Source organism: Camelus ferus, chromosome 26 (assembly GCF_009834535.1).
Source record: "Camelus ferus isolate YT-003-E chromosome 26, BCGSAC_Cfer_1.0, whole genome shotgun sequence".
In the NCBI taxonomy this organism is placed as follows: Eukaryota; Metazoa; Chordata; class Mammalia; order Artiodactyla; family Camelidae; genus Camelus; species Camelus ferus.
Window position 1 is genome coordinate 2,846,715 of NC_045721.1, and position 72,089 is coordinate 2,918,803.

General features: G+C 46.7%; 1 long non-coding RNA gene across 2 annotated transcripts; it reads left to right on the forward strand.

The window, feature by feature from the left end:
- Positions 1-9,501: 9,501 nt before the first annotated feature.
- Positions 9,502-36,312, forward strand: LOC116660024. Of its 2 annotated transcripts, none has more exons than XR_004315377.1 (3): positions 9,502-10,141; positions 27,624-27,844; positions 36,193-36,312. It is a non-coding gene; the product is annotated as an uncharacterized LOC116660024 (long non-coding RNA). The 2 variants fall into 2 exon arrangements; XR_004315376.1 differs by lacking the exon at positions 36,193-36,312 and adding an exon at positions 32,175-32,341.
- Positions 36,313-72,089: the final 35,777 nt, after the last annotated feature.

Genomic DNA, 72,089 nt, shown 5'->3' on the forward strand with positions numbered 1-72,089 from the left:
CTATGGATTTACCTATTCTAGATATTTTATATTAGTGGGAAGGTACGTTATGTGGTCTTTTGTGTCTGGCTTCTTTGACTTAGCATGTTTTCAGGGTTCATCTAGGTTGTATCAGCAATTCATTCTTCTTTATGGCCTAATAATATTCTTTTTTAATGGCCTAATGAATGTACCATTTTGTTTATCCATTCATCACTTGATAAACATTTAGGTTGCTTCTACTTTTTCATCTTTATAAATAATGCTGCTGTGAACACTAGTGTTCAAGTTAAAGTTTTCTTTGAAGCACTTTTTTTTTAACTTTTGACAAAATACAATTTATCTGTTTTTTCTTTTTGTCACTTGTAGTGTCTTATCTAAGAAACCATGCCTAGTACAAGGTCATGATCATTTACTCAGATGTTTTTGTCTAACAGTTTTATAGTTTTTATTTCTTATATTTTGATCTACGGTGTGTTTTGAGTTAATTTTTCTGGCTATTGTGTGAGGCGATTCTTGACAAGGCGATTCTCTCCTTATTGAACTGTTTTGGCATCTATGTTGAAATCAATTGGTTATAAGTGTAGAGATTTATTTCTGGATTCTCAATTCTATTCCATTGATCTGTGTCCATCCTTACGACAGTACCACGTATCTGGACTAGTGGTTTTTCAGTTTTGCAGTAAGTTTTAATATTGGGAACTTTGAGTCCTCCAAGTTTGTTTTTCTTTTTCAAGATTGACTATTCTGGTTCCCCTTCCATTTCCTTATAAATTTGGGGATCAATCAGTTTGTCAGTTTCTGAAAAATAAAGGCAGCTAAGATGCTGTTAGGGAGTGCATTAAATCTATAGATCAATTTGGGTAATACTGCTCTCTCAACAATAGTATGTATCCCAGTTTATCAACACAGGATGTCTTTCCATTTTTTTAGGTCCTACTTAATTTCTTTCAACACTTTTGTAGTTTTTAGTATATAAGTCCTGCACTTTGTTCAGTATATTCCCAAGTAGTTTAATATTTCATTCTTTTGATGCAATTGTAAATGAAATAGCCTCAGTTTTGTTTTCAGTACATTTATTGATACATAAAAATGCAATTGACTTCTGTGTCTTGTATCCTGCAACCCTGCTGAATGTATGTATTAGTTCTAATAGTATTTTTAAAATTCCTTAGGATTTTCTATATACAAGGTTATGTTATCTGCAAATAGACATGGATGTACTTCCTCCTTTTCAATTTAGATGCTCTTTCTTTCTTTCTTTCTTTCTTTCTTTCTTTCTTGTTTTTTTTTTTTTTTTTTTTTTTTTTTTTTTTTTGCCTAACTGCCCTAGCTAGAACCTCTGATACAGTATTAAGTAGAAATAGCAGTCATGGATATCCTGTATTGGTCCTGATTTCAGGGGGAAAGCATTCGTCTTTCACCATTAGGTATGCTAGTCACTGTTGTTGCTTTTTTTCTTTTTGTAGACAGTCTTTATCATAATACCATCTCTGGCCATCCTCTCTGGGCATCTCTCATCTGTGTTGAGCTCGTCTGCTCAGCCCTGTCCTTGATGGCATTTCTCTGGCTTGGCTCTTACACGCGAATGGAGCAAAAGGGAAAGGACTTCACCACCGTCATACACTGCCCTGTGTCACCCGGGGTGCCTTTTCCTCTCCTTCGCACCCATCCACAGCCCACCTCAAATCCTCTCCCTTCCTGGGTACCCTGGACCACAGAGATCTCACCACCCTCTCCTAACATCCAAGAAAATTTCCTGTCTGCATTATCCCTTTGCTATTTGCATGTATGTTTCCTGGTGTCCTGTCTTCCAGTGTTAATTTAGCTTGTTGTGATGAAAGGCTTTCTGTTTTCATTAGGTAGTCAGTTTTTCCAGAGTAGAGACCAGATCCTTACATTGTCCACAGTATGTGTTCATAGCAGTTAATAAATACTATGTGAATATATTTAGGGATCAATTTATAAATGAACCAATGAGTGTGGGACTGAAATATCAGAGGACTGAACACACCCTAGCTTTGGCTTATTTTTAAATTTTTTGGCAGGGGGGTTATTTATGTTATTCATTTATTTACTTGTTTTGATGGAGGGACTGGGGATTGAACCCAGGGCCTTGTGCATGCTAAGCACGCAGTCTACCACTGAGCTATACCCTCCTCCTCCACCCCCCGGCACCCCCTAGCTTTGGGATGCTTCTTCGTGATGGCTCAGTGCTGGAGGTGGGCAGAAATGCCCAAGGAGCCTCGGAGCCCCAGGCATATGTAATTACAACCCTGTGGAGGGTGTTTCTGCTCTCCCATCCCTCTAGCATTGGTTTAACTAAGGAATTTGTCCTGTCATTAATGCCAACTCTTTCCCAAGGGTAAATGTTATCCCTGACGACCAGGGTCCTCAGGACCCCTGGTTAAGTTATTGGGCACAGCTCCGGGTTTGCTCAGATCCTCTCTGCAAGTAGCCAGGAGAGCGGTGCTGGTTAACAGCCCTCACTGTACATGGCAGCAGTATGTAATTGCTTCCACATGCCCCTGAACTGCATGTTGTGTAGTTTCAGCCGCTAATTTTCAAAATCCCTGAGACAAGATCTCTGCTCTGCAGCATGTGCTTTGGATCTGTTCCTTTCTGCCGCACTCGTCCAGAAAACTTCCATGTGGTTTAATTCAACGGCAGGACTGAAGGGGAGAGAGACATGTGCATAATTTTGCTCCCTCTTTCCCTCCTCTGAGTCCTGTTTCTGCCAAGCCCTTGGCCGGGATCCAGAAATGGCACATTCAAGAATACCCAATGTGTTTGGGTAATATTTCATAATTACATCGTTGTTGGGAAAATTGTTGCCTTGAGAATAATTCCTGTGCATAAACAGACCGTCTGAGGCCCATGTGCCCCTCTGTACCCCCTCTGCTAGGGGGGAGGGAGGTGAGAAGGCTGAAGAGAAGAAAAGAAGGGAGGAAGGAGAGAGGGAGATGAAATGTGTCTGTTTGGCTTCAGTAAGGGGACACATTAGAGAAGATTTATAACATGGCGCAGGATGACTATTAACAGCTTTTAGGAACCCTTCCAATCCTATGTGCGGAACTGATTTTCTTCAGAAAGTAAATAGAAAACCCATCTCCAGGTTTCTAGAAAATAGAAGAGTGAGTGGAGCTGTGGACTGGAACCCTACGAGGTGGCCCAGGTCCTGCCCACCCCACGTTTAGGAGGGAGTCCCAGTGATGGCTACTCCAACATGGCGCCCACAGGCAGCCACTCTTTCCAGGCTCTGCATCTTACCTGGGAGCTGGGTTATGAGACTCCAAGGGGACGCACAATTGGGAGACCCAAAGGAAAGACTGGTGTCATGGCAGGTTAAACTGGGAGGTCTGGTTAAATGGTGGTTTCTTGACTGTGGCCTCAAAGTCTATAGTGGCCAGGACTATCTCTAAAGAGTCTGCTCTTAGGTTGGATAAAAAACACTGGGCATGGTGTTCAAACGGCCCTCAGTGTCCACACCGTGTTTTGAGGAGCTTCTCGGCACTTTAGTCACTGATGCATTTGGAAGGGGCTGGTGCAGACCTTGCCTCCAGGTGCCTTTCATTCTGGACCTAAACTCTTGGTGTGAGCTGCCAGGGTGTACAGCCCAGTCCCCACGAAGATGTCATCACCCCAAAGAAGAGGCATCTATTAAAGGCAGTCACCCCGTGAACGCTCCCCAGGGACCCCTGCAGAGTCTGGCAGCCACGTGGTGACCACAGCCCGCGGGCAGGCGGCATCAGAGGTCACTGGCAGACTGTTCTGGAACTCTGACTTGACTGGTGGGAGCAGCCTGTGCACGCCTCTTCCAGATATTTCCAAACAGTTCAGGATAGGTCATTAGAGTAGTTTCAGAAAGAGGAGCTTTCCTTTCCGGTGCAAGATGTCATTCATTAAAAACAAAACAAGTAAAAATCATAACGAAAGAGCTATACCCCAAACCACCATATTTGGAAGGTGCCAGTCTTCTAAAACCAGAGTCAAACCTCCAAATGATATAAGCCACCACCTACATGCAGCGTCTTTTGGTAGCCTCTGGAGATCTTTGTTTCCCCCACACTGGTACCCAAGGAGACTGTAAGCTCCAGGAGGACCAGAATTTTTGGCCAGCTTTGCTCTCTATTGAATTCCCAGCACCTGGTACAGAAGCTGGATTATAATAGTCCCTCAAAACCTTCTTGATGAATGAGCAAATTAACATGTTAAAAATAATTAATTAGAAAAGAAACCAGGCAAGCAAGCAAACAAACAAAAAACAACCAGGGAAGAAGATCGGAAAGAGAATTTCCAACTCTGTTTACAGGGCTGAGTACCAAGCCACTCTGCTCTGCTTGTGTGTAACTTGCCACTGAATCTGTGTGTGAGTGGAGATGGTCTGTTTCTCCCTTCAGTCCGAGACTATTTCTTACTTTTAACGTCACTCACTGTCTTACTTAGCTATTTTAGACTCTTCCTGGAGCAAAGAGTAAATAATTCTTCATCACTTAGCCCTTACCCGTGATGCGTGGAGGAAGTGGTTCATGTTTATTTTAACAAACTTTTACATGTAGGGGATCCCTTGCAGATACAGGGTTTTTTTGACTTTTTAAAAAATTGAAGTACAGTCAGTTACAAGTGTCCGTTTCTGGTGTACAGCATAGTGTCCCACTCATGCATGTAGATACATGTATTCGTTTTCATATTCTTTTTCATTAAAGGTTATTACAGGATATTGAATACAGTTCCCTGTGCTCTACAGAAGAAACTTGTTTTTTTTAAAATCTCTTTTTATATATAGTGGTTAATATTGCAACTCTCAAACTCCCAAATTTATCCCTTCCCACCCGCTTTCCCTGGTAACCATAAGATTGGGACTTGTTTTTTAAAATTGAAGTATAGTCAGTTACAATGTGTCAATTTCTGGTGGACAGCGTCACGTTTCAGTCATACATATACATACATATATTCCTTTTCATATTTTTTTTGATTATAGGTTACTACAAAATATTGAATAGAGTTCCCTGTGCTCTACAGAAGAAACTTGGTTATTTGTTTTTGTGAGGATTCTTCGTGTATTTCCAAAGTAAGAGAGATTCTACCAAAGTGCAGTAGGTGTTCTGTGCGAATTGTTCCACGCGTGGTTGTAGTTTTGGGTGCATTCATGGGAGAGGGTTGACCTTCCACTCCACCATCTTGATAATCTCTCAAGATACAGATTTGAGGTTGTTTGCTCTCTGTGAGTCTTTGGTCGGGCCAGAGCCAGGGACCAAATGCCATGGACTAAATCATTTTCCGAATTCTCAATGTCCTTCATTTCCGTTCGTGATGATCTTGCGTCTTCCTGTGGGAGAATGCAGTCTGTCTATCCCACCTGAGACCTGGAGCTTCCCTAATAAAAGCCAGAGGGTAGATTCTGATTGACCCGGTGTGCAAAGCATAATAAGGCTGGGGCTTTCAGCAACCAGCTCACATCTAACCAAAAGCAAACTCACTGAAACCTGCTTGCGGTCTGAGATCCTGTCTCACTTTAAGCCGTGATAAAGCGCATTTCTCTGTGTGTCCCCGCCCATTCTCTGCTGCCACCCCCACCATGACAGGCCAAGAGATGCCAACAGGTTGGGGCCAGGAACAGAGCCTTTAGACCAAGTCACACACAACCAGGCTTCTGAGTTGGGTAAAATGCCAAACCTGACCTGATTTACAGGAACTTGGGGGCCCCCGATAGAGCAAATCCACTCTCCTTAATTGACCTGGCTCGAATTTTCGCCACAGAGGTTACAAAATTGGGAGCAATTAGTTGGAGATATTAATAGGTTCTGTCATGTAAAGTATTCTTAACAAAGACTTCAAATGAATTCTGAAAGGAAATTTTGTACCTCTGGAGCCAAAGAAGACTTTGTTCTGGGGTTGACATCATGAAACTATTTTTAGAGTCCAAGTCTGCTCTGGCTGGGGGACCGATGTCCCCTGTCTTTCTCCCAGATCCCTTGTGCCAACGTCCCTCCCCACCTATCCCTTTTCTTCCCCAGAGCTGGGCACAAGGCCCAGACGTGACTGGGGAGGGACGAAGGCCACAAGGGGGTCAGCCCCGGGGTGGGCGGCCGTCTATGGGTGGCTCCAGAAGGGTGGGACAGGATGATCTCAAGACCCAACCCAAACAGGCAAATTGTTTGAAGCTCCTGGAAACTGTGGGTTGGGAGTTGAGAAAGCCTGGAGGTGGCCGTCTGTCCTCTCCTGTCAAGACAAAACAGGAGGCATTGGGACCTGCTACAGGAGCAAAGATCTGAATGGAAGAGGATAGGACCTCAAAAATCTAACAGAACTCTGGTCTCCTTCCATTAATATTTGCATATTTCTTTTATTTTCACAGCAGTTTTATCCATCTTCTTCCTTAATGTGATCCTCTGACTACAAAGTGGAACTTGGGAGTCTAGTGATGCGGGACTGAGAACCAGAAAAGGGAAGTCATGTTCAGAGATCATTTGATTTATTTTTTGATTGAAGTATAGTTGATTTATAATGTTGTGTTAGTTTCTGGGGTTCAGCAGAGTGATTCAGTTATACACATATATATTCTTTGTCAGATTCTTTTTCATTATAGGTTATTACAAGATATTGACAATAGTTCCCTGTGCTATGCAGTAGGACCTTGTTGTTTATCTGTTTAATATGTATTAGAATCTGCAAATCCCAGACTCCTAATTTATCCCTCCACCCTCTCCCCCGCCCCGGTAACCATAGTTTATTTTCTATGTCTGTGAGTCTGTTTCTGTTTTGTAAAAGTTCATTTGTCCCAGTTTTCAAAGGTCATTTAATGAGATAGCAACCCAGATTTCTCAACTCCTATTTCAGAGTTTTTCTTCCAGCAAGCTGAATTAGCTCAGCTGGACAAGAGGTTTCTACGAAGAGACTGTCCAGAGGAGAGAAGTGTCCTACCCTGGCCCTGCCTGACCCATCGCAGAGTTGGGCAAGCCGGGCCACCTCCTTCAAGCCTACTGGCTGTCTTCCATGATGGCAGACTCTGGGGAAGGGCTCCTGGGGTGGGGGGCCCCTTCTCACTTCTCCCTTCCTTGTGGGACCCCGTACTAAGTGGAAACCTCACAGGCCCTAGGTGATGCTCTCCAAGTTGTCTATGTGACTGGGCCCCTGACAGCGGCATGCTTGCAGACTCAGATCCAGGGCTGACTCCAGTCCATGCAGAGCCAAAGGCACCTTCTCTAGGGAAAGGCAGCCACATAGCCAGGCACAGGGCTTGGAGAGGAGCCTTGATAGCTGTCAGCCTCCCCTGCTCCCTTGGTGCCTCTGCGTGTTGGACACAAAGAGAACAGAGCCAGGATGCCAGTCTCCCCACCCATGGTTAGGCAGGGAGTTAGGGAAGTCACCTCTGGGAGGGGTGTCCCCCTGTACAGTGCCGGCATCCAGCCTGATTAGGGAATTCATCCCCCGCTGTTTTCTGGGCTGTTTGGGCCTTCTGAAGGAATGAGCGGCATTTCCCACCTGCCCTCAGGGGCAGCCAGGGCTCTGTGTTCTGGGGAGCTGGACCTCCCTTGCCCCCGGGGAGAGACAAGCCTTGACTTGTATAGGGGAGGAGCCAGCTGATCCCAGCGCGGGGCCTCTCAGATTGAACAGAAGGTGGGACTTGTTCCAGGGAAGGGTGCCCAGAGGGCAAGGATGAGGGTTCCTGGGCCCCTGGGGGGTGGGGATTGTGCTCTGCCCGCACCCAGTGGCAGGAGGTCCAGGACCGTGGATGGAATCACTGTGGAGATGTTTGGGGTGGACTGGAAGCATCACTTCCGTAAGGGCTGTGAAGGTTCCTGGGGCTCGCTTCTTGGTCTGCAGGGAGGGGCCAGGAGCAGCAGAGCCCCGGCCTCGGAATGGACCACACACACCGGCCTGGACACTGAGCGTCCAAGCGGTGATGACAGGTGCTGAGACAGGGGCCCCACCCACTTCCTCCCCACTTCTGGGATTTTTGTCTGACCTGAGAAAGGAAGTGAAACTGACTTAGAAGGCTGAACAAGGTTGAAGCTCATTTAGAAAAATAAAGAAATGGGTTGTTTTTTGAGGCTGCGAATTTGTGGAGTAAATTCACACAGTGTACAAGTCCCAAGAGAGGCTTGCGTTCACCTCCAAACCAGCCCACGGCTCCTCTGGGTCGTTGTCACCAGGACATACTTGTAGGTCAGCCTCTCGCTTTCATGTGTACTTCCCCCAACACAATGCAGTCAGACTGTTCTCTTGGAAAGTACTTTGTTTTTCAAAGAAGCCACTTTTTTTTTTTTGCATTTAAAAAAATTTTTAAAGGTTACTCTCCATTTGCGGTGATTACAAAACATTGGCTACATTCCTTATGTTGTGCAAAACATCCTTGAGCCTGTCTTACACCCAACAGTTTGTACCTCCCACTCCCCCACCCCTGCACATATTGTCCCCATCCTGGTAACCACTAGTTTATTCTCTAGATCTGTGAGTCTGTTTTTTGTTTGTTTGTTTGTTGTTATATTCACTAGTTTATTGTATTTTTTCAATTCCACATCTAAGTGATATCATACAGTATTTGTCTTTCTCTGTTGGGCTTATTTTGCTTAACAAAATGCTCTCCAAGTCCACCCACATGGCTGTGAATGGCAAGATTTCCTTCTTGTTTATGGCTGAGTAGTACTCCATTGTCTGTTTGTACCGCATCATCTTTATCCATTCCTCTGTTGATGAACACAGGTTGCTTCTGTATCTTGGCAACTGTAAATAATGCAAAACAGCCACATTTTAAAAAGTTTTCATCTGATTTCACCTGCAAAGTGTTTGTGGGGATGTGAGAAAGCTTACAGAGGGATTTGCTTTTATTCCTCAAGGTCCATCTTGACATCTGGGGAAAATGCTGGTTCCTCTGCTCACCCAAGACACGGAGACTGTGTCCTCGACTTCTTGAGTTTGAGGAGCTCTAGAATAATGAGAAAATTCTAGGATCCGATTGGAGTGGAGAGAGGGACTTGTCCTCCTGACGATTGGAAAGGGCAGTGCCCAGTAAGACAGCACCTCTGAGAATAGTGCCCGCCGATGTCCTGTCTTGTCTCCACGTCTTCCTCACCATGCCGGAGCCTTTCTGGGCAATTTCTCAGGGCTCTCCTGCAATCTTACACCTCAACCGATGGCAGGGGTGGGGGTGGTCTCTGCCTCTGTTTTTTCTTGCGTACCAGAGCGGGCCATGCTGTGGCCTCAATTCTCAGACCTTAATACCATCTTATATAGAAAACGTGGTAAAAGGAGAAGAGGTTATTCTTTCTGCAGAGATGAAGGCTGCAACCAATCCAAAGTATTACTCTCTCCGAGCCCTCCTTCACCTGCTAAACCTGAAACTGACTCTCAGGGTGGTTTTATAAACCTCAAATAGACATCTTTCCAGTTCTACATTCTGCTCTGAACTGTTTTCAAATATATATCCTGGTCCTGAACAAAACTCAGACCAGAGTAACCTCACGCTCATTTCAACCTTCGTTACTATTCACTTTGAGCCTCTGATACAGAGAAATGGAAGACCCTCCTTGGACTCTCTTTACTGTTTTAGCACCAATCTCTCCCTTACTCACCTGAAAAACGCCAAGGGTCTGGAGCAAACTCTGCAGAGCCAAGATTTACCGCATCGACCCGTGCAAAGCCTCTGGGAGGCGCTGGGTCTCCCTGGTCCCCACGCCAACAAAAGGCAGCATTCCTGGGCTGCCTGCAGGGACTCGTGGCTCCTGGCCAGCTCTGCCCCTCTAGGACTGGCTGTCTTTTTCCCCCTACACCCTGGAAATGAATGTCTGGAGTTCTCCATTCTGTCTCCTTCATCAGTTGACCAGAGCCTGGCTGTAGGAGGCTCGTTTCTCTGTTGTGTACCCTCCAGGGCACTCTTGAGGACACATCAGTCCAGAGTCTTCTCTTTCTAGGGACCCCGAGCCAGCTGGCTGCCCCTCCTCCCTCCAGCCCTGGGGTCCGTTGGCCGTGGTCCCCAGAGCGCGAGTTGCAGCCAAGCCTCTGCTCCCCCTCAGGTTGCTCCCCAGCTCTTTCCCTTTCCTCTGAGCTTTGTTCTTTCTCTCTTCCATCCAGGCAGGGTTCCTGATCTTCTCCAGACAGTGAGAGCCATCCTGAGCCCCAGTGATCTGGGAAGAAAGGAGAAGGGAAAGTGGCTTAAGAGGTGAGGAAAGCACGCGGCAGACGGTGATGGAGGGCGTACTTAGAGCTGGGCTGGCTGTGTTTGTTGGATGAGGCTGGACCACGGGAAACAGTGCACAGTGCTCAAGGATTAGCAGAGACAAACCCCAGCAAACACTGGGGAATGTGCAGATCTTGCCCTGGTCACTTCCAGGTAAATTATTAAAGTATTGAAATTTCCCTCTAAAGAAGAATTAATGGGGAATAGTCTGCAGAAAATCAAGCCTCTGTGAATTTTTGAGTTACCTTCATCTCTTTCGGTTTTCGAAAGGAGGGGTAAGGGATGTGGGGACCTCCTGCCCTGACCTTAATTCTTCCTCCCAGGCTCAACACTGCAGTGTGGGAGCCTGGGGAGAAATAAAAGGAAGAGGATGTGAGGCACAGTCAGATAAACGCCTCGATTATTAGGAAAGGAGGTTAAGGGGTGGGGAGGGAATCTGAAAATAAGCTAAGAGATTCCATGATGTGTGAAAACCCAACCAATAACCAGGACAGACAGCAACGAAGAGGAAGAGAAGAGGCATCAAAGGCACAGTGGAACCGCTAGAAAGCCTGCTAATGAGCTCAGGTTTTACAAGCACACATACAAAAGATGGAAGGAAGAGCACGTGACCTGGCCCGCCCGTATGAAACAGGTCAGAGGGGCTGAGATCACAGTGAGCTGTGCGTCGTGAAATGCGTCAAACAACACAGCGCACTCTTTGGAGCAAAGGACGAAGCTGCCGCTTAGGGGAGGCTGTGTGATGGCTAAAGAACGCAGGCGCTTCCTGTTTGAAGAGCCAAAAGGACTTTGGAGACCAGCTTGTCTGCTAGACTCTCTTCCCGCACTTTCTCTTGCCTTTTCTTATTTACAAACAGAAGCCCTCTCCCACCCCTTCCTCCTCTCTTGGCTTGTAATGATGATCCAGTCACAGAATGAATTTCCCAACCTCCTTCGCAGCAGAGAGGGGACCATGTGGCTTGTCATGGGCCAGAGGGATGTGAACAGAAAGAGGTCTGACGTTGTTAAGGGTCATCTCCTTAAAGAGCGAAGCCCCCGCCCTTCTTTCTCTCCTGTCTGCCTCCTTGGATCCAAAGGCAGAAGCGCGTGTGACCGCAGGAGAGGTGATCTGCTCGCCCAGCTCCTGGATGAGCCCTTGATCAGAGCGGCCTTAACTGCTCTGAGCTGCTTAAGTTTGGATTTTATGAGAAGGAGGTACACACTTCTCTCTTATTTAAGTCATTGTGTTTTGGGTGTTTTGGTTACAGCAGCTTAGCCCAATAAGCCTCAATGAACACACAGTTTCATCATTTCGCTTTGCAGGAGAGGAGGAGACCCAGCAAGTTCAAGTGCTTTAGGAAGGTCAAAGGGCTGATAAACCAGTGGTGAAGCAGGACCAGAGCCCAGGTCTCTGTTGTTGGTAGAATGTTCCTCTTCCTACACCACCTCCCTGCCTCTGACTCAGCACAGAACTGGTCGGTTACCTCCTGGTTAGCATAGCTTTCCCACGAAAGAGAATAATCTTCAACTTGGAAGTCGAGCAAAGGTTGACTAGAAGGAAATGAAGCCCAAGGTAGGGAAAACAGAGTTTCACTTTAGATCAGCTCAAGACTCCAAACGGTTGGGTGTTTGATGAGGTCAGTCATAGGGTTCAGAAAACACAGCCCTTCCTGAGAGCTACAGCCTCTGGGAAATTCTTTCTTCATCTACAAGCCATTGGCATATTTTTTATACAGAACCAGGTCATTTGAACAGACTGTATGGTGGCTGATGGAGCCATTATGCAGCTCAGGGCGAGACCTTCCCACCATGGCCAAGCTGGAGCTCAAAGCCCCCCTTCCGTGTGGTCCAGAGGAAGCCCCTCTTCTCAAAGCATCTTCTTTGTCCCTGCCTGTGCCACAGCACCAGAATCCACTCCTAGAGACGATTTCTTCAAACCCTTTTCTGTCTTCCAGAACCTTCTCCTTTCTTAAGGCTTTTCATTTGTGCATGCAGAGAACAATTGTTGAGAGCCGATCCAGCAGGGTAGGCCCCAAAATAAACTTCACCCACTGCCAGCCTGCCTAGCCCAACCCTATGGAAGGCACTCTGATTTTTGCCAGCCCTGATGGTAACACGAACAGACCAAGCAGGGCCAGACTTGTGACAGCAATGACCAGCCACCTAAACTGGTCCCTGCCCCTCCCCGGGGGCCTTGACTCACAAACCCAGTCATTCATCTTCTACGGTTCCTACATTCCAAACTCTGAATCACCACCAGCTTAGTCACTGTGTTAGGGCTCTCCAGAGAAGCAGAACTGGTGGGAAGTGTACATACAGTTGTCCGTTGAACAGCACGAGGGTTAGAGGTGCTTACCCTCCGCATAGTTGAAAATCCATGTATAACTTTACAGCCAGTCCTCCATATCCGCTGTTCTGTATCTGTGGATTCAACCAACCGCAGATCATGTAGTACTGTATTTACTATCAAAAAAAAAAAAAATGTGTAAGTGGAATTGTGCAATTCAAACCTGCGTAGTTCAAGGGTCAACTGTGTATAGGAAGAGACTTATTACAAGAAATTGGCCTTCATGTCCCCAAATCTGCCGGATGGAGACCCAAGAGAGCCCACAGTCCAGTTCCAGTCTGAGTCCAAAAGCCTGAGAACCAGGAGAGCCAATGGCGTAGTTCCAGAGCCACTGGGTTAATTCCAGAGCCAATGATGTAGTTCTAGCAAAGTCTGGCAGGCTCAAGACTCAGGAAGCATTTGAGTTCCAGTTCAAGTCTAAAGGCAGGAAAAAAGCCCATGTCCCAGTTTCAAAGCATTCAGGCAGAAGGACTTTTACTCAGGGAGGGTCAGCAACTTTGTTCTACTCCGACCTTCCATGGGTGGGGTGAGGCCCTCCCCTATCAGGGAGGCAGTCTGCTTTACTCCGACGACCAAGTGAGATGTGAACCTCATCCAACAGCAGTGGCACCCACTCAGAAACACCCAGAATAATGTTGGACCAAACATCTAGGCACTCGATGACCCAGTCAAGTTGCTATAAAATTAACTGTCGCAGTCACCAGGGGATTGGTGTTCTGTTGGGAGGTAGGAGTGAGTGGGATGGAGGTGGGGGTGGGGATAAGGGCAGAAAAGTAAATTGTTTCTGAGTGTGACAGCCAAAGTTTATGCAAAGTACGTGTGAGCATTTCAAGTCAAGACTCTTGGAGAAGCAGAACCCTGGATTTTCAAACACTTGCAAATTGAGCTCCATATTACTCTCTGACTCTTTGACCCAGCACACACAGTCTCTCTCTCTCTCTCTCTCTCTCTCTCTCTCTCTCTCTCTCTCTCTCTCTCTAGCTCTCCCACACCTCCCTCACCTGTAGATTCATGAGAATATGGTTGTTGTCTAAAGTCACTGAGTTTTGGAGCAGTTTGTGATGCTGTGTTTTTGTGGCAATAGGTAGCATTTACAATTTAAATAATAAACAAATTATAACTGTGATACTTGTCGTGAAGGAGGGAATGGGGGAACTATGAAACAGATAAGAGAAGAATTGACCTCATCTGGAGGATCGAGGAAGCTTTCTCTGAGGAAGGGACACTGAAGCGGAGACCCAGAGCTTGAGTAGGAACCAAGTGAACAAAGTGATGTTGGGCTGAACGGAGAGACATTCCAGGCAGAGGGAATGTAAAGACCCGAGGCTGGAAATGCATAGCACCTTTGGAGACCTGAAGGAAGGCACTGTGGCTAAAGCTGGGGGAGGGTGTGGGTGGGGAAGAGGTAGGTGTCATGAAGATGAAGACTATGAAGATGAAGACGATGAGGATGAAGATGATGAAAATGATGAAGATGACAAAGATGAAGCTGAAGGTGATGAAGGTGATGAAGATGAAGAGCTTGGCAGGGGCTCCACCATGAAATGCTTGGGAACCATGTTAAGCATTTTCTTCTTTTTCTGGCTAGTAATAATTGGGACTTGTAAGGAATTTTAAAACAGGAAGCAGTATGATCAGACTTGCATTTCTGCAGCAATTCTCAGCCTGGTGGGAAGAATGGATGTAAGGAGGACGAGAGTGGTGTTGGGCTGTCTTAGCAGTCCCAGGGAGAGATGATGGTGACTTTGATGGCAGTCTAGTGCTGGAGATGGAGAGCAATACTGAGGAGACATTTGGGAATGAGATGACATGTAGGCTGGGGAAGTGGCAGTGGCAAAAGCATTCCCCAGGATTCTGGACCCGAACCACTGGTTAGTTGGTGGTCCCATCGCTGGTATGGAGAAAACTGGAGGAAGGGTATATCTGGGAGAAAGTTAGGAGTTCTTGGGCAAGTGATAGCCTCTGAGTTTCAGATTTTTGTCTGTGAAATGGGAATGATACCTCTACTTTAGGGTTGCTGAGATCAAATGACATCGTGTGTGTGAAGCAGCTTTGGGAATCAGAATGCTGGGTTCAAAGGAGGGCCTTGCTATGGCAGTAGAGCTAGAAAGGGTGGATGGGAGAAACAAAAGGTTGATGAGCTGAAGGGGCAAAAGGACAGGCTGACCTTGAACCAAATCCATTTAGTCTTTTTGGGAAAAACCAATGAAGGAAAAAGAGCCAAACCTTGAGTCCTCATCCAGATGTTCTGAGCCCCAGGGGGCCCTGCCCTTTGTAATTTCTTCAGGCTGGGAGCAGAGAACAGGTCCCACTGCTGATGACTACCATTAGGACACACTGTCTCCGTTGGTCCCAGTCGGGGCAAGTCTTCTGTGCACCATGGAAAAATCCTTGAGGTTAGAGCCTGCTGGTGCAAATCTGGAGATGGAGGAGGCATGGGAGCTGAGGGGCTGATGAAATCCTGCTGTTTAGAATTACACAACTTTGACCTGCTTCACATGTGACGGTCTCGGCTGCCTGCTGTGCTCCACAAATCACACGTTCTTGTGAGGCCAATCTGGGATGATTTTTATTTGTTGAAAAACATTCATTGACCTATCCTTGCATATACAGCCCAATGTCAGCAAATGAAATTACTGCCCATGCAGTTGCTGAGGCTAAAAACATCAGAGTCCTGAATTTCCCACTCCTTTGTCCTCCCACCTCCCATCCATCGTTAAGAACGATCAACTTTACCTCCAAGATGTACCCTCAGTGCCCCATTCTCCTCACACCCACTGCCATGACTCAAATATTTTCATCTGCAGACACTGCCCCACATCCAATCCCCAAATAGCAGCTCGTGTTACTTTTTTTAAGTATTAAAAATTCCGCTTCACTCATGTGCTTCAAAGTCCCCATTGGTTTCCCCACCAAATTTAAGATAAAATCCAAACTCCTCATTATGGTCCATGAGGACCTGTGTGATCGATCCCATGTCCACCTCTCTGACCTCAGCTCACATCACAGGATGATGCTGAAAATGTTCACTCTCTGGTTCTGTACATCTCTTCAATTAGAGTGGACAACTGGCCACTCAGAATAGACATGAGCCAAAAAGACAAGCACATGGGTCCTCGTGCCGCTGGCCGAGTGTCAGGCGGGCTCATGTCGTGAGTTACAGCCATGTCTGCCTCTGGTTCCTCAAACTAAGACGGTTATTGCTTTTGAGTTTTCCATAAGCTGTCCCCTGCGCCTGGTACCCTCACCCTCCAGCCTCTCATGAGGCTTAAACCTCTTTGTCCCTTGAGCCTCAGCCCCCAATTTAGAAGGCTTTCAAGGGCCCTCCATCTACAGTGCTCCCCACCGCTTGACCAGTCTTCTCCTCACTGAATCTTGTGATAACTTACCTGGTTGTCTTGCTTTTACCTGTCACTCTCCAGTAGCTCGAAAGCTGGAGGAGAGAGGGTGTTTGGACCATGGGTGTATCTCAGGGCCTAGAACAGTGCCTGGCACAGAGTGGATCCTCAACCAACGTGGCTTGTATGGCAAGCGAGGTGGGGGGCACTTCCGAGGAGTGGGGCAGTGTGCTTGGCCCCGGCCTGGACTGGCAGGAGTTGCTTCCAGTTGTGTAGAGTGGAGAGCAGGGTGGACTGTGTGCAGAGGCCCCCTCAGTCTGAACTCAGGGTGATAGAAGCAGGTGATAATGCCAGCTCAGCAGCCTTGTTAAAGTAAGGACAGCTGACCCGGGTCTGTAGGCAGGAGAGCATGAAAAGTAGCTGCTTTTAAGCACTACTTACAATTGCCAAGACATGGAAGCAATCTAAATGTCCATCAACAGATGAATGGGTAAAGAAAATGTGAGGTATATATACAATGGAATACTATTCAGCCATAAAAAAGAATGAAATAATGCCATTTGCAGCAACATGGATTGACGTAGAGATTATCATACTAAGTGAAGTATGTCAGACAGAGAAAGACAAATATTATATGATATCACATATATGTGGAATATTTTTTTAAAAGATACAAATGAACTTATTTACAAACCAGAAATAAACTCACAGACATGGAAGAACAAACTGTGGTTACCAAAAGGGAAATGGGTGGGAGAGAGAAAAATTAGGAGTTTGGGATTAACAGATACACACTACTATACATAAAGTAGACAAACAACAAGGGCTTACTGTATAGCACAGGGAACTATATTCATTATCTTGTAACAACCTATAATGGAAAAAGGGTTTGAAAAAATATATATGTATGTATAACTGAATCACTTTGCTATACATCCGAAACTAACACAAGATTGAAATCAACTATACTTCAATACAAAAAAAAATTTGTTTTAGAAGACCTGCTTAATTTATATTCTTTTCACCGCAGGGCCTATGAGGATAGGTGGTCAGCGAGCTCACTTGGAAACATGAATCCCATCCTCCCACCAAAGTGTTCTTTTGAGCTTTGCCCTGAAAAGTTTCTGGTACCCATTCCAGTGTTGGGGGACAGAAGGTCTCCCCACACCAACACCAATTCTCCAACACCAGCTGGGTGTCCTATGAGTCAACTCGCTTCTGACACTGTCCGCCCTGAGATACCGTCAGATCCCACAGGTTGAGGGGCTGAGACCGCCCTCTTCCTTAGACTCCAAGTGCGAGTCCATGTTGTCACCTGTGCTTCTAACTGACGGGTTATAGATCAGAGGTTCTCACATCCTCCTCCCTGGGCTCCATTAATTTGCTGGAGCAGCTCACAGGAATCAGAGAAACGGTTTGCTCTCTAGATTACTTATTTATTATAAAAGGCTGTAACTCAAGAACAGCCCGATGGAAGAGACGCAGAGGGCTGGGCATGAGGAAGGGACACAGAGCTCCCATGCCCTCCCTAAGTGCCACTCTCCCCGCATCATGACGTGTTCACCAACCTGGCAGCTCTCCAAGCTCACTCCTGTAGGTTTTCACGGAGGCCTCCTTGCATCAGCACGATTGATTAAATCATTGACCATTGGTAATTGATTCAACCTCCAGCACCTCCAGCCTTCCCAGAGGTCAGGGGTGGGACTGGAAGTTCCAACCCTCCCATCACGTGGTTGGTTCCCCTGGCAACCAGCCCCCGTCCTAAAGGGACCTAAGAGCTTTCCAATAGTCGCCTCATTAACATAACAAAGACACCTTTAAGATTCATCACTCAGGAAATGCCAAGGGTTTTAGGAGTTCTGTGCCAGAACCAGGACAAAGACCAAACGCATCCTTCTTATTATAAATCACAATATCACAGCCTCGGAAGAGGATTTTTAGACACAAAGTCACCTAATCATATTGATTCTTTTAACAGCCCCCTAGATGGCGACCCAGTCTTTACTCTCCTTCCTTCCAGTCTGTCTCATACATGGATTGCAGACGCTCTTCCAATGACAACGGCTTTCATCAAGTCCCCAGTCAGCTTGCAAGTGCCAGTTGCCGTGAGCTCCGGTCCAGACCTCGCATCCTGGTACCGCTGTCCCAGCCCCCCTGGGCTTGGGGTCAGGCGCCCTGACTTAGCATCACGGCTCACCCCTGTACCCCTGTGGGGCCCTGGGCCAGCCATGTCGCCCCTAGGAAGCTCCCTCTCCTTACCTGCCAGGAGAGCAGGGATGCCCCAGTCACCTACTCTGCGCTCAGAGCTCTTCCGCTTAAAACCCCCCAGCAGCGCCCCCTGCGGAGAGAAGGAGAAGTAGCACAGTCCGCTCCGAGCTTGCGAGTGGGAGTTGGAGCGGACCTCCTGATCCTGAGCAAAAGTTCGTGTTCCATGAATCTGAATGATTGACACGTGCCCTTTCTATTTCCTCTAGTTCTTTATTTTTTTAAAAGAATTTTTAAATAACTTTATTGTGGTATAATTTCTGTACAGAAACTGCATGTATTCCAGATGTACAATTTGATGAATTTTTATAAATGTATGCACCCATGAAACCACCACCATCATCAAGATAGCTAACATTTCCATCACTCCCCGAGAGGTGCAAATCTCGAACTCCCAGTTTATCCTTTCCCACCCCATTTCCCCCCTGGTAACCATAAATTTGTTCTCTATGTCTATTCATTTGTGTGTTTTGTGTAGATTCCACATGTGAGTAATGTATTATTTTTCTTTCTCTTTCTGGCTTATTTCATTTAGAATGATGAACTCCAGATCCATCCATGTTGCAGCAAATGGCATTATTTTATTCTTTTTTATGGCTGAGTAGTATTCCATTGTGTAAATATACCATAGCTTCTTTATCCAGTCCTCTGTCCATGGACATTTCTCTAGTTCTTTTTCACCTAGTTCTGAGAAGCGTAAGCACTCACCTGCCAGAGTGGTCTGGCTGCTCTCGTGGTCCTGCAAACAGAGGCAGAATTGCTGGGAGGACCCTCTTGAAAGGGCCAGGGTGCCCCCGACAGACCTGAGGAAGGGCTGAGTGTGCCCCAAAGTGTGGGGGATGGGGAGGAGGGGGCTCCTGGGGATTTGTGGAGCTCTGAAGATGGCATGAAATAAATGAAGAAGGAACTGAATCTTTGGAAAACAGCTAAGGAGTGCAGAGGGAGTTCCAAATAGCTTCAAAAAACAAGTGAAAACAGCATTAAATTCAGAATCAGACAGCTTTGGTGCCCGCCTCGGTTCTTTCTGAAAGGGGATATTCATAGCGCTGCCCCAGAGCTTGCTCCATTCTTTCCTGGTTCCTGCTGGAGTGTCTGAGGGGGCCCATGGGTCCCCCAGAAGTGCCAAAGTCTGATGGATGGATAGGGTGCGGATGGGGGGGGGGTGGCTGGTTACACAGGACCAGCCTGTGAGGGAGGAGCATCCGGACCTCTCAGAGCTCCTCAGCAGCACGCCCCGTCCCTCCACAAATATTATTTTTGAGCAGGAAGGCTTTTGGCAAGCCCCATCTCCAGCTCAAGTTCTGTATTAAATCCCAATAAGGAGCATAGTTGAAAACAGCCCCCTGGGGTTGGCCGTGTGTCTCAGGAGGCACGTGCAGATTTCTGAAGATTGACTCCTACTTGGGGCCAGTCGTGGTTGACATTGTGAAGTGGCGATGCTCATGCCAGGAGAGCCCCGCTCCCTGGCCCCGCCCCTCATCCCTCTCCCTGCCTCCTCCCCCATCTCCCCTCGCCTCCCTCCTTTCCTCTCTCCCTCCCCCCATACTGTCCTCCCATTCATATCCATCAGTAAAGAATCTGAAGCTTGATCTCACTCAGGTGTAAGTGACTGATGATAGTTGATTGACTCCATGAGATTTGACTTGACTGTGGTCCAGACCTTTTAGCTAAAGAAATGAAAGCACACCAGGCAGTGTTTTAATCAGACTCTGATCCTCAGGACCTGCTGTCTCTTGGTCACATGGTCACAGTCCTTAGGTCTAGAAGGGGGTTAGTGATTATTTGGTCTAGGGGTCCCAAAGCAAGAGTCACTTGGGGGACCCAAGAGTCTGCATTGTCACCATGTCCCTCGGTCATTTGAAACAGGCGGTCCAAGAACCAGGCTTGGAGAAACATACTGATCTGGTCCCGCATTTGATGGGTGAGGGGCAAGCATGGAAGAGGCGCTCCCCAGGCTCCCCTCTGCCTCGCTCAGCACCAGCACAGGTCCCAGAGTGGGTCGCAGTAGCTGCCTCAGCCGAACTGCCAGCACCTGCCACTCGGTGATTCATGAGGGCATCAAATCTTTGAAGCTATTTAAAAGAAAAATGGCCAGAGGGAAGCCAACAGCACAGCCGCCTGCCAGGCAGCCTGCGGAGGGCAGACCCTGGTCCGGCCGGTGGGGCTGCAGAAGGGGCCAGATGCCCTCCCGGCACCGCGGGGCTCTGCACACCTGACGGTCTGCCCCTCTGGGGCCCCTGCCCACCACCCACCCAGATCTAGAACGTGCCTTTCAATAGCCAGGCTTCTCCGCACAGCCCCCAGCTCCTTTCCAGGGGTCTTGACCTTGTCTAGTTCAGCAAGAGTTTTCTTCCCAGCCGGGTACCACATGTACCCCTAAGCCTCCACATCCACATCCAGGTCTAGAAGGCAATTCTTTCTTAAGCCAGAGAGAGAGTAAACACTGAGAAACGGACACAGCCTCCCACATTTTCATAAAATAGCAACCAGCCAAAGGTGGCATTAACCTGTTACTTGAATGCAAGGGCCCAGTCTTTTCTTGGCTTCAAAATAGCTCCGTCCTCTGCACGCCTGCATGAGCACTTCCTATAGGAAGATGGTCCACGGAGAGGGGGTCCTGGGTTCCCACTGTGAGGGGGAAGCTGTTCTGGGCGGTAAGTTACTGTTGTTTCTCCTCGAGACCTGCACGATGTTAGCAGATCAGGGACTCCCTCTCCTTCGTCTTCCTCACCCTGTCCTGCCTTCTCTGTAGTTTTGTGCCTTCCTCTTCGAGTGGAAAGGCCATGATTCTGCAGACAAATGATCTGAGTGAACCGCTCCCTCATCACATGCAAAAGTTTTCTCATTGAATTTCCCAACATCTATTTTGGGAGAAGTGACATTATCTCCATCCTCCAGATGAGGAGACGAAGGCTCGGAACAGTCCATCAGCACGCCCAAGGGCAGCCGGCTGGCAGGCAGGAGAGGGCGGAATCTGAGCCCAAGTCCGTGAACTGCACTGCTTCTCTCCTTCCTAGGAGACCGCAGCGCTGCAGCAGGTCCCTAAGAATAAAACGTCTGCCTCACGGTTCCCTTATTTGGGGAAGAGAATGGTGGCCAGCCCATTCCTCCTTTGCAGGTCCGTGAGGCTGTTTAGGTGGTTAACCAAGGAGAGAAAAACAGGCAAGTGCAACCAAAACAAGCCAAGGGATAAGCAGGGAGGGGCCAGAGAATCTATTTTTGGGCACATAGTAGGTGCTCAGTGAACAGCACTCAGTGGCCGGATGGGCGAACCTCTAAAGCAAATATGATCAAAGTTTCTGAAGCTGATGACAGGAAGAGACAGCAGAGAGATTTTCCAGAGTACCCAATTTAGGGACACTCCTGGAAGAAGTACAAATTAGGATAAACAAAAGAAAGTACTGCCGTTCTGAAGGTAGTAAATTTAGAGAGGAAAGTGAATTTGTGTGTGATGACTCCATAAAAAATGACCAGGGGCAACATCTCCTGCCTCGGAGGCCAAGGTCAAGTAGAAGAACCAGACCCTCCCCCAAACCTCCCCCCTGCCCCAGGGCTGAGCGTGCGTCCTAAATCCAGTGTTAACTCTAGAAATTTCCCATCTCCTCCTTCAGGGCTTTGGCACATTCTTGCTCTGTGTTCTGGTTTTAGGGAGAAACCAGCTTGATAAACTACAGGAAACCTGTCTGAATTTTACATCCGATTTATAGAGTTCTAACTCAGGAATCCATGGGGAAGACTGCTAAATGGGCCATGTAATCTACTTGGAAACAACATGTCCTGGCTTTTGTGTGTGTGTGTGTGTGTGTGTGCCCGTGCCTTCCTTCTCAGGGTTTCTGTGTTTGTAGTGGGGGATGGGATGCAGGGTGCAAATTCAGTGACTTGCTTATGTGTGACCAATACATTAGTTTTCTTCTAGTCCAACTGGCCAGGAAGAAGGACCTTCCTTCTGAGGCCTGGTGGCTACGGTTTCCTGTAAGTTTCTTCAGCCTCTGGCTCCTCGCCTAGGACCTTGGGTCTGGCCCCCAAAGCAGGGCAGGTCTCAGTGACACCCTGACTCGGACCCCACACCCTCTTAGGAAGAACTGCAACCTTGCAGGGACTGCCCGACGAGCTTTCAGATGCCCTGAAAGTCAGATCCACTGTAGGGCACGCTGGGGTTCCTCTGGGCACACACCTATCCCTCCAGGCTCTCAGGCAATCCTGGTTAATTTCCTCCTCTGGCTCTGTGGCAAGAGCTGGCAGGTTGGGGCAGCCTCTTTGCCCATTTGGAGAGCAGATTTTCCTGGCCTTTTTGCTGAATCTGGACTCCACTGCCTGAGCTTCCTTATTTTGCTAAGTTTGGGGCAAACGATTTGAAGCACATCCCCGCCACACACACACGCCACCGTCCACTTTCTGCTGCCCGATGTGGCCTCCATCCACTTCTTTCAGCCTTTCTGCACCCCATCTTCAAGGATCGGCATTCCCTGTTGGACCCACCAGAAGACGGTTCTTCTCCCCTCCCGAGCCCCATAGCACGAGCATCCTCGGACTTGGATTTGACACGTGTTATATCTTGGCAGCTGGGAGCCCAGCAATGAACGGATGGCAGTCTGAAATCGAGTAATTTCATAACATTCATGAATGTTTAGTACGGGAACTTTGCCCAAGGTGTGGGAAGAGTATAGGAAAGACACGGCATGAATGTGCTGAACCCCAGGCTGGCATCCGGGGCTGCCTTCCCCACCCCTAAGCCGGAAGGAGCAAGGGTGGGACAGGATCAGGACCAGCCTGGCAAGACCCTTGCTGGAGGGAAGCAGCCAGTTTGCTGTGACTCCTTGGGAGGGACACATGAGAGTCAGTGTCATGGTCTTCCTGTGTTCCCTCCTCCTCATCCTGCCCGTTGGTGAACCCAACAGGAGGCCAGAGGATGTGAGCCTCCTGTCCGAGTTCAGATGGTTCCATCTCGGGCTTCGAGCAGGGTGGAGAAAAAGGGAAGTTGGATCTGGAAGCGAAAATAGGAGACAGGCGTCTGTGCAGGTATGAGACCACGGATACCATGCCTCACGGCCACCAGGACCTTTCCTACTGAACGGGACTGGCTTCTCAATCTCGCCCCATACCCCATATTGTCAAGGTCCTGTGAGCATTTAGCTCACCTCCTCCCTAGCGAGGATGTCCTGTAGGTCAGGGACTGGGCCCTGGGCACCAATTTGTCCTCCGAGGCTTGACTTGGCAGGACCTACACTCTGATGGGCTCTGTTGGTTGACGCAAACACAGTCTGAGGCCAGAAGAGTCCTGGGTGGTTTCAGACAGAAATCTTGCTGATGTGAACCCTGAGCTGGTCCCTGATTGTGACCCTGAACAGAGGTCAGTTTTGTGGGTCTGTTTCCCTTGATGCTAAAATAAAGAGATTTGTTTAGATCAGGGGTTAGTAAGTTATGGTCTAGGGCCAGGTCCACCCCTCGCCCCGTTTTTGTAAATAAAGTTTGCCTGGGGCACAGCCACGCTCCATTTTTTTACGCATTGTCTACGGCTGCTTTCACACTGCAGGGCGGAGTCCAGTAGTTCCAACAGAGATCACGCTGTCCTCGAACCTAATACGTTTACTCCCTGGCCCTTTACAGAAAGGTTCGCCAAGCTCTGGTTCGATGAATTCCAAGCCCGTCTGGTTGTAGGGACGGGTCTGTGATGAGGCATCGGGCCTGGGAAGGCCTTGGATCTCACACGCCCACACAGTGGTGGGGAGTCTGTGGTTGCCCCCTGACCTGCCGCGGAGGTTGCTTGCAGCCGGTCTCCACATCCCCCGAGCCCTGCTGGGGATAGCCAGCGGGCAGGTGGGAGGACTGCTTGCCCATCAGCCTAGGGAGTGAGCACAACTGAGGAGGGATGGGAGCGAGGATGGATGCCTACCCAACCTGAGGTGTCTCCAGTGATGGTGGGAAACTGCTCCTCAGCCCACCTTTAGGGCTCCCTTCCCTCTGCTTCTCAGCGCCCACCCCCCGTCCTGTCCCCACGCCCTGCTTGCTCTCTGATCCCTGTCCCAGGCTGCTTTGGGGGAAACACAGGTGAAGACACGCTAGGTAGTTAATACACTCATGTTGCTCTCATCAACAGTCACGTGACTTGCGTTACTGACCATATTCTGCTGCAAACAACAATGTTGGAAATTCTAGCTAATTAAAAAGGAAAAACAAAAACAAGAACTTGCAACCAAGGTCATGGCGTATGGCTCTAGCAGATGGGTGGGGGTGGAGGGGAGCTGAATTCCATGAACTTGGAAACCCTGTGGACTTGAGTTCCCTTATCTGCAAAATTAGAGGTTCAGATTGCATGGCTCGTCCAGCTATCTACATCCCCAAATGCTGTGAAATTGGAGCCAGGGTTGTCTTGCTAATCTTACGGCAGTGAGGAAAAGCAGACATTTACACAGTCTTCACTGCCAAGGTGTTTTTGTGACAATAGTGTTTTTTGTCTTTCCTAATGTGACGGTGGGGGGTGGGAAAGTAGTCTATAGTGAGGAAAGACCAAAACTCAGAATTAACTACCTTTACCTTTCTCTTGGGCAAACACTCCTGTTTCCCCAGTGTCACCCATTCCCTTCCCACTCCTGATCTCGCCTCTCCATCCTTGTTGGACTCATTTTAGAAACTCACGGTCAGCAAGTAGCTGAAAAATAATGGGTTGATCCCTATGTGCTTTGGCTTTTGAAAGCAGAAAAACCTAGCAAAGTCTGCCCAGGAAGATTAAAACAACTTAGTAACCTGGAATGTGATGCCTGTCTTTGTAAATTGTACCCCCTCTGTTACCAAAACTCAGGTCCGGCTGCTCACTGCTTGGAACCCAATACTTGAGAGGCAAGTATTGGTAGAAAGGAAAGGTTGCTTTATTCCAGAGGCCGGCAATATGGTGGGGGAGAGGGTGGACTCATGTTCAGAGGCCAGCTTCCCCCTGCTGATAAGTAGGCAAGAATTTCTTTTTTTTTTTTTAATTAAAAAAACATTTTTTTTGGAGCAGGGAGGTAATTAGGTTCATCTATTTATTTATTACTTTTAGTGGAAGGACAGGGGATTGAACCTGGGACCTCGTGCATGCTAGGCATGCACTCTACCACTGAGCTATCCCCTCCCCAGGTGGCAAGAAGGTCTAAAGGAGAGCTTTGGAGGGGTTACGGGGTGGGGGGGCTACATGCGGGGCAGCATACTCAACTCTGACAGTCATCCTGAAATTAGTCATGCGGTGGTCTGATCAGTGTCATCTTGATTGTTTTAAGTACAGTTAAACTTCAGTTCCAGGGTCGATTTTTTTTTTTTCTCCCATTTCTTTGAGGCCCTGTTCTCGGAATTGTGGCAGCTTCTGTCATGGCTACAGTCTGGTTGTCGTGTAGTTAACTTCTTCCACCTGGTGGGGGTTTCAGTATTTGCAAAACAGCTCAAAGGATGTGGTTCAGAATATTATCTACAGCCCTGAGGAAGAACTAAAGGTCCTCGACTTTGATGACTAAACTATTTTTATTTTGTTTTGCTTGACTCTTTCCCTTTGTGTCTGCATTTTTTTTTATTTCTCTGATTGAACTTATTCTTTGACTAAAGTTTATCTACAGACAAGAGGCAGGCGGAGGACATGGTGGGGGGCCTGTCCTGAGAAGACCCCATAGGGTCCTGCTCCATTTCACCCTTCACCCCAAAACTCAAGGGTTTGAAGGAAACTTTGATTCATAATAAAATCGTAATAAATATGATTTGGTCATAACAAGCAATAAATATCATAGTCGTAATAAACACAAAATGCAAGTATCTATTAAGCACCTGCTGTGTGCTGGACCCTGTGTTAAGAACGGGGAATATCTGGTGAGAAGAGACTGTTTATGGGGCAGGGGTCATTGAGTAAAGAATCTCTCCAATAACCAGAGCATCGGGCACCCATTAGGGGATGGAGGAGGGAGAGTTCAGTGTGTGGGAGCCTGAGGACAGAAAGGTGGGTAGAGGAACTGGGGACCAAGGTGGTCCAGGCACCGAGGCCAAGGGGAGAGTGTAGGGGGCCGGGCTGGAGACTCGGAGGTGAAGGAGCAATCATTCATTCACTCAGCAAACACGCAAATAATCCCTCCCAGGTCTGGGCGCTATTCCACGCTCTGTAGCTATGGTGGTAAGTGAGACAAAGGGCTTGACCCCTAGAGCCTTACATCCTAGCCAGGAAGACAGATCATGAGCAGGCAAATGAATAAATGTGTAATAGAATTCCGGCAGGGGTTGAGTGCTAGGAGGGAAAAGAAAGCCTGGAAAGGGCTAATTTCAGAGAGTGAGGTCGGGGTCTTTTGGATCCCATGAAATACCTCAACACGGACCAAGAGCAGTGCTGGCCCCGCAGTCTCCGTAGTAAGCCAGGAGGAGCAGAGAGCAAAAACCCCTTCCTTATTCCGGCCAGCAGAGGCGATCGGGGCAGAGCACGACTCCAGTCTTCCAATTTAAAAGATTTATTTTCAGTCCTAGCAAAGTAGAAGCATGGGGGGAGGGGGGGAAACCCCAAGCAAGCAGGTTATAGATACAGATTTTAAAGAGAGAGAGAAGATGCGCGTGGAGGCCTTGGCTTGGCGGACGGGGGGTGGGGGGAGGTCTTCAGCCCTCTCTCAGCTGGGGCCCAGTGGGCCCTAAAAGGGAGGGGAGTGGCTGTGGCTGAGGCCCTGGGCAAGCTGACGATGGCCCTGCAGCGGGTCCTGAGAGGCTGCTTGGAAGGGGTGTGGGCCTCTGGGGCGTCCAAAGTGGGCAGTTCCGGGCCCTGGAGGGAAGGGAAGGTCACAGGGCCTTCCCTACTACCTTGATGTTAAGTGGTGTGTCCGGGTGCCCAGCCCACCCCAGCCTGCACCCCGAGGGTATCAACTTTGAGGCTGGGCTGCCCCTGTTGACAGGAGTCTGGTGTTTGGGAAAGCGTTCCTTGAGCCTTAAGAGGGAGTATCTGACCCCTGCGGCTCCTGAAGATTCCAGGAGTCCAGTTCCTGTGAAAGGATGTGCTCATGAGTCTGTGTGTGTGAGTATGTGTGTGTGTGTGTGTGTGCACATCCCATGCACGCGTGTTCATCTGTTTAACACGCATCTGTGCGGGCGCTGGAGGAGGGCGGTACCCGCTGCCTTTCCCAGGAAGCTAACAGTATGCAGTGGGGTGAAGGGGGCACCAACGGTCATGATTTAGGGTAAGTTTAAGATGCCGAGGAAGACACCGCACTCAGTTTGGTAGGTCGGGGATCAGGGAAGGGCTTCTGGCATAAAGTGACCAGGTGACATCTGACACAAAGGACAGGGGTGTGTGTGTGTGCGTGTGTGTGTAAAACAGAGAGCGCTCTCAAATTTAGGATGTCTTGGGGATTATGTGAACTCAAAATAAAACTCAGTTTACAGGCGAGCCCCGTGTGCTCCCTCTTTTTATGGGATGGCGGGTATGCAGGTCACAGACACTATAATGATCACATGGTTTCTCAGTTAAAATGTTTCTTTCTTTGACTTTGTTAGTAAGCTGTTTCCAGTTGTGTTCCTTTGTGCTTCCTATTTCTCACCATAGGAGGCCCCGTGGGGTGCGCTGTTACAGCCCTAGACGTGTAACACAAGGGGCTCCTGGACCCACAGCCAAGGTTGGATGTGACAGCTACTCACTCCAGATGACGAGCCTCGGGGCTGGTGTCATGGCCGAAGCCCCGGACACACGTGTTTGAAATCAAGATTATCCAGCATCATCCAGTTCGTTATGCCTCGGGGAGAAATTGGCAAAAACAAATGTTCTGGGTAAGTACTTTTTTCTGATCTGTTTGCTGAGAGTTTGCTGGAAAGTCCTGTGAGTCCAAAGGGCTTTAGGAAGAAAACACTTGGGAAAATGTGGCTTCGGGGGCAGAGGGTCCTCTGGGCGGGCGCCTTGTCCCCTTCGTGTCCACCGTGACCTTCATCGGGAAGACAAATGGCTCTCCTGCTCAAATCAGGAAAGAGGCGTGGGACGGGGGCAGGTGGGGGTGGAGAGAAACGATGCAGTCAGTCGGGAACACCCTGTGAAGGGGAGTGTCAGTGATCTGGCCAGACTTCTCATGCTTTCCGGAGTCTCTGAGTTGCAAGTCATGAAGGTTCTCTGCCAAGCCCCTGCTTACCTGCTCCAGGGCCGGCCCTCAGTCCCAGAGGGGCTGTCTCCTCCCGTGCCGGGAAATCAACACGTCCCGGCAGGTGGGGCAGGACACAGCCTGGAGCGCGGCCCCCAGGTCCCCTCTACGCGTGGGCAGCTGGGGGAGAAAGCTGCCCTCCCAGACGCCATCGTCCTGGTGACCCGTGAAACCGTGGTGCCACCTGATGGCCGAGACAGGGAATGAACTCCGAGCTCTTGGAGGGACAGGCCTGGACGGTCCCAGGGGCTTCTGCTCCAGGGTGCTTGGGATTTGGCGGCTTTGACCTCGGGATTTCCCACAGCTCTGAACAAGTCATCTCTAAATGTGCCGGCTGCAGGGAGGGAGCCCACGGGCTGCAGAAAATATTCGAGCCGGAGGACCCGCTTTGTGCTGGGTTCAGTAGTGTTGTGGGATCAGGGAGTGTGTGTGTTACTGACTCCAGATTTGCCCTGCTCACCACATGACAGGCCAATAAATCGGAAGATGAGGTGTTGGGGAAGGGAATAATGACTTTATTTGGAAAGCCAGCAGATCGAGAAGATGGGGGACTCATGTTCTGAAGAACCATCTTCTCCTGAGTCATAATTCAGGCTCCTTTTATACTAAAAAGAGGAGGGGGTGTGGTTGGCTGTTGCAAACTTCGTAGTGTCAGAATCCTTTGTTCTTGCAGCCGTCCACGTAAGGTCAGGTCACGATGGTCTTGTAAACCTCCAATAAGACAAATGTGATTCTCTGTTCTGCAACTTTTTATCTTTATATGAATGGAAAGCGTTACACCCTTAAAGGTCAGAGCCTTGAGAGTGGGCTCTCCTGTCCATTTCAGGCTCTAGGCGACATTCTTTTACAAAAGGTGCAGAACCAGCATGACTGAGCCCAGGAAACAGAGCACAGGGTCAGAGCCAAAGGAACAGAGCTAATATGGAGTCAGATTTGTTCTTTTCTATTTCATGTGTGTGTGTGTGTGTGTGTGTGTAAGGGGAGTCATCAGAGACGAGGCTATAACTCTTGGCCTCAGTGCGTCTACACTCCACTGAGGTGACCAGATTAACCCACAGAAAAAGGACATCCGGACGACGTAGTTGAATGTGGGTGGCGGTGCACCTGCTGCAGCCCGGACGTGCATCCCAGGAGAGGGGAGGCCAAGCCCGGTGGCACACAGAGGGGCGGTGAGCCCGGGGCAGGGCTGCAGCGCGAAGAGGAGTTGGGATGTGCAGGAGGTGTGAAGCATCCCCCTAGAAAAGTCAGCAGCAGTGGGCAGAGGGTGTAGCTCAGGGGTAGAGCGCACGCCTAGCCCTCATGAGGTCCTGGGTTCAATCCTCAGTCCCTCCATCTAAATAAAAAAATAAGTAAATAAAATGTAATTATCACCCTCCCTCCCCCCTAAAAAGCCAGCGATGGTTGATGAACTCCGCCCTGGGCCTGGTGGTCTTGCTCTTTCAAATGTGTTTTCCTCCTGGCCTCCCAAACCGTCCCATGATGCCTTTGAAGGAGGTACGCGGGGAGGCGACAGATCCCCGTGGCCCTGTGTGCCAGCTCGGGTCTCGAGTTGGGGGCGCAGACAAGGTTTGCACAGATGGGAGTGAGGTGGGGGTGGGTGGGGAGAAGGGCTTCTAGGCCAGCAGCGCTCCGCGCTTTGTGGTGGGGCGTCCGTGCCACGGGTGGTCGGGGGTGGGGCGACAGGTGGGGGGGGGTGGATCTCCAGACCTTCCTCCCTAACGTGGGGTGAAAAATTCACTGAGGTTTTGTGCAGATTCAGGGTGATGGGTGATACATGGAAAAGCCAAAAATGCATGAGTGTAACAGGATGTTATGACTGAGCTTTTGACCCAGATGTGAGTCTCAGACGCCCAGTGGACTGTGAGAATCCATCAACCCGGGGGAAGTGTCAAAACAGCTATTCAAGCACCCACTCCCTGATTTCTTAGCTCCTCCCTCCACCATGGGAATATAAAAAAGGTCCCCAGCATGAGAGCGGGGAGAGGCATTTGTGAGCGGATTTGTGCGAGCCCAGAGCTCTGGGGCTGGAATAGACCTGAGAGGTCATCCTGTCCTCGCCCCATCTGACAGCCCAGGAGACTGAGGCCGGGCACTGCAGGCCTGCTTGTCTCCAAGCCACATCTGTTGCCACTCTTGGGAGATCTCCAGTGCATCCAAGGTGAAGGAACCTCCGTCTGCAGCCAGGAGGTGGACCCTGGGGCATTCAGTCTTTCCAAGGAGACCATGGGATTTTATATTCTCTTACTGACCCACATCTCTAGTGAAAATCCAGGAGTCAGGGGCTCCTAGTGGGTCTGGGAAGAAAGAGGAAGATTGTTTTTGTTTTGATCTCCTTAGAGCTATTGATGGGAGAGATAAAAAGTGAGGAGAGGGGTGTGGAAAGGCAACTTGACAGGCTCCCCTCAATACAAAGGACTCAAAAAACCCTCCCCAGTTCCCCCTCCTCCAGTCCCTGTGCCTGACAAGCACTGGAGCGTAATGAGACTTAACGTGGCTGGGGCTGCTCTCCAAATGCCGCCTGCCTCCCTCGGCGTCTCTCTGGCTGCCTGGGTACCACCTTTACTCTTGCTCTGTGTTAAGGATCCATTTTTAGGGAGATTTTAATGGCCAATTTCGAAGGACTGTCTCTTTGTGGGCAGCGTGGCTGGGATCAAGTTTAAACCACCTGCTTTTCAATTTTAAAGAGAAAGGAAGACGGGGTACATCTGAAATATGCAATTTCTAGCCAGCCAAGCCTTGACTCGCCCAGAGCGAGGAGGCAAAAGGACCTGCTCCTGCAGGAGGCCCAGCTGTGGGCCTCAGCCAGAGAAGAGACAGCCCCTGTTTGAGACCCAGTCCAGCTTGGTCTTCGAGTTTCAGAGCCCGGTGTCTCTGGAGTGCTGTTTCCTGTCTGTGATGTAAGCTTCAAGCTCTTGGTGTGTATTTTGCACTCTGAAATAAACAGAGCACCTGGATTTAATCAGTCAGACGGGAACAGAGTCGGGCTCCCAGTCCCCTGGAAGTGCCCCTCGCCAGGTAAGGGCCGTGAGGTAGTGAGTCCTGGACCATTTGGTTCCCTGTGGACTGGTGACGACTAAGCACTTGGAGCCGACTCTGGCCCCAGGGTCTCTTGGGGGCACTCCTGGACTGATCTCTGGGACCTTGCATGACCTTGGAGGGCAGGGGCCAAGGGACCTGTAGCACCTGGCACGCAAACCGCTGGCTTGAAGTTTCAGTCCGTCAGGGGAGCCCATTTCATCCACCACGTTGGACCTTCCACCTAAAAAACATTCTGGCACTTTTGCTGGATTTTAAAAATGTTTCAGGAAGAACTTGTTTTCTTCCGAAAGAAAATCTTTGCTTTTGGACGCCTGCTTCTGGGTTAAAGTCCTGTAGGAGGGTGGCAGGCTCCGTTCTAACCCTGGACCACCTCCCCCCACCCCACCCCCGACTCCTCCGCGGGGGCACCCGGTCCTGGCTCTGCTCGCATGCGCCGTGCTGCAGACACGGCTTTCAGAAGGGGGAGGCCAGTCCCCCCAGGGGCCCCACGGTGAACTTCATCTCTTCCTGTGATAAGATGCTGAACCAAAGGCTTGTACGAGCATCTGGAAGGGGGAGCAGGGGTGAGTAGATGCTGATGGATTTGGTACAGATGGGGCGTCCTCCTGTTCCGGAACCAGCCTTACGGAACCCTGGTGGGTCCTCGGTGCCTGGAGTGGTACCCTTGGGCTCTTTTACCACGGCCCTCTCTGCATCTCCTTGTCGGCAGGATGGAGAAACGAGGGCAGATCAGGAGGAAACCGTGCCTTGACCCACTGATGGGCCAGTGGACCCTGGAGGGGCCGTGACCATTGGCCCCAGGCCTGATGTATTGTTGTCCTTGGCACCATCCCCTCCCGACATTTGATTAGTTATTTTGGAACAACCATCATTTTCCTTTTCTTCTCAGTTCGATAAAGCGAATCTATGATTTTGATTTTCTTTCTCAGGTAATTTTCCGAGGTTGGACCGAGAGCTGCAGGGAAAGCACACGTTTCCCCACCCCCGGCTTTCCCCCTCTGCGTCCTTGTCCCCTCCTTGTGTTGGTTTTCTGTCAGGTCGAAACTCAATATGAAAACATCCAACAATCTTTACTTTTATTTTTATTTTTTTATTTTTTATTTTTATTAAAGTGTAGTTGGTTTACAATGTTGTTTTAATTTCTGGTGTACAGCATAGTGATTCAGTTCTACATATATATATATTCCTTTTCATATCCTTTTTCATTAGAGGCTGTTACAGAGTATTGAATATAGTTCCCTGTGCTCTATAGTAGGACCCTGCTGTTTCTCTATTTTATATGTAGTAGTGTGTATCTACAAATCCCGAACTCCCAAATTACCCCTCCACCTTCTCCTTTCCCCTGGTAACCATAAGTTTGTTTTCTGTGTCTGTGAGTCTGTCTGCAACTCTGATTTTTTTTTTTAATGCAAAGATCTAGGGAAATTATTTTAAAAGTTGAATTCTAAATGTTTGAAACATACCTCATAGTTCATAATGGATAATGGTAAAAAAATGCCGATTTGGGGATTATTTCTGTCCATGTGATCATATATCAATAGAAATAGAAAACATTCAAATACCAAAAAAAAAAAAAAAAAAAAAATCCCCCAAACCCCCAAACCTTACAAAATCCAGACAAACAAAAAGCTATCAGTGCAGTTTATCCTGTTAACTCTGTGCCCAAAACAGAACTGTCACTTCCCGGTGACAATTGCTCTAAACCAGAAGGATGCTGTGACTCTCCAAAAATCATCAACTGAAGTTATTCCTACCTTCAAAATGCTTATCAAATCCTGGGTTTCTGGTATCTCTTGGAATACATGTAGACAAAACCTGAACTGATTTCATTTATTAAAACCGATCAGATAGCAGGAGGAAAAGAAAGCACGTTCTCTTAGGGGAGAAGGAATCCGGTTTCTGTGCTTGAAGCAAGTGAGAAAGTTGTCCTTCCTCACCTCCTGTGATCAAACACACTTATGCTGAAATGGGGTTCCATAAAACTGGAATTAGGAAGAACTAATGGAGCACAAAGGAAATAAAAAATAAAAGGACATGTACATAAAGTTATAGCACTGGGAGGGGTGAGGCTGTCTGTTCCCATTTGTAACAGACAAAGGTCACAGTCCAGGAAACCTATGGCTGAAATTTACGATCCCACAGGGGCTAGGATGTGTGCCGTGGAGGGGAGGCCCTCTGAGAACATAAATGCCTTTGCGTTTTCTAAACAGAGAGCTGTCAGGATCCTCCTATAGGGTCTGCTGGGTGGTGTTCTGACCCTTCCCGGGAACCGCCAGGCCAGCCGGGCCAGGGTGACCGTGTCGTTAGGTGATGGGCTGCCCAGGTACAGAAAAGGTGGTCCAGCTCCCTAGGCAAAATCATCCTGACAAATCCATCAAAACCACAGTTTAAAGGAACTCTTCCCTTATTTGTTCTAAACATAACACAGGCACCTGAATTCAAACAACCATATTACAGTCAGGCCCCTCTGGGCAGCTTTATGCTTACTAAACTTCTGAGAACTCAAAGGGTTGTTGAGTGACTAAAGAAAAGTTTCATTTCAAACTGAGATCAAGACCTCAGGACGGGGACCCTTCTGACAAGTGACTAAGCAGTGCAAACGTATACACATACCTTTCTTTTAGATCATGAATCACAGGCAGTAATTATATGTTTATTTTGTATCTATTCATCCTTACCTGTTTCACTTCAACTGTAAGGTCCACTATGCAGGGGCGGTGGCTGCGTGTTCACAGGGAACAGAATGCCTGGCACGTAGTAGGTGCTCAAGGAACGTAAGTAGAGTTGAAAGGGCTGGAACTGATGGGCAGCTCAGAAATCCGCTAGCCTGTCTCCTGAACCCGGTCTTTTCATCTCAGGCCCTGAGATGAAAACTCCGCATCTTCTGCATCACTGTGGGAGCAGCGCTAGAGCCAAAACACGGACCCGTTAGAGCAGAGGTTACTGGCTCACAGCAAGGAAAGACATTCTGACAGAGCCCTCTGTCAATGCAGTGGACTTCCTCATGAGGAATGTTCTCTGAAGACAGAACTCAGCTGTGAAGAGGAGATTCAGCTTGTAGACGGGGGTAGACCTGAAGCTGCAGGTTTGTCCCCAGGGTTCAAGCAGAGGCTGACTCCCATCATCCAGGGATGCTGTCGGAGAGACTGGCGCTTTGGGTGGGCAGTTGGACTGGGTAGCTTCTGGGATGCTTCCAATTCTAATAGTCTGTGAGCTGCCCACAGTCCTGCCTCACCTGAAGACTCTGTAGGGTTTTAGCAGGAGAAGTTACAAAAAAAAAAAAAAAAAAAGAAAGAAAGATCTGGACTCTAGATTGTCCGGACCGAGTTAAGACAGGTTGTCTTTGCTGTGTTAGTTTTCTGTTGCTGCTATATCAAACTATGACAAGCGTTAGTGGCCGGAGATGACACAGATGTGTCGTCAGACGGTTCTCTGGAGCAGAGTTTCCCTGGGCTCAAAGCAAGGTGTCTGAGGGCTGCATCCTTTTCTGAAGTTTCCAGGAGAGATTCAATCTCCCTGGCGTTCCAGCTTCTGGAGGCCAGCCATGGTACTTGGCCTTTGGTCCCTTCCTCCATTTACATAGACAGCAATGTCACAACTGTCTGACCCCCTGCGGTCATATCTCCTTCTCTGATGATGGCTGGGGAAGGTTCTCTGCATTTAAGGATTTGCGTGTGACTACATGGGGCCAACAGATGGGCCCGAAAGTCTCCTCCATCCCAAGATCTTTGACCTTATTCTCATCTGCAGAGTCCCTTTTGCCACGTGAGAGCGACATTGTCACAGGGATAGTCCCGGGATGAGGACTTGGGTACACGGGGGGCTGTGATTCTGTTACCACACCTACCAAGCCCAACCTGGTGGTAGTCTGGGCTTTCTTGGGCATTGAGAGGGGGGAACTATATTTCATCAGTTAAAAGCCAACATTTTGCAAACCAGTTACTAAGATAATTTAGTTTGAGAGGTGTTTAAATCATCAATGTGTTGATTTTTACTTACTCTTCTTTCAAATGGAAATTACGTCCAAATCCTAGTGGACCTTGCTATAATCATAATGGTTATAAATACAGATTAAAATAAGATTAGTGGTTATAGAAAATGCCCAATACTGACCCAAAAAATGCCCCATACAGGCAGATAATATAAATACTTCAGGACATAATAATTGCAATCAAGAGTTGACTGTATTATGTGTCTCATTTTCCTTTGCATATATTTATTTTGTATGTGTTTATGTTTTACTCTGACCACTGTTAGAAGTTGTCCACAAGTGAAAACCTGTATTACTTGATATGAAATTTTTAAGAATGTAATTTTGAGATGATGCATTTCCCTATGGTTACGTTGGGTATCATAAACATTTATATTTAGTTTATTATTATCGTAGTTCAAATTTTTTAACTTTTTGTAACTGATGATCAAAGAGTGGTGAACATATAAAGTGATATTCTAAACTTAAAAGGAAAAAAAAGAGTGGGAACTGAATCAGCATTGTAGAAAATGAAATGCATTAGACTTTCAAAGAAAGTTCTAATTTTTAAATCCTTGTGAATCTTTCAAAATCCAGTTGTATATTCTGCACTCATCAAGATGACAAAGATTTTTTTTTAAAAACATTATTGCCTGTAGAAGTGATTTGCATTCATGATGTACCATGACATCATCCAAGGCAGGCCTGGTAGAACCCGGCCTCTGCCTGGAAGGTTCAGACTTGCCTTTCGTCATTGCCAAGGGATGCGCTGGTCCTGAGAGGCTGAGTCACGGTAGGGAATTAATTAGCTAATTAATGAAATTGGACTTCAACAGAGAGCATCCAGTTAATTAAAACCCTCCGTTTGTGGCATGCCACCACACGTGGCCTTGTAGGGCTCCTCTCTTACTTCAAGTTTCATTAATTTTCCTCTCTCGTTCCTCCTCCCCGTTCCCATTCCCTCTGCCCTTTTGCAGCAAGTCTGATGTGTTCGATATACATGCTTGGCTACGTACGCGTGTATCCTCAGGAGCGCACCCCCAAGAGAGGGCTTTCCAACTTGCCGCCGTATGCATTCCTGATGTCACAAGGGGCTGAGGCTCTGACTGCCAGATGGTGGCCCAGGATGGTTGTCCCAGTTCTCACGCCCACCAGAGCACAAGAGCATCATCTGACTTCCCACTCCTACTCTGATGAGTTAAGGGGGTGCCTTGTTTTCATTTGTGTTTCTGTTTTTAATGGAAGTATAGTCGATTTACCATGTTGTGTTAGTTTCTGGTGTACAGCTTAGTGATTCAGACATAAACACACACACACATATATATATATATATATTCCTTTTCATATTCTTTTCCATTATAAGTTATTATAAGATACTGAATATAGTTCCTTGTGCTGTACAGTAGGTCCTTGTTTATCTATTTATATATATATATATATATATAGTAGTTTATATCTGTTAATCCTAAACTCTTAATTTATCCCTCCCTCACCCCCTCATCCCTTTCCCTTTTGTTAACCATAAGTTTGTTTTCTATGTCTGTGAATCTGTTTCTGTTTTGTAAATAAGTTCATTTATATCTTTTTTTTTGAGATTCCACATATAAGTGGTATCATATGATATTTGTCTTTGTCTGTCTGACTTAACTTCACTTAGTATGATGATCTCCAGGTCCATCCATGTTGCTGTAAAGGGCATTATATTTTCTTTTTTATGGCTGAATAGTATTTATATATATTATATATATATATATATATATATATATATATACACAACAGCTTCTGCATCCAGTCATCTGTCCATGGACATTTAGGTTGCTTCTGTATCTTGGCTATTATAAATATTGCTGCTATGAACATTGAGGGGCATGTACCTTTTTGTAGTAGAGTTCCATCTGGTTATATGCTGAGGAGTGGGATTTCTGGATCATATTAACTTTATTTTTAGTTGAAAAATACTGCTTTGAGATGGTCACTCAAATCCATCAAGGGCCAGTTAAATTCTCAGCCAAGGGACCTTGGACTCTGCTTGATTGGAGCTGCCTGCGTGGTGAGTGGGTTGTTAATTTTAAGTAATATTTGATATGGACGATTTCAACATTTGCAGCTCCAGACGTTGGAGAGCGACCTTGAAGGTTACTGCGACACCTATTATGTTGCTGAGACACAGATTGGAGTCACCCCTGGGAGACAGGATGGCAGACGCAAGGCTAGGTTGACCCACGCCCTGCTTCTGCCTCCAGCGGCCAAAGACGGGGTTGGGCGGTGGTTTGTCAGCTCCAAAACTGGGGCTCTTTGTCTCTTTATCTCCCTCATGTACTGCTGACCTGTCCCCACAGCAGTGGCTCATTGCACCTGAATCCAGCTGTTACTATGTGTGAGTCCCTGGAGCAGAGGAAGGAGGGCTTAAGGCTTATACACTTCCCCCAACCCGGGGGGGTTGCAAATCCCATCGGCTTTCTGAGCACTCAGTTTCTCACCTGTTAAATGAGGGGGCTGGGCTAGCTCCCTGGTCCCCAAAGCCAGTGGGACATCTCAACTTGAACCGCGAGGGGAAGATTAAGACACACTCACACACTCCCACATCTTCCTGCGGAGCATTGCTTCAGCCCCAGGCGAAGGGAGGCAGCAGAAGTCTGCGTGGTAAACAGGCCTCCCATGAGATTCCAGTGCCATCCATTTGGAGGTCCCTGGATGCGATGCTCTCCAAGCCCCCTTTCCTCTGCTTCTGCCAAGCAGCTGTCATATTCCACCAACAGCACATCAGTATACAAGGCTGGAAAACCTTATTTTTTCTGATGTACAAAATAAATGACATGAAAAGTCTTACCAAGACACATAATTAAAAGATACCTATAATCTGTCTTTTGGAAAAATAAAAATAAAAACGTAAGTTAAAACTCACACATTATAGACAGCTCTTAATTTAGTATTTTTTAACTAAATAATAGTTGCTTTACAATAGTAATAAATTTAGTCTTCGTTTTGGATGTACAGCAAAATGATTCAGTTATACATACACATGTATTTTTCCGATTTTTTTCTGTTATATGTTATTAGAAGATACTGAATGTAATTCCCTGTGCTAAATTTGGTATTTGAATATTTAAAATCAGAACTGGCCTGTAGACTCATTGCAGGTAGAAGAGAACTGTATCAATAGTTAAAGACACATGGAACTAAAAGAATTTCTTAGCAGAGTCAAGTGTCCATCTTGACTCCTGTAAGCACCCCCACCCGCCAAGGAGCCCAGCCCATCCTGGTGGGGGTCGCACTGACACATATCTCACGGCCTCCTACCTCCATATCCCAAGGACTTGATATGAAAAATAAAAGGATTTAAAATAGCTCATTAATAATTCTTTGACCCTAGGTTGAGATGACAAGTTTTTGGCCGTATCGAGTTAAGTGAAATGTATTATTACAATGCATTCCTCCCATCTCTTTTTACTTTTTTATCTGAATGTGGCTACTAGGAAATTTGAAATTACGTCTGTGGTTGGAATTGTATTTCCTTTGGACAAAACTACTCTAGAGAAAAAAGTTCCACGAGGCCCCTGGGGCTGGTTGGCTCCTGGTCTCCCCAGGCCTGGGTTATTCAGCTGTCTTTTCTTCCTTGAGCCAGCCCAGCCCTCTTCCATCCTGTTCTCTTTTTGGCTTACCCTAGCCAGAGTAGTTTGAATGATTTGCAACCAAAGAGTCTTAACTAATAAACCAACGGAACCAAAATTTCCTCGGGGTGTTTGTGCAGATAATTCTGGGGCCGTGCCAGAGAACCCTTCCAAAGCTCCCAACGGCTTATGTTCACCGTTGGAAATGATCACCTGGACCACATCATTCCTGTCCCAGGACCTCTCCCCTGCCTCTGTCTTGTGGGACCTTCAGCTCTGGCCACAGGAACTGGATTTGGACTATGAGGTTCTGCTGGTCAGAAGGGCAGCTGGGGTTCCCAAGGAGCCTGGGACCAGCTGAGGCTGTCCTCAGGAGCTGGATTCCATCACCAGCGCGTGGAGTTTAGAATAATAACAGCTTGTTGTTCTAGTTTGAAACGAGCAATTTCACGGAGCCCTCAGGACGGTTTCTTCCACCTGCAAAGTCAGCCCACCCTGGTGCTCGGTGACCGGGGTGCCTTGTGTCTCCCACCCAGCCTGGGAACGCTCACTTTGGAAACATAGTTTTTCTAAGACTTTTCAGTTGTTCCAAGGTGTGAGGTGACAAACTCCCACAAAAAACCTGTCAAGAGCCAGCTTCGGGCCTAAATGTTCAAGTGTAACCCACGGGGTGAACTAGAATCGTACGCCAGATTCCAAGTCATTATTCCTTTAGGAACTGCCCGCTCCAAGCAGTTTAATGAAAAATGATGGAGTTATTGACCTTTGAGACATTCAACTCCACCACGCAGCTAATCATCTGTGGTGAATCCGGCCAGGGGAGATTACATCTACCCCACCACGGAGATGCTGCAACAGTTTATCTTCCAAATAAGCGAGGAAAATGTGTTCAACGAATCCCCAAAGCTTGGTCTGTGCAGATGGGGTTGAAAAGTGCCTTCAGCAATTTTTCATCCTCACTGAAATGGGGATCCCTTGGAAGCCAGTTGGAGAGCGTATGTAAATTTGACTCGCTGCATTTACAACATTCCTGGGAAGACGAGGAATGAGATGATAAATGAAGGCATTGCAAAGTTAATAATTTGAGAGAGAAACCCTTATTAAAATAAAACAAACGAGCTCTGTGTGTCATATTCATAGGAATTGCACGGTTTAATAAGACGAAATAAGCTTCCAATGTGTTCCATATGGCTCTGTGTTGAGTGGAAGACAAATGTGGGTAAGACATGGCCCCTACCCTCCGGGAGCTTGGAATCCAATTGGTTGTTGAGACAAGACTTAGATGGAGGAGACGCGGCATTACAATGCGAGAGCCTCAGCCCCGCGATAAAGAAGCATCTGATTGTTAAATCAGAGGGAGGGCGGAGTGCGCAGGGGGAGCAGAAACCAGTTTCCAGGATGTTTTTGTTTTGTTATCAGTTTTTCTAAGCTGGATTTCCAACCTCTGCCCCCACCTCCATCCCATGGCTTCCCCATCCCCTCCCTTTGACCACACGGTAATTGGGAGTCTGTCTTCCCCAGTGAATTTTTATGACATAAGTTTAAATGAAGAGCTGAAGCAAATGTGGCAACACGTGAACTTTGGGTAAATCTGGATAGTGGGTATTTGGTTCTGTTTTATCATTTTTCCCCCTGTACTTTAAAATGTTTCATAATTTAAATGATTTATATATACATAGTGTGCACAATGCACAACTAATAAAATGGAAACCCAAAGAACAGAAAGAAAGAAAGGAAGAAACGAAGGGAGGAAGGCAGGGAGAAGAAAAGAAAGAAACAAAAAGAAACTAAGATTTATGAGAAGTCACAGGTCTGGGAGACCACTTTGCATGGAGAGAGTCAGGGGAGACTTTGCCAAGAAGACGAAGTACAACGGGGGTCTTGCAAAGATGGAGAAGAGGGAATATGGTCAGAGTGGGAGGAACCCTGCTATAAAGAACAAGTCTTATCTGTAAGATGAGGAGGTTAGAGTTCATCAGCTCCAAGTTCTCGTTCAGATCTGCCCACTGGTGCTGTGTTCCTTGATTCAGTCCACAAGCTATGTTTGGACACCTGCCATGATGCTGGACAGTGTGAGAGATTCCAGGATGGGAACATGGCAAGGTGGCTGTCCTCCCAAATCACCATATCCATTTCCATCACTCACCATCCTTGAACATAAAGAATTTACTGTAACTTTTCATCTATTTATCTATCTATCTATCTATCTATCTATCTATCTATCTATCTATCTATCTACCTACCTACCTACCTACCTACTTACCTGCCTGCCTACCTACCTACCTATCTATCTGTATCGTCTTGTCTATTTTTAGATGGAAACCATTTCTCTTATTTCTCTGTATCCCCTCAGTGTTCCAGACAGGACTCTCTAGATAAATGGGTAGTCATTAAATACTCACTGAATGTTTAACTTAATCATTTAAATAGTAATTGAGAGGCTATTATGTCCTAAACCACAGATGGAGATACTCTGGAGATGCAAAATTAAAATAATCTCTAATTTCTAAGGAGCGTTCAGTTTGGTACTGCAAAGGAGGAAATGTTAAGAACCAAAAAAGTCATAGAGAAAGTTACCAAAGGGGAAAGGGGGAGGGATAAATATTAGGAGTTTGCGATTAACAAATACGACTATAAATAAAATAGGTAAACAAGGATCTACTGTATAGCACAGGGAACTATATTCAATTTCTTGTAATAAGCTATAATGGGAAAGAATCTGAAAATACATGTATGTATGTATATGTATAACTGAATTGCTTTGCTGTACACCTGAAACTAACATAAGAAATCAACTACACGTCAATAAAAAATAAAATTAGGCAAGAAAAACAAATAAAAAACACTGTTTCCCTTTTATGTGGTTGTCAACGTACAGGTCACTTCATGTTTTCCTTCTGTAGGTCCTGAGTCAGTCCACATGCATGAGATGTTCTTCTTGTGTGTGCCTGGGTGGTGCCGTGGAGTTAAATTTATTTGAATACACACACGTCAACTTCCATCAGAAGGAGGAACCAAGGATGCTAGGCTGTCCTGGCAAATACCAAACCAGGCAGTAATAAGACTTTGATAAGTTGTAGGAATGCATCTTGCTTTTTTCTTTCTTTTTTAGGGGGTGGTGGTGGTAATATTCTTCTAGAACTTACCTTTTTACAAAGCAATGCTTTGTAATAATAATTTGCAAGTATTTAAAACTCTGTGTTTATGACTTTGATGCCCATGTTTAATAGAGAGTTGTTTTGTTTTTGTCTTTCAGTCTAAGCACTGTATCTGGGAGCCATGCATGGACAATTTTTTAAAAAGCCTCATTTTGATTTTTGATGAAGGCAATGTAAAAAACAAAACATTGGTTTCTTGGGAGATGCAAGGATCACAGCCCTCGCTGACCCGGGGGACTGTCCCACCAATGTCCTGGTGGGTTTGTTCTCATCTCTTCCTTTGTGAAATGAGATCTTCAAATTAATCGTTTGTTATTGATCCTTTACTTAATGTTTAGAAATTGTTCCAGGATGTTGCTCTTGTTTGTTGATTTGTGCATTTGCACAAACAATCACTTTCCAACGTTCGCACCGTGAACTTTCCTTGGTCTGGAAGTTTGTCAGGAGAAATTGCTCAGGTTTGGGAGTTCAATTTCCTTTTGTTTTCCTAAGCAAGTCTCTCTGCATTTGTAGTTCTTGGGGACTTTTTATCTCCTTAAATCCCACTGCTCTACCTTCCACAAGAAGCCAAATTAAATAAAGACACTGTCTCATGATATCTCCATGTGATCTCTCCGGTTGTTCCCCCCGTTTCTGAAAACAGAAAACGGCGATTACAAAGTCACAATTGTATGTTGTAGCAAGTAAGATAAAAAAATTTACCCCTCCGAGAAAACAGAATTGCCGGTGAAAACTCTTTAGTTCCTGGAACTGAAGCATATTATTGTCATCAAATCAGGTTTTGTAAAACCTCCACGATGGTTAAGTCTATGTTAGTATTCTAGAGTCATCACTAAAAACTGGAGTCAACTCTAGTAACAGCTGAGGGACCCTGGCTAAGAGGCGCTTTTGAGCCTCAGTTTCCTCGTGTGTAAAATGAGGGAAGCATCTACCTTGTAAGGCTGTGGAGAGGACTTAGGGAGGTCAAGTGCTTGGCGCAATGCTTGAAGCTATTATTTTATCTAAAGATTAGTGAACAGTTTCCATGGGCGTGCACTCATTCTTTTTAATGGTACCATCTCTTTCCCAGGCTTTGTTTTCAAGGTAGCTGCTGGATGAGAACAGAAAATACCACCCCAAAATATGACTGTAGGGATTCAGGACATGCTCCCCCAAAATATGCCACTTGGGCACATTGGCATATCAAGGTTATTGAGCTGCAGGGAGGTGAAAAACAGCAAACACAAGGAAAGGCTTTCTCTGAGCCCTCCTTATCTGCCTAAAGAGAGATTCTCCGAAAGGAACTCAGTTGTCATAAGTTCCCTTCCTGGGTGTTTCGTCCACCAGGGAAGATGGACTCTTATCACGTGAGACAAGAGTAGAAATCAACACCACCCCCAAACTTTGTCACAACCTGCTGCAGGAAAATGGGGCACCGGAGGGTGGTCGTGTCCCAGGTCTCAGGTGAGTCCCTGGGACGTGCCCCATCAAATGATGGTCCTTGGCTTTGTGCAGGAAAGAATTCAAGAGCGAGCCATAGTAAAGTGAAAGTAGGTTTATTCAGGGAGATACACACTCCATGGACAGAATGTGGACCATCTCAGAAGGTGAGAGGCCCCAGGGTATCAGGTTGTTAGTTTTCTGGGCTGGGTAATTTCATATGCTAACAAACGGGAGGATTATTCCAACCATTTTGAGGGAAGGGTAGGGATTTCCAGGAACTGGGCTGACCACTCATGTTTTGGTCTTTTATGGTCAGTCTCAGAACTGTCATGGCAGTTGTGGGAGTGCCATTTAGCAGCTAATGTATTACAATGAGTGTTTAATGAGGCTCAAGTTCTACTGGAAGTCAAGTCTTCTGCCATCTTGGTGCTAGTTGGTTCTAACCAGTTTATGTCATGTCCTCAATAGCTGTTATTCTTTTTTTTTTTTTAATGAATTAATTTTTTTTAAGTAGAGGTACTAGGGATTGAACCCGGGACCTTGTGTGTGCTAAGCGTGTGCTCTACCACTGAGCTATACCCTCTCCCTACCTTGTTATTCTTTTAATGGTTGTGCCCTGCTCCCTTCCCTTCTGTCTCGAAACTATCGTATCTCCCCTCTATTCTTCTAAGGGTTTATTCATCTTTCCTAAAAATCACTTACTCTCCCCTAAGAGGCCAACATCCTGCCTTTCTTTTCCCTATGAAGATGACATTTAAGCCAGAATTTTAAGCCATCGCAGAGTTACTCATTTTCCCTGGGTATCTCCATGTGTACATGGGGGTATATATGGTAATAAACTTCCATTTGTTTTTCTCTTGTTAATCTGTCTTTTACTACAGGAGTCTCAGCTAAAGACTCAGAAGGGTAGAGGCATTATTTTTTCCATCCTACACTGTGATAAAACTGAAGTATTGTCAGAGCAGACAGGTAGCTAGATAGGAGCAGAGAAAGGAGGGCACGGGCCAAATGGCAGGAAACCACACATCTTGTGAACAATGAGGGTGCTTGGGCAGACAGAGAAAAGCAGAAACCTCCGGACTGATAAGAAATCACACATTTTGGGGTGACAGGTGTCCTGGTGGCTAACAAAGAAAGGCGGGAATAGGCAGGAATCACTGGAGTCCAAATGTAATCTTTTGCTCATTATGCCCTCATTTGAATAAAATTAGCCTTGCAGATTAGAAGTACCCATCATGCACCGATGCCATGACACTTCCAATCCAGACTAAATAAGGACAAAAATCCCTCCTCCCCTTGGGAAGGTGGAGCCGGGATGCAGATTAGGGAATATGACCCCAAACCCCTTCCTCTCTGATGAATATTCCACCTGTTCATTTTTATACTCTATGTAACCAACTTGTCAAAGAAACTCAGTGCAGCTACTCACAGAAGTCTGTCTGCTCTCCCCTTGCGAGTGTACTATCCACCTCTCGATAAATCCTCACTTTACTTTCTTGACCTCCATGTGCTGTCTCTGAATTCTTTCCACAACAAGAACAGAACCTGTTCTCCGGCAGCAGTATCAAGTGAAAAGTCAGTGGGGAACAGGAACTGAGGGTGGTGGTACCCTAAAACACGTACACACAGAGCACACATCCCAGCAGTAAGTAGTTGTGGTTAAGAATAAAGTACTATTTTTTCTCAATTTATGTGTATTATTTTTCGACTGACAGTTGAGTTAGAAGAACATAAATACCTATTAAATTGTTGGGGACCTAACTACTTAATAAATTTCTTTTGGCCTAGAGTGCTAAATAAATAAATAAATAAATAATAAATAAATAAATAAATAAATAAATAACTCAGACACTGAGAATCCCACGAACCCGGAAAATTTGGGAACCTCTGGGGGAGAGCCCTCAGTTTCAGGATTGTCTTTGAAAAAAGCACAGGTGAGTGAAATAGGGCAGGGCCTACAATTCAATAAGCCTGTGGAGGCTGAGAAAGCCTGTGAAAATTGTGTAGGGTGAAGCTTTGCAAACTCAGATTTATCTTGTGTACACATCCCTTGATTGTCCAAAGAAAGGCATAGCCATGTTGGAGGAGGTGGGGAAATCAGATTTTCCGTAATAAACTAGAAGGGACTTCTTCACTTGGAAATCTTTTGGCTTCTTGCAAGTTTCTCTGCACTGACAATTTGCACTGATTTTAGCTGCCGATGAACAACATTGTTTTGGGCAGTTCTCATTAGCACATGAATACCCCCAACTGAGGGTCTGGGAGAGTGCAGTGCAGACACATTTGCAATTGAATATGCACTTAACAGGGGTCTGGAGTTTGAAGTCTCAATCAGTGTCCACGTCCCCTGCACGATCTGCTGCTGGGACTCTTGCCCAGATGCGAGTCCCTTGGGATGTACCCTTTTGTGCTCCCAGTTTTGTGCTCCATCCTTGGAAGGCATGGGGGATGGTGAGGAGACAATGGCTCTGTGGAGTGTGCGAAGGTGTCCACGCCTTGACTTCAGCCACTACAGTGACTTTCCTCTGCTTTTGTTACCAAATTGGTCAACTGGACCCACACAGGGGATCCTAGCTTTCCTTTTCCCTAGATTCTTTTTCCCATAGGATTCAAGCAGCCAATATGAAATCAGTGTTGAGACTGGAACAGTCCAAGCTTTATCCAATGGCCAAAGAACAGAGAAGCAGGAATTTAGTTCACAAATCAACTTCTCAACCCAGTTCAGGCGGAGACACCAGTACAGAGGAGGGTTGAGGTGAAAGGGAGGGATTTGGGAAGAGTGGGAGGGATTCTCATGAGTTAGCGGAGGACAGGGGTGTGGTTTAGGTAACTCTCCTTCCCATTCTTTGTGTGGGCTTTTCCAGTTGCTGTCATGGCAACTGTCAGCTGTGCTGGTGGGGGTGTTGTCTAGCATGCTGTGTCTTACAGGGAGCATATAATGAGGTCAAGGTCCGCTGGAAGTCAGACCCTCCACCATCTTGGGCCCTGTTGGTTCTAACCAGTTCTTATTTTTTCCTCTTTGCAGCTTCCTCCTGAAACTTAGATAAGCGTGACTGGTTTCTATTCGGAGGAGGGACAAGGGCATAATTTTTTTGTATATGTATATTTTTATTGAAGTCTAGTCATTTTACAATGTTGTGTCAATTTCTGGTGTACAGGATGATGCTTCAGTCATACATGAACATACATATATTTGTTTTCATATTCTTTTCCAATCTTCTTTAAATAAATCAGATACATTTGGGGGAAAGCTAGGTTTCTAGAGGGAATATTACTGGCCCAGAATATGGCTCTTTTTGAAGCATGGAAATTGAGGCCCCCAGTCTGACAGCTGACTCCTCTGTATGTGTTATAATTTAACACAAAAATACAAAAACAGGTGTTTTTTTGTAACTCTAGGCTATTCTGTAATATTTACTTTCCTGTTACATACATACTATTATTTAAACAAAAGAACAGTAGGACTAGTTAACAGTGGCAATTCATTGTAGTTAATGGTAAAAGAATTAATAATAAATAATTTAAAGTAATTGATAGTAATTAAATAATGTGTGAGAAAGTGTAATTATATTTTTATAGTGTTTCTTTCCTTCCTTTGACACAACAATTTATCTTCACCTTTTTTGGAAACTTTTTACTGTATATTTTCAATTTTTAGGCTATATTCTTGTGTATCCCAAAGATACATAAATATGAGGCTTTTTAAAAGGGAAACACAATAGGAAGAATTAAATAGTTATTACCTATATTTATATTTTTGTTATTTTGTCATTTGTTATATTGTTATATTAAAAATAACAATGACATACTTTTTTCTGTCCCCTGATGCAGTGAGCAGTTTTTATTCTTTCTGTTTCCTTTTCCAATAATGCTTCCTTGAAATGCTTACAGCTCTAAAAAAAGAAAGACTTCTCTTCTTTTATGTAGTAGTCAACTGAGTTCTGTCAAAATTCTGTGACTTGCAGCTCTGTTCTTATCAAGGCCAAATTATGCTGATTTCTGGTGTCCGGCTAACGTGATGGCATCAAGCTAAATAACCCCTCAACAACATGGAAACAACCTAAATGTCCACTGACAGATGACTGGATAAAGAAGTGCCATTGTATATATATACAGTGGAATACTACTCAGCCATAAAAAAGAATAAAATAATGCCATTTGCTGCAACTTGTATGAACCTGGAGATTGTTTCTAAGTGAAGTAAGCCAGAAGGAGAAAGAAAAATACCATATGGTATCACTTATATTTGGACTCTTAAAAAAAAAGACACAAGTGAACTTATTTACAAAACAGAAACAGAGTCACAGACATAAAAAACAAACTTATGGTTTGTGGGGGAAGGGGGTGGGAAGGGATAAACTGGGAGTTCGAGATTTGCAGATGCTAATGACTATGTATAAAGTAGATAAACAACAAGTTTCCTCTGTATAGCGCAGGGAACTCTATTTAAGTTCTCATAGTAATCTATAATGAAAAAGAATATGAAAACATATACACGTATGTACGGATATGACTGAAACATTACACTGTACACCAGAAATTGACACAACATTGTAAACTGACTAAACTTCAATGAAAAACAAATAAATAAATAAATAAATAAATAACCCCTCAACGAAGGCATTTGACCATAGGATTGTTAGGATTTTACTTCCTAGCACCAGCAGGTTTTCAGACTTGTAAGAATTAGTTTGCAGCTCTCCCAAAATGTTCACTCCCTTTGTACTGATGAGCTTGGTTTGGGAGACTAGTTCTTTGCTAATCAGGTCCTTTGCATCTGTAACATCATATGGGCTATCCATATCCCAGACACCCATCATTTGTAAACATTCTGAAGCACATTGGGTGCCATCAGAAATTAAATCTATCTTTGTTGGGGAAAATGCTTCAAAAACACAGAAGTCGTTTGAACTTGTGAAATCAAAGCTGGATTTCAAGTAAGTTATGGTTTTAGTAAACACATCAACAAAGTCCTATTTTATTTGGCTGCTCATTTCTGGTAACAGTTTTTGGAGGTTTTGAAGTAGTCTTATTTCCAAAAAATGAGTACTTTTTTTTTTCTGTATAATTTTTTTTTAATTGCAACGTACATTTCACATCAAAAAATTCAGATGCAGTCAGTCCATCCTTTTCTAGGCAAAGAAATCTATTTTGTCAAACTGTTTTGGAGAAACAGCACCTAAATCTCTGTTTTACTATAATTTTTTTCTCCTTTCTCATCCCCAGTGTGGTTCCAAACATTCTTGGGTTTCCACATTCTTCTTGTCCTACACTTAGGAAAATACGATAATACAGAAGGCCAGTCTTTTAATTATATTCCGTGGCTGGCAACCAGAATAACCATCTTGTAGGCAAGAAGAGGTCTTCTTCTATTTCTACAAAATAACAAAAATCTCATTAAGTGCTTCTGCATGTTCTGAAGAACTTGAAATGTGATCAAAAACCTTTATTACAAAAGCCTCAGTATCAGAGTTAAGCCAACTGAACTGTCCTTTTTTAGCGGTCTTTGGTGCAAGGTGTGCAGAACATTTGACAGATGAGATCTTTTTATTTTCTTGGCTAAGAAATTTACACACTGAATGGAGTTTGCCAAAATTTACATTTGTGCCATTTGCCAAACATACAGATAGAAGAACAAAGTCTAGTGTCATTTGGATAAGATTGTTGATGAAGATGATTTGAAATTCCTTTTTTTTTGAAATCAAAGTGCCTAAGAGCAAGGGGAATAAATTTTTAGTTGCTACAATTCAGTGCTTCATCTGATATACAACAGAAAGCAAAAACCCCTGCTAGGATTTTACAGAATAAGCAGTCACTATAACACAAAATTTATCAAAACGTTCCCTTTTGTTTCCCAGGTCACTTAAGTTGCATCTTCTTAATCAGAATATGTAATTTTACTACCTAATTTCATAAAGCCATCAAGGAGAGACTACAATATGTGTTTTGGGCATGGTATAATCAAGATAATTCTGCAGTCACCATTTTTGAGCAAGCGTTGGGTGTCTTTTTGGGAAACAAAAAACTTTTGATTGATTGAGAAGTTCTCGCCTGTCTCATCTCAGATGTTTGCGATCCGGTCTCACTTCTCCCCCATAACCAAACTCCCTTTGGCATATTGTACAGTATGCTCTGTTTTGGTTATTTATTTCCCCTAATCCCGTTGTATGTGTCCTTCTGTCTGTCGTTAAAATAACACAGCTGTTGCATCTTCTCGTTCAGCGATGTCTGGGTCGTGCAGGTGTGGGGATTGTCATTGTTCTCCGCTGGATTAGATGAACTCTCAGAAAACACGATCCCAACGTTCAGAGCGTGAAAAATTAAACACGTGCCATCTCCATACAAAGCACAGCCGTCACTTCACAGGCAAGGTCAAAGTTCCCGTGCATTTAAATCACACACTCAAATCACATCCCTTGGGGGATGAGACAGCAGATGATCCACTTGAGTGAACCACAAATCACCGTTACCAACACCAGCGGTCAGGAAAAATGAGTGACCGCATCCATGAAGACGAACGATTTCTGCCACATTTACGTGACACTAAAGATGGTGCTACTTTCGGCCCCTAGTTTTGGGGCCACTGTATGTGTTGCGTGCTTTCCTCCCCATCTCCTGTGCTCATCGTGGAAGAGCACGACCTCCACACTGGAAAGGTGTAGGAGGGTCCCCTTTCTTCACAGCCTCTCCAGCATCTATCATTTGTGGACTTTTTTCATGATGGCCATTCTGACTGGTGAGAGGTGATATCTCCTTGTGGTTTTGATTTGCATTTTTCTGATCGTTAGTGATACTGAGCATTTTTTTTCCTGTGCCTACTACGGGCCATTTGCATGTCTTCATTGGAGAAATGTTTGTTTAGGGTCTTCCGCCCATTTTTTGATTGGGTTGTTTGTTTTGTTGTTGTTGTTGTTGTTGTTGATATTGAGTTGCATGAGTTGTGTGTATATTCAGAAAATTAAGCCCTTGTCAGTTGCATCGTTTGCAAATATCTTCTCCCATTCCGTACGTTGTCTTAGAATTGGTTCTCATTTGAAAGGCTGGGTTGGCTTAGAACCCTGCTGTGATCAGTCAGAACAAGAACCCATGGTGAAGAGCTCCTCTTCCTTTAATCCTGTTCAATAAAAGATTGATTTGGCAGTTCCAGGTGTCCAAACCCTACAAATTAGGAAGACGTTTTGGCCCTTGACGGCTCCTGGGAGATAAACTCTAAACCCTGGGAAAATCCTACCTGATCTCAGGTATCTGTTTACCTGGGGCCCTGAGCCATGCCATACAGTGAATGCTAACAATGTGATTTATGGTGACCTTGGATCACACAGTATCAGTCTGATCTTTGGTGTGGCCAGAGACTAGGAAACCATGCTCTACTCTGTGGATACTCCATGCCTGTGTGACTGACTCCCAATAGAAATCCTGGACACCAAGGCTCAGGTTGGTGGTGGTGTCACCACACAATTGTTTGCTGGGAGAATTCCACACTGTGTACATCTCCGTGGGGAGAGGACAATTGGAAGGTCACATGTGGTCTCTCTCCTGGACTCTGCCTTCTTTGATTTGACTCTGCTTTGATCTTTCTGATTGTGACCTGTATCCTTTTGCTATTATAACCATAGCTATGGATGTAATAGCTTTTCTGAATTCTGTGAGTCTTTCTGGAGAATTACTGAACTCAAGGGTGGTCTTGGGGCTCCCTGAGAACAGATCCCTTCTGCTCACTCCACTGGACCCCCCAGATTATCTTAAAGACAGAAGTTAGGCACAGATGCTGCCTGCTCTCAAGGAGTTCATGGTTTAGTGAGAGAGATGGGTTCATAACCCCAAAATATGATACAAGGTTTGCAGCAAAGAACACTGTAAGGTCAGTAGGGTCAGAAAGGGAATAAATACTTCAAGCTGGGAGGGTATTTTGACACAAAGAAGAAGGGGCTAGAAATGTAAGACTCACAGAACAAAAAAAAATCCCAGTTGCCTCTGGAAGTGGAATAAATCGTCTGCCAAACGCTGAGTCAGAAAGTCCAATGTCTGTTTCTTCCCCTCCCTGACTTTTTCTTCCTCTTGCTTTTGTTCCTGTTGAATTCTCTGCCATCTGGCATGTGGCTGGCTCCATCAAAGCAGAAAGCAATCTGATATATTTTTTTGCACTTTGACAGAAACTCATTCGCACCAGTAAGTTCTGCCTCCCAGGTATTCGCTCATAAGAGCCTTTTATCTGTGACGGGAGCCTGGGAGTACTCTGTCTCTGGTTGGAGCAGCATCTGGCAACAGCAGGATAATATTTTTTTAGGCAGGTGGAGATAGACTTCTCCTGGCCACTGAACTCGCTGTTGCCAAGGCTGCCTGGGAACGTAAATCTGCTTGAGTTTGTTTGGGGCCAGGGATGGGTTAGAAGAAACAGTTGGGTAGCAAGACATCTTTCTGCCTCCCCATCCCCCACCCCGCCAGTTCTATCCCATCTCATCTTATTTCTCAAATATAAGAGTACCCTCTCCCTGCCTCGGCCCAACACACACAGGATTCTCCCACTGCCATCTCCCCTCGCCTTCATCCCTTTCCCTGTAGGTGACCATGACCTCAGGACAAGTTACTCACAGCCAGAGACCCGGACTTTCTGACATCTGGGCTCTCTCCTAGGGCATCTAACCTGGGGGACCTGAGCTGGACGCAGCTGCTTGAAGACAGCGTGTGCGTGTGTGTGTGTGTGTGTGTGTGTATGTTTGTGTATTGGGGTGTTGGGGGTGTTTTTGTGAAAAGATTTTCCATGTTAAGCAGAGGCTCAAATAGAACGCCTCTAAGTTTCCAGTTCTGTTTCAAGATTCTAGCATAGGACTGAGAACTACCTTCAATACCTTGTAATGGCCTATAATGAAAAAGAATATGAAAAGGAATACATATATGTATATATAACTGAATCACTTTGCCATATACCAGAAATTAACACATTGTAAATCAACTACACTTCATTGCTAAAAAAGATACTAAGGGTATTTGATTAAATATGAGCTGAGAAATACAGCGTAAAAGAGTCATCACTGATGTCAATTATGTCAACGCAGAAGAGCAAGGACACGCTGAGACTCGGCGCTCTGAGCAAGCACGTTATTAACGGCAGTCGTGCGTCTGCACGGCTGACTGCTGTGGCGCAGTTCCCCTGCCGTATGGTGAGACTTACACGGAGTAGTCGTCGAGCCGTTTGCTTCATTACATTTCACTTGATCAGCAAGCCCTGCACGACAGTCACTTTTCATTCATTCCGTCTTTGGATACAGTGGTTGTCTGCTCACAACTTTAAGTGGACAGGAACAGAGCCTGGGAAGTTCTCCATTGATGGACGCACCATGTTGGTGCTTTTGTGGGTTTCACGTTCTAGATGGTTTGCAAATTCCACACGATCAAAGTTCATTCAGTGCGTGCCTGCTATGAACCCAGCCCCCTGCAGAGAAGTCAGGGGCAAGCGAGGACAGATTGGGAGGAGGTGTGGACAGCTCTTGCCGAGGGACATTCTCTCAGGTGGAGAGGAAGTGCCCTCCTGGGTCGCCCCCCAGGGCAACCACCCAGCGTGAGCATGGCTGTTAAAGCCAGTGCAGACTCCCCCCAGCCACCGGCAGGAATGGCTTGGGACCCTCCCATCCTTGCCCCTGCAGGGTCCCAGTCCAGCCCCACTCCAGTCTGGCTATATCTCCATTTCACCCACTCTTTGTTTCTTTATTTGAAAATAACTCACTTTCCCATGAGCTCACTCTTTACATGTGCCCCTTCCTCATCACTTCAGGGGCGTCCCGGACACAGCCCTACTTCTTTAGGACCAAGCTCCATGCTGGTCCCCTGGGAGTGGCCCAGGAGGCTGGTGATTTGGAGGGAAAATTGTTGACTTGGTTTTTGAGTTCTGAGTTTCACCCTACTTTGACCTTGTCTTTAAGAAATTATCCCCTTGGAATGACTCTGACAGTAAATACCCTGATTCTGCACTTCAAAATGAAATTGGGTCAGATGTCCTCCTGAAAGTCTCCTTTTATTGGGCAAGAAGCAGTCATTCATCAGATGGGGATCAGCCTGACGGAGGTTCTTGGAGGAAGATCTCTTCATGTGGGGCCCCAGAATCATGACTGAAGTGATGACGTGGGTCTCCCTGGGTCTGGCTAAACATGGCTGAGATGTACAACACGGCTGCGAAGTACAGTGGAACCAAGATTTGGAGACATAAGACCACACTCCAAAGAGCAACAAGTCCCCCTTCCAACGTGTGTGAACCTGGACAATTTACATAGTCTCCCTCTGCCTCCAATTTTTTTTTTCACCTTCACATAGTGTATTAGTTTCTCAGGGCTGCTGTAACAAAGTACCCATCACTAGGTGGTTTAAGACAACAGAATTTATTCTCTCACGGTTCTGGAGGCTGGAAGTCTGAAATCGAGGTGTTGGTGGGGTGATGCTGGCTTGGAAGTCTCTAGAGAGAATCCTGGTCACCTCTCCCAGCTTTTGGTGGTCCTGCCAGTCCTCGGGGTTCCTGGTCTGGCGGCTGCATCCCTTCAGTGACACGGCCCGTGCGTTTCACATCCTCTTCCGTCTGCGGGTACCGGTCTCTGTGACCAAACTCTTCGTTTCTTAAGGACACTGGTCTTATTAGATTAAGGCCCATCCTAATGACCTCATTCTAACTTGATTCCCTCTGTAAAGACCCTCTTTCCAAGTAAGATCACATCCTGAGATCCTGGAGGTTAGAATTTGAACATATCTTTGTTTGTTTGTTGTTTCTGGATCTTTTGTTTGTTTGTGTTTTAACTTTGTTTACTTTTTATGTTAATTATAACCTATGGATCATGTATTCAGTCAACATGGATACCAGACATTTCTTATTTTATTCTCTAAGTAATTACCCGAACTTTTTTTTTTAATTTGCACAATTTTTTTTTCTTGCCAGTTCTTGCTCTTTGTTTGTTTGTTTGGAGGGTAATTAGCTTTATTTATTTATTTGTCTGTTTTTTTAATGGAGGGGCTGGGGGTTGAACCCAGGACCTCATGCATGCTAAGCACACACTCTACTTTTGAGCTATACCCTCCCCACCTCAACGTATCTTTTGGAAGGGACTGAATTCAGTCTGTAGTATATGGGAATAACATTCACTTTGGAGGTAACCATCTAGCACAAATGTGAACCCCATAAAGGCAACATATTGTGATGATGATGACCACAGGAAGGGTGATTTAAGGTGACTGAATCTGCAAAGTCATTCATTGCATTCATTCATTATTTCCACAGACACTACTGAAAGCTGCCTGTGTACTAGGAGCCAGAGACTGACACTTTCCATTAGTTTCCACTCACCTTCTGCCCTGGTCCTGGCTCCCCCCAGTTCCTGGCAGCGACAACCCCCTCCCCCCAATCCTGCGGCATCTCTGTCCTGCCACAGTGGCTCAGGAGCTGTACCAGGCCTGCGGCTACAGACCCCCAGCTCTGCCAGGAGCACCGAGGCTGGCTTGCCTTCCCAGCCCTGTTCTTCCTCCTCTGTCTTCCTAACCTCCCAGGATGGAAGCCCTGACTTCATTCTACCCCCAGGGCCTTGCTCCGCCTGTTATCCCTACCACGGCTGTGATTTGACAGGAACTGGTGGGGCCCTTCGCTGGAAACAGCCGTGGGGCTCTTCTCTGATCTGGGAGAGTTTGAATCTTCTTCCTTCTCCATCTTCGTTTTGGCCTCATCTGCTGCTCTTCTGGCTCCCAGCCCAAGCTTCCCCCGTCCCACCTGGCCACACGATCCCCGGACAGCATCATAGGTGTTTAGAGATTGCAGGGAGAAGGCTGCCGACACACACACACACACACACACACACACACACACACACACACACCCCTGCTCTAAGTTGCCAAATTATTTAATCAGGAGTCTTTCTCTTAAATCAAGGGAGGCGGTTCATGAAGGAGCAGAGGCAATGGTGGCTTTCCCTTGGAGCCGGGGTTTCAACAGGACACGCAGCCGCGGCTCACGCTTTTGCCTCCAGAATTGAGAAAGCAGGTGGCTTCTTGTTAAGTTGCTGTCCTTTTATTTCAGGGAGATAACAACCCTCAAATACAGAGGTTTCTCGGTAGATACAGTCAACAGGTCTTTGACAAAGGAGCACATGTAATTCAGTTGAGGAAGGATAGTCTTTTCAATGAATGGTGCTGGGACAACTGGCTATACACATGAAAAAAAAAAATGAATCTAGACACAGATCTTACACCCTTGACAAAAATTGACTCAAAATGGATCATACTCCCAAATGTAGGATGCAACATTGTAAAGTCTTAGAAGACAACACAGGAGAAAAATCTAGGTGACCCTACCTTTAATGATAACTTTTAGATACGATCCATGAAAGAAAAAAAAAATGGGTAAGTTGGACTTTATTAAAAACTTCTGCTCTGCAAAAATATTGTTCAGAGACTGAAAGGGCAAGCCACAGACTGGGAGAAAAGATTTGCAAAACACGTAACTGATCATAGGCTACTATCCAAAATGTACAAAGAACTTTTAAAACTCAACAATAAGAAACAGGCAACCCAATTAAAACGTGGGGGCAAAGGATCTGAACACACACCTGACTGAAGAAGACTTCTGTGCTTATGGAAAATGAGAATGAACTTGAAGAGACGTTCAACATCCTGTGTCATGAGGGTGTTGCAAATTAAAACAACAATGAGATGCATTCTAGACCTATTGGAATGGCCAACATCCAAGACACTGACAACATCAAATGCTGATGTGGCTACAGAGTAACAAGAACTCCTATTCATTGTGGGTGGAAATGCGAAATGATGCAGCCACTTTGGAAAAGAGTTTGGCAGTTTCTTACAAAACGAACTATTCACTTAGCATGCTATGATCCAGTAATCATACTCCTTGGAATTTACCCAAATGTGTTGAAAACTTACGTCCACACAAAAACCTGCACACAGACGTTGACAGCAACTTTACTCGTAGTTGCCAAAATTTGGAAGCAACCAAGATGCCCTTCAATACGTGAATGGGTAAACAAATTGCTGGATGTCCACGCAAGGGGATGTTACTCAGCTCTGCAGAGAAATGAGCTATCAACTCATGAAAAGGCACGGAGGACTCAAATGTATGTTCCTAAGTGAAAGAAGGCAGTCTGAAAAGGCTACAGACTGTGATTCTAAGTATATAACTTTCTGGAAAAAGCAAAATTATGGAGACAAGAAAAAGATGAGCGACTGCCAGGGGTGAAGGGGCTGGGAGAGGTGACCAGGATGAGGGGCAGGAGCACACGCCATGTTTAGGACAGTGGAACTATTCCATGTGATACTGGCGTGGTGCATGCACGTCATTAACACGCTTGTTAAAACCCATGAAATGTACATCAAGAGCGAACCCTAATGTAAAATATAAACTTTAGTTAATGGCCACCTGTCAACAGCAGCTGTAACACAGGTACCACGCTAATGCAATATGTTACCAACAGGGGAAGCTTTTTAAAAAGCAAGGAGGGTCAAGACATACAGATAACACAGTAAAGCCAAATGCAGAACACTGCAAGCTATGCTTCCATTTTACATGTAAATGTGTATGGTTTCTTGTCTGTTTTAAAATGATCTCCGGAAGTTGCCTCTGGGAGAAGTGAGTGGCTGAGGACAGGGCTTAGATGGACACACTGTACTGTCCTTGTGTGCATTTTAAAATCTATGCCTTACACGTGTAATATCTATTCAAAAATAAGTAAGATTTTTTTTAAAAGACAAGAAAAGGAAGACCCCGATACTCAGACTGTACCCCAGATTAGTGAAGTCAGTATCTCTGGGAGTGAGGTCCAGGCAGGAGTACTCAGGAGAGGACCACAGCTTTAGAGGAATGTTTACAAGCACTGGGGTCCCCGGGTTCTTGCAGCACACCCAGCATCAGCAGCCCCAACTCTCGTGGGTGTGAGCAGACAAAGAAGAGTCAGTGTCCAGCTCACCCCCAGTTTCTGGTAGTCTGGACACCCATTTCCCCAGGGAGACCAACCAGTGCTGACTCCCTGACTTAATTCACGTTTTCCCAATTAGTTCCAAAAGCAATGCACATCTCTTTCCTTGCAGCGAGCAGAGAATTCGGAGTGTCTCTGGCTGCAGTTGCTCAGAGTTCAGCTCTGGAGTCTGTCAATGGCGTCTTTAGTTTCAGCTTTGCTCTCTCCCGGGTGGCTGGGGGCTGTGATCTGTGGCAAACCATCAGGGCACCAGCATTAATGCCTGGAAAAGCTGAGGACCTAATTAGGTGTGCTTCAAAGAAAAAAAATTGGAGAGTTATGAAAAAGATGTCTGTTTGCTTCTTTTTGAATCTCTCCTCACCCCTTCCTTGTCTCCCTTCCTCCTACCCCGCCCTCCCTTCCCGCTCCTGTTTGCACAAATGCTTCCTCATGGGTCTGCCATTCCCAATCCAGAAGGTGATGAGAGGAGCTGCTGTGGGAATCTGCTCTGCATTGTGTGTGATGAGCATCCTGTCCAAACCACTGTGCTTGAAACTGCTTGTCCTGTTTAATCGAATTTGCCGTTCTTAGGAGTGAGGGTTTATGAAATTCAGGAGGCAAAGTCACATGCAAATCTACTCACAGAGTGCACAGTCACTTGCCATGACAGCCGCCCTTGGAAAGCAGCCGTGGACGGCAATTGAGAACACGCTTCCTGAGTCCCCAGCACGTACCAGGCTCTCACGATGCGGGACAACACACCAAATACGGGAATGAGGCCATTGGTCACTCAAGGAACAGACTGTCTGGCGGAAGATCTGGCTGCAGATCACCCTGTAATAGGGAAGAACAAATCTGACTCCATATTAACTCTGCTCCCTTGGCTCTAACCCTGTGCTCTGTTTCCTGGGCTCAGTCATGCTGGTTCTGCACCTTTTGTGAAACGAATGTCGCCGTCACCTAGAGCCTGAAATAGACAGGAGAGCCCGACTCTCAAGGCTCTGACCTTTAAGGGTGTAACACTTCCCATTCATATAGAGATAAAAAGTTGCAAAATAGAAAATAGCATTTGTCTTGTTGGAGGTTTACATGAACACACGACCTGACCTACACAGACAGGCTGCAAGAACAAAGGATTCCGACACCAAGAAGTTTGCAACAACCTCGGTAACCTGCAGGGAAATCTTACTGGTGCACAAAACCCTCCAAGACCAGGCATAAGCCTCATTTTCTAACATTATCCCTTCACAGTCCCTGCCTTTCATGCTATTTCATGATATCACCAAATATCCACCAGCCCCTCCCGTCCCCTGGCACACACCTGTCGCAGCCGGTCATTCCCCACTCTCTCTGCACCCACGTGTTAGGATACAGAAGACGCTGTGTCGTTACATTTGTCCACAAAAAAGTCAAGCGGTACGTACGTTCCTGCAAAATAGGACACACCAGAATCTGGGTGTGGAAGGACGTGGGCTTCAAGGAAGACCCCGATTTCCCTTGTTTGTCAACCCTTCCAGCACGAAGGAATTTGCTCCCTCACTGAAACTAGCTGTTGAAGGCAGATAAGACACCCCCACCCTTCCCCCATGTGAAACAGAGGCTCCGCTGTCCCCGGTGGATTTCTGCTCTCTTAGACAAAATGATCTCTCTCTGTCACCCCCAAGACAGAGTTTACTTTGGAGCCTGGAAGTTTTCCAGTTTAACTGATGAGGAACTTGTAAAGCATGCCTGATCCTCAGCTGCCAGCCCTCTTGGTGGCAGGATCCCCATGTCACTTTTACACACATATCAAATTGCATCCCAGAAGCCAAGTCTACTCTTTACGAATGTGATGGAAATCTGGGGGAGCGAGATGAACGAGACCTTGTGCGCCTGGAGTTACCACGTTTTTTTGGGATCCTCTCAGGAAAAAAAAAAAAAAAAAGCTCCTGGATCTTATCTTAGAATAATAGATTTTGAATCAGAACAGAACTTTGAGGTTATCAGAATCTCCCGCCCAGGGTAGAAATCCGGTCTGCGGCAACCCTGATAAATGTTTGCATCCAACAACTTTATCCCCTTCGCGGTGACAGGGAGTGCTCTGTGGCTGAAGGCAGCTACTCATTATTAGAAAACAGAGAACTTATGTTAGCAAGCGTCTGCTTGATGGTTGGCTAAAAATATAACCTGTTTCTAGGATAAGCTTCTGGATGGAACCCAAAAATTAAATTTGTCCTTGTTCATTTCCTGTCGCTATACACAGACGGAGCTAAGGTTCGAAAGACTCATGGAAATGGAGAGGCTCTGAATTCGGTGCCCAGATGCCCTGAGTCTGCTCGGAAAACATCAGTCATAAACATCTGGCTCCACTGTCAGGAGAAATGTTGCAGTCAGGGTCTCCAAACACTTTTCACAGTGAGGATATCCAGAATAATAGATATTCCAATTTAATAATTATTGATTGGAAACGGAAGCCTATGATGAAAAGATAATATAAATTCAATAATCCGTTTACATGAATTTCTTTTCTAAACCACAACAACATTTACATTAAAAAAATCATTTTAAAGTATAGAACATTATTTCTTTTTTTTTAAAGACTCAAAAAAATTTTTTTAATTTCTTTTTTTCACTTAATGGAGGGGCAGGGGATTGAACCCAAGACCTCGTGCATGCTAAGCACACACTCCACCACTGAGCTATACCTTCCCCACCAGAACATGGTTTTCTTTGTCTAAAGTGAATCTCCGTTGCAGAGATGGATTCTTGGGTCTCTCACTGAAGGCTCTGAGATCTGCCCGGGGCATCTGAGTTCACCATGTGGGAAATTATAACTAATTGCACTCTGTTTGATTTTTGGTTGGGAAATTGAGTCACTTGACCCTGGGGATATTCTTTGTGGACAACTTATGTTTTCTCCAACATCTTTTTCTTAACTTTAATAATGTTTCTGAGCCTCACCTTTCCCTGCTGCGGACCTCCCGGTGGACCCCGGTGCTGAGTCACAAAATCAATCATGGTTGCATCAAAGAGTCTTGAGACCTCCCGGGACTCGGAAGGTGCCGTGGGCAGCAGTCTGACACAGCAGTAAATCCAGGCTCAGGAGCTGGGAAACTGGGTGGACAGCAGAGCCACCATTCCCCGTGGGACGTGGTGCAGTTGATGCTCTGCACGTCCCCAGGCTTGGTTCCCCTCCTCTGTTACACGGGGCCAATGATAGCTTCTGTCTCATACGGCTGGTGTGGGGGGGGACTGGGTCGATGACTAGACTGAGCACAGTGTCCTCGAATCCTAAGCGCTGTTACTTTTCTTTTCCATTTCCTTCTTCTCCACCTTACTGATCACCACCGTCATCACCCACACTCGAGGGGTGACACTGGACCACATCCATGGCTATGCCCTGCATAGGATGAGTTGGAGCCACCAGAGAGAGCCTGGATGTTCAAGACAAGGGGGTCCCTTGAAGTGGCAGTGACTGCAGAAGTGAGTGGCTTGGGTAACAGCTAATAGAAGAGGGCTGAAGCTCCCCTGAGCAGGGAGCACGGGCGAGCAGAGTGGGATCCGTGCTCAAGCATGAAGTCAGGTTGCAAAGGTAGGATGCGCTGAGACTTCAGGGAGCCTGATGACCCGGCAGCAGGGCGGTGGCTCCTGGACCCCGGGGAGGTATGTGCTAGATCTGGCTACTTTCCTTGAGTTAGACCTAGAACTTAGATACTTGGAGATGAAACTGGAGTATTTCTTTTCCTCCCTCTGTGACCTGGTGTTTCATCTTCAAATCCCTTATTCACAGAGAGAGACAAGACAGAACGGTTGAAGCACAGGAGCAGTCCTAGAAAGGGGCAGACAAGTCCGTCGTGATTTCCTGCTGGAGGACGCAGAAGGAGAAAGATAAATACTCTGTTCATAAGAAGTCCTTACCTATTGATAGCATTTTGTGAAAACATTTAGCATGTGTTAATAGATCCTTGCAAGTAAAACTGTAAGGCAGGTTTAATTCCAATCCCAATTTTATTTTATTTTTTAAATTTTTATTTAATTTATTTAAATTTTTTTTGTGGGGGAGAGGCAATTAGGTTTATTTTTGTTTATTTATTTATTTGGCGGAGGGACTGGGGATTGAACCCAGGACCTCGTGCATGCCTAAGCACACGCTCTACCACTGAGCTATACCTTCCCCCATCCTGATCTTATAAATGAAGAAATGAATGTTCAGACTTTTATATGATTTGTCCAAAGAGACACAACTCTGGGGGCAGCTGGGATTTAATCTTGGGACATCTGACTCCTGGTTTTTATTTGCTCTCTAACATAGTGTTTTTCTACCTTAAGAAAATAAGTTCTCATCTTCTTTTTGAGAAACTTAAAATTTTTCCTTCTCTTCTTTAATAGTAACCATCAATCACTTTTTATACGAGCCTGTTGTGCTATTAAGATTTCATACGTTTGTAAGATATATTCAAAACTATATATGGGACATCCCCTTTCCCCTTTCCTCTACATTCTCTGTTTCAGAATTACTACATTTTTTTTTAATTTTGAAAACATTTCTTTTTTTTATTGGAGTGTAGTCGATTTACAACATCAGTTTCAGGTGTACAGCAAAGCGATTCATTTATACATATACATATATATATATATATATTTGTTTGTTTGTTTGTTTCTTTTCCATCATGGCTCATTACAAGAAATTGAATATAGTTCCCTGTGCTGTACAGTAGCTCTTTGTTGTTTATCTCTTTTATATATAATAATGTGTTTCTGTTAATCCCAAACTCCTAATTTATCCTTCCCTCCTTTCCCCGCCTCCGGTAACCAGAGTTTGTTCTATGTCCCTGAGTCCAAATACCGCTCATTCATTTCACTGCTTCTCAGTGTTATTTCGGTTGGTCTTTATGATGATGCTATGGGAAAAAAATGCCGATTCTCTTACATCCAAAGTTCCATTTCATAGTTATTGATTTCTATTCATTTCTTGGTTAGCTAGAGTGTCTCTTCAAGATAATTTTCAGTAAACGGGTAAGGGAAGATATATTTATATTCAGATTTTTGCATATCTGAAACATACATAAAATTCAGATTTTTGCATTTCTGAAAAGTCTTTCACACGTGAAAAACGAAGTGGCTGTTCAAAAATTCTTGGGACACCAGCTTCTCCCTCAGAAGTCTGTATATAGAGCTGCTGTCTTTTGGCATTTATTCTGGGAGAGAAACATGAAGTCAATGGGTTTTTGTTAAGTTGATAGAACTCTGGAAGAAATGGTGCTTTTTTTCTGGGCTGGAGCTTTTAAGATCTTTTCTGTATCTAATTTCTGCAAAAAATTTTCAAATATCCGTCTACGTATGTGGCCTCTTTCCTCTAATGTTTGTTGTAGGGGAGCTTTTATCTTTCTCTTAGGCTGAGTTTTCTAGAAAACAGAGCCTGAAACAAAGCTTATGTGCACCCACCCCCGCTACGTGAAATCAGTGTGGTAAAGGGCGCATGTCTGTGACTTGGGGTCACTAGTCGACAATTTTAGGAGGTGGACAGACATCGCATTAAACTGGGTAACAACGAGAAAGCTGTTCCCCGTTTAATCCTCCGCCGGTCCCCTCAACTACCTCAAGGGGAATCGCCTTCGTGTGACACTAACATCTCCGCAAAGCGGGCTACTTTTCCTTCTGAAAAATGGAAGAGGAGGCCTGAGGCTGAGCCCGGGCCAAGCTAGAAAGTGATAACATTATTGCATGCTCATGAAAACCCCAGGTCCCCTTAAAAAAGAGAGAAAGAGAGAGAGGATGAACTAGGTGAGCTGAGCATCCCTTTCCGTTGGCCGGCCTGCGGCTCCTTCTCCAGGGGCGGACCCTGCCCAGCGCGGAGGGAATCCGAGCCCCGGGGCTTGATTTCCAAGCCCAAACCACTCGTTATCCTCCGTGTCCCGTTGGTGATCTGAGCTCGTTGAACGTGGGATGGCACTGGCTTCTTCTCCATGGTCTCCGTTCTCAGAGACTCAGAGCTGCCTTTGCTCCGAGCATCTTTCTGTGGCGGTGAAAGTCTCTAAAACTGACCCGGGATTTTTTTGGACGAGCGGATGCAGTTCCTCCCTGTGCCACAAGGTGGCAGGGTTTGCCTGGAAAAGGTGCTCTTGACCGGCCATCGGCCACCCGCCCCCACTCCCACCCCGGCTCAGAGGCGTGGCTTCACCGAATTCTGTTCCTCCACAAATGTCATTTATATCGATCTCTCCTGTCCATGCAACCAAAGGGATTGAATGCCCAGGATACATTCTTGATGATGTCTATTGCCTTTTCTACTTAGAAAAATAAACTAAAACAAATGAGCCTTTAACCCTTTTGATGGCTCCTTACAATAATGGGTGAGGCAAGATAATGTTAAAATTCTGGAGAGGAAGGGATGGAGAGAGATGAAGCAAACAGGACAGATGGACGCGATGGAGGGGTTTTTCAGTCAATTCTGTCTTTCACTGCAGCATAGTTAATATTTCAATATTGCCTCGATTTTACATGGTTCAGAAAGTTGGGAATGGCTTTTTTTTTTTTTTTTTTTTTTGTCATTCCTTTGTGCCGGTGATGGGGTCTGCCTGGACTGGCTGTCAGTATGACCCTCCCCCGACTCACGCCATCACAATCTTATACTTTTCAAGACACTCTGCCAAATGTGGCCACTGCTGCCTGCCTTTCTAACTGCTGATGGATGTTCTTTGAAATGACTTCCCAACAAAAATACAGAGGTTTCATATTTGGGAAGAAATAAAGAACCACCGAGATGTCGGAATCCTTCCTTCTGATCCTTTACTTTCAGCCTAAAAGATAACATGACATGCAAAGAAACAGGGAACAAATGAGGAAGCTCTTACTATGACGATTTTTAACACAAGTGTTTGGTGAGTACCTGCTGTATGCCAGATACTTAAACTGCATTTTATTTTTTGAGGTCTAAGTTGATGTAGTTTATCTTTCATGGTACAGTTTTGAAACTTCATGCAAAGGCAATGAATTTTCATATAACAAGCAGCCTGTCCCCGCTCCCTCTCATCTTCTAGGTTCCCGGCACCTGATCACCTGATCACAGCTCTGTTCGCTCCCCTCACAGGAGAGGTTGGACCCCTGGAGCTCTGAGCTGTGTCACTGAGAAGGCCACTGAGATGCTCTCAGACCAGAGGCAGATAGGTATCACCTGAATGACTCAGGGTCAATTCCCCAAACAGAGGAGGAGGCAGCTGGGAGGTAAATCTTGCCTGGAAGCCCATGGCAGGGGCAGGGAGACTGGAGGCTCTGTGCGGACAGAGCAGCGTGTCAGCTGAGTCCGGAACTGGACTCCTGGCTGGATAGGGGCTGGCTGCTCACAGCTGACTTAACAAATCACAAGTCTGAGCAAATACTGCTTCTCAGAGACTTGCCCCAGCAGCAACGTCTATGGAATAATCCTAAGAGGATGACACTTTTCAAGATACTCTGCCTAAGGAGTCAAAAGTACTTCCTTGGATTCCAGATCTGTTACTTTTAAAGGCTTGACCTCGGAGAAGGGGTGGTGGGGATTTTAGGGGTGAGGCAGGTCTGAGGTTTTCAGCATCAGTCTTGTCAGGCCCCTAAGACTCCCGGCAGTGGGGATTGTAAGTCTGTCCTCTGCAGGTCCAGCGGGTCCAGGGCTGGCTGACTTGCCCCCACCCAGGCAGCCGAATGTGGCTGGAGAAAAGCACACTCCACGAGCACTGTCTGCTTGACACTCACAACCACAGAATCTCAGTGGACCTCCAAGCATTCATGTTACTTTTGCCCAGAGGAAGAGTTCTTTCCTACTTTCTTACACATCTAAGAGGCTTTTTCCTCTCTCCATAAATCCTCAAACTTCTCTCCCATCCTGTTTCACTGATAAAATCAGAGCAGCTGGAAGGGAACTCCCAAAGTCTCCCGTCACTGCATCCATGTGCATTGCCATGGGGGAGCCACCCACAGTCCTGTGCACAGCCGCTCTCCATGGTCCATTCTCTCTCACCAGGTTCATGGCTCCAACAGTTATCCCCTCCCTCTCTCCCTCATCAGTTGCTCATCCTCTCCACTTTTGTATTATTCCAATCGGCCTTTGAGCATGCTGTTTCTCTCATTTAAAAAAAAGTTGACAAAATAAGATTTTTTTCCTCTAGCTTTCTCTTCAAATTCTTATTCATATATTTGTATTGATTCCAGGTTTCAGATGGCACCTCAGTTTTGGGTGTTGTGACCCTCCTGTCCCCCTGTTTTGTCACCCCTTGGTGTTTAGACCAACCAGGAGTTCACTCTGCCCCACTTCGTGGACACTTCCCCCTTCTTAGGATGAGCCAGTGAGCAGCCTGGACAGTTCTGATGGGCTCCCTGGTGGACCCTGGTGTCAGGGTCTTGTGTCATATTAGAAGGTAATGGGGAAGGGTCGGTGGGAGCCAGTATTGTTGGAGATGGGGACCTTCAGAACCCTGACTCACACGGCCCTCCATTGCAGATTGGCCCTGCCCATCACAGGCTCATCCCCACCTTAGGCTCGGGGTGGACTGCACAGCTGAGAGCTTCTGGAGGCACTTGAGCAGGAGAGTGGTCAAGTAGTTAAATGACCCATGGCAGAGTGGGCGGGGCCATGTGGACAGTCAGCTCCACTTCAACAGGGTAAAGAGTAACTGTCACCATCTGCTGAAACCTCCGGGTATTTGCTCAGTAACCTCAAAAGGATGAGCTCAGAACAGAGCCCTGGGGTGCAGATGGGTTTGGAAATAGCTTATTGCTGCCACCAGACGCTGGTGATGGGGGAGGGGAGAGAAGTGGAAAAGCCCGTTTTGGCCCATGATCTGTCATTTCCCGATCTTGTGACCTTGGACAAGCGACCATCCTTTTCATTTCCAGTCTTCAAGGTTTTCTATCTTGTTTTACCGGCAGAGTCATTAATTTTAAAATGTATTTCTTATGGAAGCCAAATTTGTAATTATTACAGATCAAATCAATAGTAAGTCTGCTCTCACTGATTACAATAGCCAAGACATGGAAGCAACCTAAATCCAGATAACCGGATTAAAAAGATGCAGTGTATACATACAGTGGAATGTTACTCAGCCATAAAAAAGAATGAAATAATGCCATTTGCAGCAACATGGATGGACCTGGAGGTTATCATACTAAGTGAAGTAAGCCAGACAGAGAAAGAAAAATACCATATGATATCACTTATATGTGGAATCTTAAAAAATGACACAGATGAACTGATTTACAAAACAGACTCACAGACACAGAGAACAAATTTATGGATCCCAGGAGGAAAAGGGGTGGGGAGGGATGAATGATGAGCTGGGGATTTGCAGATGCTAACTACTGTATATAAAATAGAGGAACAACAAGGTCCTACTGTACAGCACAGGGAACTATATTCAATATCTTATCATAGCCTATAATGAAAAGAATACGAAAAAGAATATATATGTATATAACTGAATCACTATGCTGTACACCAGAAATTAACACAACATTGTAAACCAACTATAATTCAATGGAAAAAAAAAAAAAAAAACAAGGAAGTCTGCTCTGATTGAGAAGGGGAGGATTGGGGTGGTCCGGAGCCCTGCCAAGCAGAACGACCCCCCTAGACTGTGCATGCAGTGGCTCTTGGGGCATCTCCGCTGCACCCCTAGGGCTCTGAGAAATGCAATCCGGACCCTAAGGCCCTCCAGCTCTGACAGGTGGTGGTTTTGTGACTCAGACCTGCTGTTGGGATCCCTGGCGTGGTAGCTGGGGATGCGTGAGCTGGCAGTGGGTCGGAGAAGCCCAAGGGAGCCGTGGTCTGGGGCAGCGGGAGAGGACGAGAGGGCAGGGGGACCACGGATTCCCAGAGAAAAGTAATTCCCGGGACAGCCGCCTTCTGGTTTTGGACCAAGCATTCGCCTGGGACTTCCACCTCCAGGGAATCTTGCCGTCTTCCTGCTCTTTGTGGTGGGGGGAGGCTCCCCTGTCAGGACCCCCCGCCCTGTTACTGTAGATGCAGTAACATCTTACACCAGTTTGCCAGCTGGTTTCTGAATCCTTGATTTCCTATCCCAGTTGGAGACGTGAAGATGCACAGGACACAGCCGTTCCTCCAGGCGCTCAGGGGCTGGTGGGAGGGTGTCTAATGGAGATCTGGGCAGAGGCAGCTCCAGCCCGGAGGGAGGCGCCGCTGGCCCCGTCTGGGGGAGGCAGGAAGACGCCATCTGGGCTGGGGATGAAGGCTCGGTGAGCGCTGATGTGCTGGGCAAGGAGTGGGGGGTGGGGGCGGGGAGGATCCGTCGGCCGAAGGACCACGATGTGCGGAGGCCCGGGGGTGCGGGGCATCACGCGGCCTTGGGACCCAGTCTGTGTACACGGAAGCTCGTGCTTGAAAACCGGGCTCACATATCCCTCCTGTGGAGCCCGCCCTGCAGGAGGAAAGGTCGCTGTGCATGTGTCGCCGACCGATGTGACTGTGGTGAACGTGGACAACCTCCGCCTCGTGGGCAGTGACGTCAATCCATTATTATGACGAGAATCTCCCACAATGACCTGCTCCTGGAATAAACAGCCACAAAAGACCCAACCCGATTTTGGAGCTGTTTGCTGTTTCCGCTGATACACCGTTGACTTCTCATCCAAGGGGAGCTTCTCAGAGATTCGTCTGGTGCGCGGCCCCGGCCCCGTGGGGGTAAAGGAAGGGAACGCGGGGCCATGGGAGATTCTCACCGAGATTTGAGGGCAGCTGCACCGACTATAGTGCCGTAACCTCCCTCTTTTGATCAGAAACAAATCCCGGAAGAGGGAGTCAGAGGCTGGTTTGAGGGGAGCGCTCCCTAGGAGAGGGGACCTTCACATCTCGTGTCCCTGGGAGAATCTGCAGAAACAGAGATGCTCTCGCCTCGCCCTTTCCCGGGAAGCATCGTGAGGAGGAAGGAGGCTGTCACAGGGTTCTTGCTTGTGCTCAAAAGCCCGATTCTGGCCTTTCCTGTGTGCCGAATCTCTGCCGGTCGTGATGGCTGTATTTCTGACCCAAGGCTGGTCACCAGCGCCCCCTGCCGGCCGTGTCACCCACTCTGACTGACCTGCCGGAAGGACCCACACGGAGACACCGAGGCGGGATGAGGGGGCGACTGAGAGCACCGGGAGGAATTGCTCAACAGGAGAAATTTGAGTCGCCCTCTCCTGGGCGGATGATGAGGCAGAGGACTCAGCCGGGCTGGTTTTCCAAGCGCAGCTGAGACTGCAATTCAGTCTCTCTGACACAAAACCCACCTCAGTGTTGGGGGGCGGGGTGGGGTGTGTGGGGGCTGCTTGTGGGAGATGTTTGAGAACTCTGGTCCAGGCTGGCTTATATGTCTTCGAGAGTCTGGGGTGAAATGTCTTGGCTTCCCCCCCCCCCTCCCCGTGACATCCTTTTTTTTTTTTTTCTTTTCAGGATGTCACCTGAAGCCCGTGGAGACCCCCAGAGGGAAGGTGTGTCCTTCTGTCCTCCCTGCCTCTAGCCCCACCTCCCCGGTGTCACCCTTTCTTCACGGGCTTGAAGCCTGTTGGAATTGGATGGGGCCCCGGAGATCGCTGGATCTAATTGTACTGACAGTGAAGGAAAGCTCAGAGAGATAAACGAACTCGCCCAGCATCACACAGCTGTTAAGTCCCGTCTCCCACTTTGGCATCTGTCCTCAGCATCTCACCTACCACTCCGGCGATGCCCTCTCCTTGGCACCTCCCTTCTGGATTTCCTGAGTCGCGCACATTTTCACTCCGAGACGAAAAAGCCAACGCACGAAAAAAAGACACCCAGGAAAGCTCTTACCGCGACAGCTGACCGTGGCTCCCACCTCCTCCCGTTCTAACCCACCCCCCGCCCCCCCCCCGCCCCACCCAGGAAGCCGCCTTGGTTCAGATTCTTGCCGCAGTTAAAGCATCCTCCACAGGTAGCTCGTGGTGCTTCTGGAGTGAGAGTTCATTAGGAAAAGTAATTATTCACCTGCCGCAAGCCTAACAAACTACCCCCGCATCACTCCTCCACCCCCTGTGCATCGTTAGGAAGCAGATCCTCGTCTTCTGTACTCTTCCCATAAAATATGCACTCCGGTGGCGCCAGACGATGGGTTATTCTTCCTTTATTTTTAAAAAGGCCAACACGAAATAAAAACAAGAGGCCCGAGGAGATCTAATTAAGACTCCATAAAGCCGAGACTGGTATCTCTGTGATCTGGCTGGAGTCAGACCGCTGTTCTGGTTCTGTCCTGTCTCCGGTATAAATGAGTTCCTAATTCCTCCTTTTGTGCAGGACGGGTTCTCACGCCTCTATTCATTAAGTGGCTCCGGGGCCCTGCAGCAGAGCTTAATGGGAGTTGAAATTAACAGCCTCTGGCTTTGGCTCCGTGGTCCGAGTAGGGAGTTCTGGGAAGAGGGGTCAATTTCCCTGGATTTGGAGGCTGAGGGACTTAGTGGCATCTGGGTGACCTTGGAGGTATTTGGAGGGCAGCCCCATCAGTGTCTGCTCAAAGCCCAGAGGAGGGATTCACAGTTCAGGCCCCTCACTGTGAACTGCAGCCCCCTGGTGCTGTTTGCTCTGCAGATTCCGTCTCCCAGCTCCCTGCTCCTTCACGCTCCCCATCTCCCCGGCCACACGCACTGTGGCCGCAGGGAATCACGCTCTGGGCAGCCCCTGCTGTTCCGTGTTTCTGGAGTGCCCCTCTCTCTCCTCCTGCTGCCCCCTGGCCTTGCTCAAGGCTCACCTCCAGGCAGGTGGCAGGTAATCCCCAGACACCATCATCAGTCTCCTCCCTTGAAAATACCCCTGACAGTACCCTGCTGCACATCCTGCCTGGACCACAGACCCCGTGAGTGATGGTTTCCTCCTCCTTTCAGAGCCACAGGCCTTCACGAGGCATGTGACATGTGGTAGCCCTCGCTTGTCAGGGAGGGACAGCAGGGACCAGGATGAGGGGGAGGCGGAGGAAGGCAAGGTTGCCATCAAGGAGGGAAAGGGCACTTGAGATTCAACAGTCCTCTGGACCTGGGCGTTTGGAGAAGTGAGGTATGCTCTGCTTCCTGGCTCCATCCTCTGTTCACTCAACGGCACTGAATGCAGGCTTTTGGCACATTTTTGCCCCTGCGTTTCTGTCCTCCATCTGCCTCTGGTCCTCATCTCCAACACAGTGCTCCTCACCACATCCCTCACCCTGGCTGTTGGATTCGCAAACTCGGGTGCTACTTCGGGACTGCTTGGAAGGCAGAAAAGTTTTAAGCCAGTGAGGTTCCTTCTCAAGAGCAACCCTCACCCTCCGGTCATGGAGATTCAGAGACTCAGTCTGTGTGCTGCAGCTCCACGTGCCTGTTTATTTCAGGTGCAAACCTCTTTAATTATCAGTGAGGTGGCACCTCAGGTGTAGACAGCTCTTTTATGATTACTGTTCATTTAGCTCTACCTATTAGATGTGCAGTTTAAGTCCGATTTCAGCAGAAGCAGAGGGAGGAAGTGCTCTAGGAAAAAGTGGGAAAGCCGATGGGCGGGAGTTGGGGAAGAGGACCATGGAGGGGCTGGCCTGCGTGCCCCTAGAGCAGCAGTCACGCCTCTGTTTGTCCATTTGTCCACTCAGCCCACATTGCTGGGCTCTCCTGCACCCAAATCAGCTATCGCCTAAGGGGGAAGGAGGTGTGACCTCCCAGGCATCCCAGCTCTCTGGGTCCAGCTGTCTCGGGAAGCCCAGGGCAGGCCTGAGATGCAGTCCAGGTGCAGGCCCTTAGACACGAAGCCCGCGGATGCAGCGAGGTGGATTCACATACAGATAGATGAAGGTTCAGTGGGTCCTAGTGGACCACCAGCAGTGTCTACTATGGTGTGTGCCCCAAACTGAATATCACTAAACACCAAACCACAGCCTAGCCTTGCTATCTTCTGTGGGGAAAATGAGGTCCAGAGGAGGACAAAGATTCCTTCAAGGTTGCACAGATGGTGAGGGGCAGGGCAGGGTCTTGAATGCGGGCCTTCTGACCTTAGTCCAGGCCCCTTGTCTGGCGTTCAGATTTTGTTATTGATGTGGCACAAGCAAAAGATGTCCAGAGTCGGCCACTTTGATAAAACTCAGTTTATTGGTTTTTAATGTGTCAACCTTTATTTTCAAAGGAATTAATAATAATGCAAAGAGGTTTCTTCTCTTTAAAAAGCTTTTACAGATTTCTATTAAACTGCAAGTTGTCCCGTGTCTGCAAGGTCTGCTCTTTTATGAGAGCAGTGCATACATGTCGTAGTTCCAGCTTCCTGCCCTCTGCCCTACCGTCTTCCTCTCCATCCTGACCCACTCATCCCTGAGAAGCGGACAAGTGATTTTCCTGCTTTCCCATAGGCGATCAGTGGATGAAATGGAAGAAAATCCAGACCCCACATTAATCAAGTTGAAGGTCACTAAGTCTAAATCTTCTATGTTTCAATTGCAGATTCCAAAGGAACTTTAATGAAATTACTACATGGGGTCTGTGTATTTGCTGTCATTAAGTGGATTGTGCAGCTGATTGTCAAGAAATGGGTATTGGGTTTGCAAGTGTGTCTTACGTGGCATCTGCAGAAACCCTAAGCTCCAGTCTGAGTACTGCCAAGTCTGGAACCCTGGCAAACCCCAAACTCACCTCTCCATGGCACTAAACTCTTCAGCAAAGTTTCTTAAGCCAATTACCCAGCTGCTGTTATCTTCCCCACACAACACATTAGCTGCCCTCGCCATGGCCTTCAGGGGGCAGAGAACGAGTTTGGCACAATGTGCCGTCCTGGGTGCCC